The 72,089-nt window shown below is 44.1% G+C and overlaps 3 protein-coding genes and 1 pseudogene across 4 annotated transcripts; 1 reads left to right on the top strand and 3 right to left on the bottom strand.

Moving 5' to 3' along the window:
* Positions 1-13,796: 13,796 nt before the first annotated feature.
* LOC123047684 (uncharacterized) lies at positions 13,797-13,945 on the bottom strand (annotated as a pseudogene).
* A 543-nt stretch (positions 13,946-14,488) lies between these two features.
* LOC123047451 (actin-related protein 6) lies at positions 14,489-19,723 on the bottom strand. Of its 2 annotated transcripts, XM_044471007.1 has the most exons (9): positions 19,269-19,723; positions 18,945-19,101; positions 18,036-18,828; positions 16,755-16,947; positions 16,622-16,685; positions 15,293-15,377; positions 15,143-15,193; positions 14,993-15,055; positions 14,489-14,888 (listed from the first exon to the last, which is right to left on the bottom strand). In XM_044471007.1, the coding sequence occupies exons 3-9, from the start codon at positions 18,740-18,742 to the stop codon at positions 14,759-14,761; spliced, it is 1,293 nt and encodes a 430-aa protein (XP_044326942.1). In that variant the 5' UTR covers positions 18,743-18,828; positions 18,945-19,101; positions 19,269-19,723; the 3' UTR covers positions 14,489-14,758. The 2 variants fall into 2 exon arrangements, with proteins under 2 accessions (XP_044326942.1, XP_044326941.1); XM_044471006.1 differs by lacking the exon at positions 18,945-19,101.
* Positions 19,724-47,092: 27,369 nt separating this feature from the next.
* Positions 47,093-52,038, top strand: LOC123047450 (choline transporter protein 1). The gene is made up of 10 exons (XM_044471005.1): positions 47,093-47,619; positions 48,741-49,099; positions 49,227-49,372; positions 49,703-49,886; positions 49,969-50,042; positions 50,117-50,230; positions 50,362-50,718; positions 50,836-51,096; positions 51,277-51,504; positions 51,580-52,038. Exons 1-10 carry the CDS (start codon positions 47,108-47,110, stop codon positions 51,769-51,771), a joined length of 2,427 nt encoding a protein of 808 aa, XP_044326940.1. The 5' UTR covers positions 47,093-47,107; the 3' UTR covers positions 51,772-52,038.
* Positions 52,039-54,112: 2,074 nt separating this feature from the next.
* Positions 54,113-57,620, bottom strand: LOC123047449 (phytochrome-interacting ankyrin-repeat protein 2). Its single transcript, XM_044471004.1, has 3 exons — positions 56,963-57,620; positions 55,686-55,857; positions 54,113-54,720 (listed from the first exon to the last, which is right to left on the bottom strand). The coding sequence occupies exons 1-3, from the start codon at positions 57,083-57,085 to the stop codon at positions 54,509-54,511; spliced, it is 507 nt and encodes a 168-aa protein (XP_044326939.1). The 5' UTR covers positions 57,086-57,620; the 3' UTR covers positions 54,113-54,508.
* Positions 57,621-72,089: the final 14,469 nt, after the last annotated feature.

Below are 72,089 nucleotides of genomic sequence, written 5' to 3'. Positions count from 1 at the left end.
CGTTCAACACACGTACGGAGTGGATGACGTCTCCCGCGCCTTGATCCAGCGAAGAGGAGGGAGAGGTTGATGAAGATCCAGCAGCACGACGGCGTGCTGGTGGATGCAGCAGGGTTCCGGCAAAGCTTCGCCGAGCTTCTGCGAGAGGGAGAGGTGTAGCAGGGGAGAGGGAGGCACCATGACTTGGGGTGCAGCTGCCCTCCCTCCCCCCCCCTTTATATAGGCCCCCTGGGAGGGGGGCGCCGGCCCTGGAGATGAGATCTCCAGGGGGGCGGCGGCCAAGGGGAGGCTTGCCCCCCAAGGCAAGTGGGGCGCCCCCTCCCCTAGGGTTCCCAACCCTAGGCCCATGAGGGGGGCCCAGGGGGGCGCACCAGCCCACCAGGGGCTGGTTCCCTCCCCACTTCAGCCCATGGGGCCCTCCAGGATAGGTGGCCCCACCCGGTGGACCCCCGGGACCCTTTCGGTGGTCCCGGTACAATACCGGTGACCCCCGAAACTCTCCCGATGGCCGAAACAGCACTTCCTATATATAATTCTTTACCTTCGGACCATTCCGGAACTCCTCGTGATGTCCGGGATCTCATCCGGGACTCCGAACAACTTTCGGTTTGCTGCATACTCATATTCATACAACCCTAGCGTCACCGAACCTTAAGTGTGTAGACCCTACGGGTTCGGGAGACATGCAGACATGACCGAGACGGCTCTCCGGTCAATAACCAATAGCAGGATCTGGATACCCATGATGGCTCCCACATGCTCCTCGATGATCTCATCGGATGAACCACGATGTCGAGGATTCAAGCAACCCCGTATACAATTCCCTTTGTCAATCGGTATGTTACTTGCCCGAGATTCGATCGTTGGTATCACAATACCTCGTTTAATCTCGTTACCGGCAAGTCACTTTACTCGTACCATAATGCATGATCCCGTGACCAAACACTTGGTCACTTTGAGCTCATTATGATGATGCATTACTGAGTGGGCCCAGTGATACCTCTCCGTAATGCGGAGTGACAAATCCGAGTCTCGATCCGTGTCAACCCAACAGACACTTTCGGAGATACGTGTAGTGCACCTTTATAGTCACCCAGTTACGTTGTGACGTTTGGTACACCCAAAGCACTCCTACGGTATCCGGGAGTTACACGATCTCATGGTCTAAGGAAAAGATACTTGACATTGGAAAAGCTCTAGCAAAACGAACTACACGATCTTGTGCTATGCTTAGGATTGGGTCTTGTCCATCACATCATTCTCCTAATGATTTGATCCCGTTATCAATGACATCCAATGTCCATAGTCAGGAAACCATGACTATCTATTGATCAACGAGCTAGTCAACTAGAGGCTCACTAGGGACATGTTGTAGTCTATGTATTCACATGTGTATTACGATTTCCGGATAATACAATTATAGCATGAATAAAAGACAATTATCATGAACAAGGAAATATAATAATAATCCTTTTATTATTGCCTCTAGGGCATATTTCCAACATTCTATCACACGTTCACCTCGATGACGATCCCCCGACTCCGATCCAGCAGAATGTCGGTTAAGAGTTCCGTCAGCACGACGGCGTGGTGACGATCTTGATGTTCTACCATCGCAGGGATTCGCCTAAGCACCGCTACAATATTATCGAGGACTTTGGTGGAGGGGGGCACCGCACACGGCTAAGAGATCAAGAGATCAATTGTTGTGTCTATGTGGTGCCCCCCTCCCCCGTATATAAAGGAGTGGAGGGGAGGGGGGCGGCCAAGGGGGTGGCATGCCTTAGGGGGGGAGTCCAACCCCAACCGGGAGTAGGACTCCCCCCTTTCCTATTAGGAGTAGGAGAGGGAAGGAAGAGAGGGGATGGAAGAAGGAAAGGGGGGCCAGCCCCCTTCCCAATTCGGATTGGGCTTGGGGGGCGCCCCCTCCTTTGCTCCTTCTCCCTCCTTTCCACTAAGGCCCAATAAGGCCCATATACCTACCGGGGGGTTCCGATAACCTCCCAGAGCTCCGGTATAGTCCCAATCTCACCCGGAACCTTTCCGGTGTCCAAATATAGTCGTCCAATATATCGATCTTTATGTCTCGACCATTTCGAGACTCCTCGTCATGTCCGTGGTCACATCCGGGACTCCGAACAACCTTCGGTACATCAAAACTCATAAACTCATAATAAAACTATCAATGAAACCTTAAGCGTGCGGACCCTACGGGTTCGAGAACTATGTAGACATGACCTAGAACTGTTTCCAGTCAATAACCAATAGCGGAACCTAGATGCTCATATTGGCTCCTACATATTCTACGAAGATCTTTATCGGTCAAACCGCATAACAACATACGTTGTTCCCTTTGTCATCGGTATGTTACTTGCCCGAGATTCGATCATCGGTATCTCAATAACTAGTTCAATCTCGTTACTGGCAAGTCTCTTTACTCGTTATGTAATGCATCATTCCGTAACTAACTCATTAGCTACATTGCTTGCAAGGCTTATAGTGATGTGCATTACCAAGAGGGCCCAGAGATACCTCTCCGACAATCGGAGTGACAAATCCTAATCTTGAAATACGTCAACTCAACAAGTACCTTTGGAGACACCTGTAGAGCACCTTTATAATCACCCACTTATATTGTGACGTTTGGTAGCACACAAAGTGTTCCTCCGGTAAACGGGTGTTACATAATCTCATAGTCATAGAAACATGTATAAGTCATGAAGAAAGCAATAGCAACATACTAAACGATCAAGTGCTAAGCTAACGGAATGGGTCAAGTCAATCACATCATTCTCCTAATGATGTGATCCCGTTAGTCAAATGACAACTCATGTCTATGGTTAGGAAACTTAACCATCTTTGATTTCCGAGCTAGTCAAGTAGAGGCATACTAGTGACACTATGTTGTCTATGTATTCACACATGTATTATGTTTCCGGGTAATACAATTCTAGCATGAATAATAAACATTTATCATGATATAAGAAAATAAATAATAACTTTATTATTGCCTCTAGGGCATATTTCCTTCAATTCGGTCGTTTGTGACCCATTTACCGAATCTGCACTACATTGTACAGTTAGTTGTCCAACTGTGCTAGTCCGAAGTGCACCCTGTGGCAAAGTATCCAACATTATAGACTCAGCATGCATCGGCTTTTGTAATATAAAAAACATTCCTTTACGATGTGATAACCGGATGCTTGCTGTGCTAAACAATTAGCTCTAGAATTTTCTTCTTGGATAGTGAACGTATCTAGAGACTTAATTATGTCTAAACATCGGTCCAAATAACTATTTAATAACCCATCAAAACATTGAAATTCGCTTTTAATTTGTTGTACTACCAGAAGAGAATCCCCAAAAGCATCTACATCCTTTACGCCCATATCAACTAAAGTTTGTAAACCAAACATTAAAGCTTCATACTCAGCTTGGTTATTAGTGCAAGGATGTTTCAAACGGATCGATGTATCATAAACAATATTATTAGGTGAAACTAAAACATTACTGACGCCTTGCCCGTCCCTACAAACCGATACATCAAAATAAAGCTTCCATGGACACACACTAACATAATTAATATTTTCATCATCTTTAATCCTATGATCAACAATGAAATCGGCGATAACTTGACCCTTCATAGCACGCAACGACTCATATGTTAAATCATATTCTATTAGTGTGTAAGCCCACTTTCCAATCCTACCACTAAGAATCGGTTGTTGCAACATATATTTTATAACGTCGGCCTGGCAAGCTACTACACACGTGCTAGAAAGAAGATAAGGCCGAAACTTGGTATATGCATAGTATAAAGATAAGCAAAACTTTTCAATAAACACGTACTGACTTTCGGCGTCGAGCAAACGACGGCTTAAGTATGCAATGATGTATTCATTCCTGCTTACCTCTTGCACCAACACCGCACCGGTCACCCTATCTTCTGCAGCAATGTATAGCCTGAACGGCGCACCGGACTTGGGCGCCCGCAATATTGGAGGATTCGACAAGCATCGCTTTATATAATTAAAAGCATCTCGTTGCTCTATCCCCCAAGTAAATTCGGCCTCATTCTTTAGCCGAAGTAGAGGAACAAACGATTCAATTTTCTGTTAGATATGAATCGTCTCAAGTAATTAATTTTTCCTAGCAATTTTTGCACATCCCTTTTACACGTGGGTTCCTCCAAATTTCGAATTGCCTCCACTTTCTTGGGGTCAATCTTTATGCCATTTTCGTGAATTATGAAGCCTAAAAACTTATCATCCGACACGCCAAAAGCACATTTGAGTGGGTTCATTTTTAATCCATACCGGCGCATCCTTTCAAAAGCTAATCTTAAATCGGCTAAATGATGATCAAACCCATCTGATTTAACAACTATGTCATCAATATATATTTCTAGTACAATGCCTAGAAGATCATGAAAAATTAAATTCATAGCTCGTTGGTATGTAGCACTGGCATTTTTTAACCCAAATGTCATAACGACCCACTCAAATAAACCAACAAAACCTGGGCAATGAAAAGCAGTCTTAGACATATCTTGTTCGGCCATAAATATTTGATTGTAACCTGCATTACCATCTAAAAAGCTAATCACTTTATGTCCCGACGCATCATTAATGAGCATGTCGGCTATAGGCATAGGATATTCATCTTTCGGAGTAGCTTTATTCAAATATCTAAAATCAACACAGCTTCTATTATTACCAATATTTTTCTTTTCCACGAGCACAATATTAGAAACCCAATCTGCTTATCTACACGGCCGAATAAACTTAGCTTTTAACAACCAATCAAATTCTTCTTTGATGCGGTCATACAAATTAGGATTGAAACTTCTACGAGGTTGTTTATGTGGCCTAAAACCAGATTTAATAGGTAATCTATGTTCTACTAAATCTCTACTCAAACTGGGCATCTCAGTGTAATTCCAAGCAAAGCAATCATCGAATTCTTGAAGTAATAAGCATACCTTACTTTTCTGATCGGCTTTCAAGCTAGCTTTGATAAATGTAGGCCTCGGAATACTTCCATCACCAATATCAATTTCTTCAAGTGGATCAGCCGATGAGAATCCCTGTCCAAGCTTTTCCATGTTATCAAAATCTTCAATAGTTTCATGCATATCGTTCTTTCCGGAATGATACTCCTCCGTGCGTCTTTGCAGCCACTTAATACTGTCGTCTTTATTCATCATTTATATACATAAATCATTAAGCCGAATTACATTAGCCGACTGTGCATCTATAGGTACAAAACCATCTCTACCAATACTAATTTAATTAATCATAGTCCGATAAATCCCTATCGGTCAAACATTGCCAATCAACCGGCGCCTCCGTCAAAGCAATGCAAGAAGAATTGTCCGCCTCAATCACCTCAACATCATCATTAACCCACTGAATTAAGCATTGATGAAGAGTAGAAGGAATGCAGCAATTTGCATGAATCCAGTCGCATCCCAAAAGAATGTTATACCGTCCTTTGACATCGACAACAAAAAACGCAGTCGGCAACGTTTTGCTTCCGACTGTGAGATCCATAGAAATAACACCCTTAGCCTCAGACAATTCTCCTGAGAACCCACTAAGTCCCATGTTGGTCTTCATTAACTTGCTCTATTTTCGTTTCAGTTTAGAAAATACCGAAAAGGGCATAATATTAACCCCTGCCATCAACTAGCATGCGACCAATAGGCTTACCGTCAATGTGACCTCTGATAAATAATGGCTTTAGGTGTTGTCCATGCTTCTCTGGTTTCTCAAATGTAGCATTCTTTGGGCCAAGAACAAGTTCAGCAATTTTAGCCTCGGGCGTGCGAAATTCAGCAGGCAATGCGAACACCATATTAACATCCATATTAGTTGGTACATCTTTATCATTCTCTGAATTTCCTGCAATAATGGTGTCATCCGTATTTTTCTTTTCCTCCACTGCGATGCGCTTCTCCTTCCAAGTTCTTGTGGGTATCATTGGTTTATCTTGATTGAACCATTTATCACGCTTCTTCTCAGCTATCTCTTCCTTTATTTTCAATGTACACAGTCGCTGTACACGTCGTTTCTGAGTGTGCGTAAGTCCTTTTGGACACCACTGAGGTGCTGGTTTAGTCCCTGGCGCGACTGACTTAATTTTGCTGCCCCCCGGGTCCTTTGGCCTGTACTGAAGTACTGTTCCTCCTGGGATGAATATTTTGTCTTTAGCCGACAAACCTCCTTGCTGATCATATACTTTACTAGCATTAGAATTATGTCCGCATACATTGCTGGAATCCCAACGTGTGCATGTGTTGCTGTTATACTTCAAACCCATTGGAGGCAAACTCTTGACGTTCCTGGGCCACAATTTCTCATAACTAAATCAGCACACGAACTTGATTTATACTATTGACTAGTACGTGAGGATACAACATATTCCTTGTCTGATCGTGCATGCGGGTCATATGCCCAAAATTAGTTTTCTCTTCAAATTGATTAGATTGGCCGGCTTGCCGCAACTTCACGCCATTACTTTCCTCCTCTGTACCAACAACTTCTGTTGAGACACTGCTTGTTTCTGTATAATTGACAACACCTTCATCTGACTGATGTTCTGCTATTTTCAAACCATGAGCAGCATCTAAATCATCTGCACTTTTCTGGGTTTAGGATCGGCACGTTTCACCGGCATCCATACGCGCTTGTAATCGCCCTTATAGTTGTTGCGCTCTGCACTGCGTACTGGTGATCGATGTCCTCGAATCTCGATGGCGTTATGTGATCTAGCCTCCTCATTGAAACGAGCCTTTTTCTCATCGTTTGGTCTGAACATAAGCCTCGGCGGGATCCATCCCAACTGAAAATAACATGCTGGCCCTGTAGGATATGGCGCCCAAGGATTAAACCCCCATGGAGGAAACTGCGAATACATAGGAGGTGCACAACCCCAATATGTCGGCTTCATTGCAAAATACGGTTGTTGATCATATGCACTTCCTTGCCATTTCTCATGACTGCGAGGTCCAGAAGGAGATCTTGGACGCTTATTACCTCCAAGCCGATTAAACACATTGTTGGTCTTGCATGAGGTATATTTTTCCAACAACATGCTAACTGTCGAATTTGGCCTTGGAGCTTGTCTCCTCCCTCCGTTGACTTTCCACACTCCTATTTCTGGATTTTTTTGGTTTGATCATCCTTGGAGGAGCACTGCTATCAACAACATTTTTCTCTCTTCCGGATTCGGTCTGATCCGATCGAATAAGCACTTTTTTACTCTCAAGCTCGACCACATTGATAGGAAAAGGGTCGCTGTCGAGCTTCATCTTAGAACCTTCTGTAAACGTCAATCGTCCTTCATTGATAGCCGATTGCACCTGTCGGCAAAACACGCTACAATCATTAGTAGCGTGAGAAAAAGAATTGTGCCACTTACAATACTCTCAAGCTCATTGCTATATTCAGAAACCTGACCTCTGTGTGTCTTTTCGGTATCTTCAGTGAGTGTGATCTGAGCTGGACTCTGTTTATCCTTGAAGCTGCACCTGCCCTATATGATTTGGCAGTAAGTGTTACTTAACCTTCTTTCTAGTTTAGTCCACATCTTAGCATGTACATGACTCATTCTACATTTTTATGATGATATGTTTTTCGGATATTCAGCATTTAAAACATACCAACAAGTTAATCTAATTTCCAACCACTCACCAACTTATCACAAATACTATAAGTAGTGCATACAAGCCGCATTGTAATTTTGCAGCGAGACAATGTCCATGCAAGGCAAAAAAAAAGTTGGATTGTATCTCATGTTAGAGTAATCCAAAAATTCGTCATATGTTTTTCTTGAAAAGGAGAGCCTGGCCTCTGCATCGAGTGATGCACGTTGCCGTCTTATATTTCATATTACAAAGAATCTTGGTTAAAAGAAATAAGAGGATAATATGGTTGTAATTACAATGGAATCACAGAAGCATATTCATAATTCATGTGCCATACTTACGATTTAATTCATGCAAATTCCTTGAAAAGTGTATAGGGGACTAAGCTTGTACTCCTTGTCCTTATGGGTTGGTGGCAGTTTAATTAACATGTGTTATTTACTTTCTATATCATTGCTTGAAGTTGTCTCAACATTCATGTGTCAAGACGCCCGAGGACAGTGCCGAGAAGACCAACGTGGTATGGGAACCATCCAAGGATTTGAAGCACCTGAACTTGAAGGTGCTGCAGACCTTCGGGTGCGAGGATGAAGACAAGGTGACAAACTATGTAAGGCTTGTCATGGAACGAGCTGTGGGGCTTTTGATAATCCAGTTGTATGGTGAAATCCCATGCACAAACTGCGATGCCACCAACCTTGAAAGATCCAAGGCGGAAAAGGCTAGCAGGCGTCGGATTAAGGAGCAACTCACACATGGATCATCCTCATCCATGGAGATAATTATCTGTTGACAGGTATGGTCAGAGAATGCTAGTGGTCTCGTAATGCTCGCAGGCTTGCAGCAGCTTGAGCAATGACTATAAGAGGCGCAGCCAGTTGTAATTCTAATTTCTTGTTATTGGTAACCTGAGCAATTCTAATTTCTGGTAATTAGTAGCCTGGGAATACTTGATCGCACTGTGGCTAACTAAAAATGTGTGTACTTGAATCTGGATGCATGTTTTTCTCTTTCAGTTTACCAAGTAATTCCGTACCTACTATATGCTGATTTTTTACATGTCTTATTTTGGGGAACTTTGCTTGCTGAAGTTGTCTAGTCAATACCAACATCAGGCCTGAAGCAATGGAGGCGAGGTTGACTGTAGACAAAATGTTTGTGGACCTTTTTGCTTTGTGTTGAGAAATTCCCTACTCATGGACCTTTTTGCTTTGTCATTCAAATTTTGGAATGCAAATTAATTGAGTTCTGCCCTTTTTCACTTTGCTCACGGAAACTGGCTGGCAGCAGAACGGGATAGCATGCCTTTGACGAAGCAAAGACGGAGCACCATCGTTCCTCAGTAACATCAAACACAGGGTACATACAACATGTCCATTCTCAGTCTCAGTGACTGCAAAATTGACAAGCTTTTAAAGCCAAATGATTCCAAAACCAAGGTCTACTCTTTTTTGCCAATTTGTAAGAAGGGAGCTTCACAATAAAAAAAAATGAATTTGATTTGGTTGGGGTGCGCCGGCCTAAGGCGGTAGTGCAACGCCTAGGCGACACGCAAGAGGCCCAATAGCAAGCTACTGTGGTGGCTCCTTCCCCATCTTTCCCTACTAATAAAGCAGCGATTGCTTCTGGTCGTCCGTCGTTAGGATTTTTGCAAAAAAGTCCCTCCATTTTTGAGAAATTAACCCGCAGTCCTTTAGTAAGTGAGAAAAACGTTTCGTTCACGTTGTTTTCCCAAACTCCTCCTGTAGTTTTCAATATTCAAACTGCAGTCTACCAGCACAAAAAAACACGGGCAATAAAGCAGCGATTGCTTCTGGTCGTCCGTCGTTAGGATTTTTGCAAAAAAGTCCCTCCGTTTTTGAGAAATTAACCCGCAGTCCTTTAGTAAGTGAGAAAAACGTTTCGTTCAGGTTGTTTTCCCAAACTCCTCCTGTAGTTTTCAATATTCAAACTGCAGTCTACCAGCACAAAAAAACACGGGCTCTCCCTCGCCTCCCGATCTCAGCCGCTAGGAGGCGACCAACCCCGGTGACGCTCGATCCGGTGCTGCGCCGGCCGCCGGTCGACGCCGGCGAGGATTTGCCCCCTCTCCTGACCCACGTCTCTCTCTCTTTCGCAAAATAGGGTTGGGCACCACCGCCGTTTTCCTGATTGAAGGCGGCCAGAGCGCCGCACTGGAGGCCCTTGTCGGGCGAAGCCCCGGATCACGGCGTTCCCGCGGAGGGAGAGGGCGGCGGAGTCGAGGATGGGCGCGGCAGGCGGAGCCCCGTCCTCCTTTGTCCTCTCCCGTCGAGCGCCGGATCGAAGAAGTATCAGCTCCCCCACCTCCATCCCGTCTCCTCTCCTACATCGGCCACACTACGCCGCACTTGTGGAGCAGAGTCGCGGAAGCACGACGCCGGCTGCGGCGGAGTGAGGAGAGCTCGTCAGGTCATCTTCTCCCTCCAAGGAAGGTTCAGGCCCAACCTCCACACCATCAGCTCCACCCCATATCTGTTTCCTGTCAGGTTAGTTTCAGGTCCGCTTAATATTTTCAGGTTAGCTCATCTAAAAAATAGTTTTAGGTTAGTCTGCATAATTAAATTAGAAGTGTTATTTGGTTGTCTGTCATTGTTACTTATCCGATCTGAATCTAATGAAATATGTATTGTACCGAAGGATGGTTCAGCACCTATTTCTGTGTGATTGTCACTGTTCTAGACTTGTGGTGGATAGAATAACACAAAAGACTTGCAAGCATTACTAGCATAAACCTTGTGCAGGAACCTTGCACAAGCATTTAGCAATGACCATGCTGAAAAAAACATTTAGTAGTGACTGGCGCCTTCCATGAATCCACCACCATTTTTGCTACATTGCATTACATAGTAGGTTTTTATTTCTTTGAGAAACACTACTGCTACAGCCGTTTGCATGCCAACTGTTCGGTCAATTGCCCCAATAGACCGGAGGTAATTTTCTGTTTTTTTACTTTGGTGTTTCCATGTTATCACGACCACTGCCACTGAACAAGACTAATCTTATAAGGAAGGCATCAATAGCGATCTCATCAATGGATTGTCACCAGAGGTATGTAATGCCTCGACTCCCCTCAAAAACAACCCTGCTGCTTTGGTTGTGAACTTGTGGTGCCTGTGTTCCTCACAGTAGTTGTTTTTGATGTTACTGTAGTTGGTACACCACTGTATGATCGATCAATTCAACTGATTTTTCTTTGTTTGCACTGCTATATAATGAATGTTACTGATTTGCCCCCCTCAGATCTACCCCTGTTTCAGTTTATTTTTCTGAAAAATTGGTGCTACTTCTGATTGCTCACAATTTCAGTTTGGCGAATATCTATATGGTCGGTATATTTGGGGAGTAGCATCTGATGAAATATCACTGTAGTGGTATCGATTTCAATGTTATTTACCTGCCCTAGAATCTCGGAAGTGCACTTAGTTGGAAACATGCATGCAACATTTACTTTTTTCTACTTATGTTACTTTCCTGCCTGGTCATCATGCCAGCTCTAGCATCCATGTATATGATTTCTCAAGGGTCATATTCTGAATAATAACGCAAGGTACTTTGAGTAAAGGTTCTGCAAATTTGTGCTCCTGGAAAGCTAGGATTTGTAGGGACAAAATGTACTCGATTGCTCGACAAAGTATGACAACAAGCTAAGAATCTGTCATATATCATGAATTTACATGGCTGCCTTGTCGGCATAATTCATATGTTTTGTTCTGTCTAATTTGTTGTCAAGTTTTGGAACACGAATCGATGGCGAACCAGCATCAGTAGTCCTTCATGTCTTCAAACCTTAGATGCCGTTGCCCAGGCCTATTTGTATATAAATCAAAGACTGAGAATATGACTGTATCACCCTGTCTTCCTACTTCATCAGTATTGCACCTATTTAATCATTACATTGGGGATGCCTTATATGTTGTATTACATGTGCTGTTTTCTTCTTCATCTAGAGACTACTTCTATTCTGCTTAGGATTGTCTTTGCCAACTGGGATGCTTGTATTAAGTAAACAACATCGGTCTCTACTCTACTCTTAAACTAACATAGTCCACAGCTGGGATGCTTAGGAAACAGTAAGAATTTCAGGCATTACCTAAAAGAGTACAATCTGGTATTCCTAGAAATTAAGGAGCTCTTAAAATTATGTTATCCATTCATTACATATCCACAAAACGTGCAATGGTTTCTGAGCAGGCACAATGTCCACACGTGTCCCAGTCCGAGGTATGAACAAAGCGTCAAAGAACAACAGTAGTACATTTCCTGGACTAAGTATCTCCTTTAATCATGGACATAAATTCTTTTATGGCTTCTTCTCCACTTTTCTTTAACAACTCAGTTTCCAACAAGGTCTCTTTGCGGTGCGACGGTGCACATAATTTTCTTTCCCTTTTTGAGGCACTGTTGCACATTATGCAACGAACCATATTTAGGCCGGCTTGGTTACTTATATACCAAGCTAGCTGATCAAAAGGCACACAATTAATGTACGCACGCAAGAGTTGTTGGCGGCTGAAATCATGAAGCAACGGACTGACAAATCGTGGCCAGCATACAGGCAGGCGAAGATAGCCAATGTATTTGCATGTTTTCTTGACTTATATTACAATGCATCCACAATAAAAGCTAAATTACATAATGATATTCTCCCATATACAATGAAACTTATCTTTTCATGGAATTCAGAATGTTTTTTAACAGCTCACTCATGTATATTGATCTGGGTAGTATATGTTATTCTGGTTGACATTTATCACTTAAAATTAATTGTATACTATAATGGTAATATCCAACTTGGTCCCCTTGAATTGCTCAGGACATTTGTGTTAGATCTTCGAACTTAGTGAATTCCCCAAGCATCTTTGTAATGTTGGAATTCTCTGACTTTTGATAAAAGAAAAGTTCAATTCTAACGGATTAGTTAAAATCCTTCAAATTTACTTTCGGTGAACCATATGATAATGGCCAATCCACTTTTACAAAGTATACAGTGACAATGTATTTCACATGATGAAATTTTGGTTTCAGGGTAAAGATATTGAATGTATGGCACTTACCTTTTTTATGGTGGGTATGTGGCACTTGATGTGATGGAGTGACTCCTGGGCGCAGTGGTGTACATGTCCTCCACGGCAAGGGCCAGCGCATCATGGGCCTCCTGACCAAGGTTATGTAGTTGTGTGTCACCAGGGCGATCCCCATGTAACTGATCTTATTCCCCCCTATATGTAGCATGGCCAGCTTGTGTTGATTGATTCAGTAAACGGGGTGTTGGTTTGTGTTTGTTTTTCTGTAGCCTTCTAAATTCCACAACTGGAACGTGTATGGTTTGGGTGCAAAGATGTACTTCAACATGTGATTTGTTCTTTGAAATTGAATTCAGATCTTGAGTACTACTTTTATTTTGAAGAAGTATGTGCATGATTTCACATCTTGAAAATGGCAACGTATATAGCAGAAATGTGATCCCTCTTTCAGTGCAACCAAAATGTATAGCATAGCTTTGTATACATCAATTCCAATATGAAATCTATATCTGAACTTGAACATTTGTCTCACCTGCATCCAGAGAGAGAACACACTATGTAATCGATGAGATGGCCTGATCATATACTGGGAACATCATTAGTATTAGGTTCCCTTTCTGGGTCTACGATATTTTGTGCTCGCACTTGATTGTTTTTTCATGTACCACAGTATTTTAGTTTTCAAATAGATTGAAATAGTCTTTCTGTACAAATTATGTAGTTTTCACTATAGTTATTTTTTATTCCAAAACATGAGGAAATCTGATGGTGCAGACAACGCCACATTGAAAGATAGGTCTGTGAAGATTCGGCTTGAGAGTTCATGAAGGGTTCTTATGTCTCGATCACAATAGAGCATCTACAGCCGGGCTACCCAAACTGGCAGGATGGACGCCCGGTGTCCCAGTCGAGCTTCACAAACGGGTCGCAGACGTCCAGGCTATCCGGCATCCCTGAAACCCAGCCCAAATCCCCACATATAACCTCACTTCGGATGAACACTAGACCAAAATCTAAGACAATGCCATGTTGAAAGATCGGCTTGCGAAGATTCGGCTCAAGGGTACTTCCGTGTTTATCATATTTGTTTTCACATCTTGGACATTGTGTTTTCCCGTTGCAACGCACGGGCATCTTTACCTAGTAAAAAATAAATTTAATATCGTTGTGGGCATGTAGCCCACATATCAGATATTAAACTGATAAGAACAAATACTACACTTGATCCTAGCCAAAAAGCCGAGAAAGGTATGCCTCTCCTTGACGCCGTTGGTCGCCTGATATAGGGTGCCTTCGCCTCCTCTCCCTCGCGGCTGCCCGAGGTGGGACTAAACACAAAACAGGCACAAACACAAACAGAGCACGTTATTTTGGGAGGGCTGTAGTTGAAGAAAGCCCAGTATAGATGGGCTCGTGGTTCCCGTGTATATGAAGGCCTGGTATTGTTCTCTGAAGACGATGATAATGATGGTATTGCTCTCTGAAGACGATGAGTTGGGGTGAAGAAGCTCAGGGACGGACGTTGATGGTAATCTGAACCGTAAGCGGTATGCTCCCGTCGAAGGGGCCACGAGCTCTGATGGTGGTGTCCCGCCGGCGTCCTTGTGAGGCGGACGACGTTGAGGCCGGCGTCCTTGGTGGCCTGACGCTGCGGGTCGTTGAAGTAGGCCGGGATGGTGATCACGGCGTCCCGGACCTTCTCGCCGAGATACGCCTGTTATTTCAACAGCCAAACTTACAGGACAAATTTATATCAAGGCAATGAAGGTTCATGCAAAGGTTGACTAGAAAATCCTCAGGAAAATCTGAAATTCCCAGATGCTAAATCCACCCACCCACAACTGAATCCATTCATACAAAGTTGATATGCATGCGTGCGTGCGTGCGTGCGTGCATGGGGAAGACAACCTCTAATCTCATGGCCAACCAAGCGGTAGTTACATTTGTCTAGTGCAGATACTGAACTTGTTAAACCTTTTGCAGAAGAGGAACCCCTAATTCGCATGCCACTTGCTAAACATGCCATCTAAAACAGGCTACATTGTCCTATCTACTGAGCAGCTCTTCAGTGGAAGAATCTCCGGCGGCACCGTGCCGACCCCATCTCCTCGTACTCCGATTTCGTAACGCACATCGACTCGAAATCGGGGCTGGACGCCAGGACAGATCCTCCTCTCCAGACACCAAGGATTGGGCTGCGCAAAGTAGCAGAGCGTTAATACCATTCGCGCACGCCGCACATGAGCGTTAGTGAACGAGGGAGAGGCGCCAAGACAGAAACAGAGTAAAAGGCACATACTTCTCTTGAGAAATTATCTTCACCTGGTACTCCTCGGGCACAAGAGGTCGAAGTTCCCTCTGCCTGTTGATACAAACAACTAAGATGATGCACGCAGACTCATGCTATGGGAGATAACGCTGTCTCTTTTCCTACAGAAAAACTACTTACAATCTTTCAGCGAACCGAGGGAACAGCGTGCTTCCGCCTGTCAAGATGATGCTGAAAACAGCCCAATGCATAACTTTAATCAGAACAAGAGTCACGCGATCAGAGGTCGAGATAGCGTCAGGCATTTCACCGTTTAACGACAAAACATACCTCTGATAAAGCACAGGTTGAATATATGGATGGCAGGCTTGTGCAGCACGAACAATACACTCAGCAAGGCCCGCTTGATTCATGCCTGCAAAATTCTGTTATCAGTATTCTTATTACTTGCCACTGCAGAAGGGAAACAATGAGCTGAAGCAGTAGGTGGAATCGCTGCTGCTAACTTGCACAAATTAACGTTATCCTGACAGTCATTCAGCCTATATATGCGAAGGTGCTCCTTTTTCTTATGGCAATAGGCCAATCTATTCTATCCATCTGATCCAAAATACGTCAAAGCTAAATTTGAGTGGGAAATAGAACTATCATGATTGGTATTGCTTGTAGGAGATAAATTGTAAAGATTCTGTACATAACTCTGTACTGTTTCATTTCTCTATCTACATGAATTGGCAGACCACCTGCCTTTCACGGTAAAAAAACATTTTTTGGACAGAAGAAAAGACAAGGATAATACAAGACTGTTTTGTTGTGCATCAAAATTTTGGGAGAACAAACAAGAGAAATTGTGACCCATAAGTTTTGCTCTTACAGCAAAACTATCCCATATTTTCTGAACAAGCAAATTAACCCCATATTCAAATTGTCTATCCTTCTTTTCCTTTTTGTTTTATGTTTGCTCTGATTCATCCCACCAAATGTATTTTCTAGGATGCCCTCCTACTATGTATCAAAAATGCAAAGCCTGCGGTCGTAACATGTAAGGTCCCAAGGCAAAACTTATCCAGTTTAGTGCAATGGAAGTACCATACATTTTGTTAGCGTTTCAATGATCACCACACTGAAGGGGAGCCTTGGCGCAGTGGTAAAGCTGCTGCCTTGTGACCATGAGGTCATGGGTTCAAGTCCTGGAAACAGCCTCTTACAGAAATGTAGGGAAAGGCTGCGTACTATAGACCCAAAGTGGTCGGACCCTTCCCTGGACCCTGCGCAAGCGGGAGCTACATGCACCAGGTTGCCCTTTTTTTTCAATGATCACCACACATTTTTACAGACATTGCGGAATGCAGAGAATCTACTCCTGAACTTTATATATCCTTAACTAGCATCAAATGATTATGTCTGGTTGAGAAATCATTTTCATTAAGGGTGACAAATTAAAATTAGGTTCGGGATCCTTGAGTAGTCTCTGAAGATCACTCTGCTAATCCAGCATCTCAATGAGGGGGCTAGCTAGAGAGAGAGATTCAGGGTCCTTGAGTTAGTCTCTGTGGGACAAGGATGCTAGGGCAATAGTAGGGGCACGTTCTAGAAAACAGATTATGAAGCATAGCGGACAGATGAAGAAGGTATAGGAGACATTTAGATGACACTAACCCAGATCAATTGGATGAAAAAGCATCTCTGGGACAAGGAACCTCTCGTTGGTCAAGGCAAATTCCTGCGTATCAAAATTCCGTTAGATAATACCAAGTAACATTTGACATGTAACAGAAACACAGGATGTTACATTTTGACTTAGTTCAGGCTTTTTTCGATCCTTGTCTATGTCATTGCCACCATCCTTTTTATCTAATTCTCCTTCAACAGGCAGAGAACAGTATCGACGTGCTTCATCCAAGTCTTTGACAAACCCTTTCTTGTATGTTATGCCATCAGGGAGAATGTAAGAACATCTAAATGGGTTGTCTTTGAATGATAAACTGCAATGATTGCATATCACATTGTCAAGAGATTTGATCATTTGTAACTAGCAGAGAAAGGTAGTGTTTGGCTAACTGATCAACAAGACAGTATATGGTGCTTGAAAAACACAATGACATGATGGTATGCACATTGCCTAAGCAGAAAAAATTTAAAGCTAGGCGAAACAGTGTGATCAAAATTATTTCGAATGCCAGACATAGATAAGCAGATATCCACAGATGTGTTCAACCAATCAACCAACTAGTAAATCAATGAAGTACTAACTGATATCCCTGTCAAGCTCCAATGGCAAATTTTAAAGTTTGAAACTCTTGATCAAATTTGACTTCGCTGGAATAAACCCTCACATTCATTAATTACTCCAGTACTCACAGTTCAACAACGGGACAACAACCAGCTATTCAGACCGAAAAGGATCAGTCATTCCTTGTCATATCTTCTCAACTGAACATAACCAAATACCTGACCATTCAGACTCTAGTACATGGTGATCATGCATTTGCTTAGTCTGGCAACTGAAACCAATAGTATTTGTTTTGGGAGTACAAGATTTATAACTATACTTTCCTTCCATAGTCTAAGCTTGTGCATGAGTGTGTGCATATGGTGTACAGTCAGGTAATTTTTTTAGTCATCTCTGTTTGAAGCTATCATAACCACAACCATTATACTAAAGTCTACAACCTGTCTAACCAAGTATCCAGGCATTTGAAGCTAACAAACAGTTGTTATTTCAAATAAAGTAAGGTAGGACACAGGGGGTTACCCTTCTGTTTTTTTTTCCTTTTTTTTTTGAGCATTGGGTTACCCTTCTGTTTTCAGCAAGAAAAAAAATGCAACATAGATTTATTTTGAAGATACAGAACATAGTTCCATAGGTAATATGGTTAGATTTGTTGCTCAAACAACTCATTAGCAGTTCAGATTACAAAAGGTACAAGTTCCTAGCTGGTCTTTCCATACGAAGGTCACACTTTAGCTTAAAAATTATCCTGAAATTGGTCCACACTCTAACCTTAAACAAACAAAAGAGAACACGATAATTTAATATATCCATATCATGTCAGTGAGGAAGTCAGCAGACCTGGCAAGGCGAAGATCACGAGGGACATCAAGGGATACAAAGCATAGCTTTTCCTTTGCGTCATCAATGAGGAGGGTCTCATCCATGACATTAAGGGACCGGTACGAAACAAGCTCCTTGAGATAGTTTGTGAGGGCCTTGCCACCAAGGTCCATACGCCGCACAGCATAATTCAGCGTAAAGTTCTGAAGGACAGGGGACGCGTGGGTGAAGGAGAAGCCGCAGTCCACAACAAGACTGCATTGGGTATGAAAGAGCGACGGCTGGCGGCTGGCCTCGTAAAGGTGGACAAGGGAAGGAGCGTCTGCAACACAAAGTGAGTTGAAGCCAAACTCCTCGAACACAAGTTCGTCGGTAGCATGCTGCAGTCCTGGAGGGTTGAACTGCGGCTCCACCAGTAACAAGGATGAGTTTGTCGGATCCACCTGGAGCAGGCTGCGCAGGACCCGTTCCCACACCTCCCGCTGCACCTCTGTATTGATAAGGTAGCCACGGTCAATAGGACGCCTCAGCGTCATACCAGTCACATCAACATCTTGTGCCTGCAGCTGGTCAGCCGCTAGCCATTTCTTCGAGTTTGCATTGGAACCAGGAGACTTTGCTATACAGTTCGGTACGACAGCAATTGGATCCTTGTCCCCGCCAAAACCGGCCTTCAGAAGACCACCCCCATTGTCTATCACCACCACACGTGATCCACCCGTCATGTAAAATCCCACTGGTACTTCTCTCTTATTCAAGTCTGTCCCTATCCAACTGAGCCCAAGCCAGTATACTTGAATTTAAAAAGGTCCTGCATAAAGAGCCATTAAGGGATCGATTTGATAAATTGCTCAAAAACTGCAGATAAATCTTCCCATATAAACAACATGCGTGTCTGCAACGGACATAATAAATCTGGCATAATACCTGGGTAGGCGTGGCTCAAGTGCGACATGATATTTTCAGGAAACTTCATATAGCAATACAGCAAATCACGAAATATGTTTCAAATTCCACAATTCAATGGCATCGATCAATTGGCCAAATTGCTGTCTTGCATCAATTCAATGACATCGGTCGCTGCCTACATTATAGTACTAACAGTTTGGCGTAAAAGGTGGGGTGCGAGACATCAATTCAATTGCTGTCTTACAAAGGTAAATATCACCGGTTTGGCGTAAAAGGTGGAGTAAAAGGTGGGGTGAAGAATGAGTGCACAAACAGAGAAACAACTCAATCCATTATCTATACCTTGCAGTGAATGGCCAGACCGGTGGGTGCCTCGGGGCCTAGGGGTGGAGGCTGGACCTCGCCGGTGCCACAGGAGCACGCAGAGAGGGGAGGGGGCGGGCCGCGCCGCGCCGCCGCGGGGGATCCGGCGCCTGGCGAGGAGAGGGGGGCGGCCGGGCGGGCCAGGGATAGGGAAAGGGAGCGGCCAGCCGGCCGGCACTACTGGCGCTGAACGGTGGCGGGGAAGGGAGAGGGGGGCGGCCGGGCGGGCCAGGGATAGGGAAAGGGAGCGGCCAGCCGGCCGGCACTACTGGCGCTGAACGGTGGCGGGGAAGGGAGCGGGCGGGCGGCCGGACGACGGGGAGACGGCGAGCCTTCGACGGGGAGTGGCGGCTGGCTCGTGGCTGGTTAGGTCTCTCGGCCCTCGCTCGTGTCTGCCTCTGGGAGGACTGAGGAGAGAGGTCGAGAGGAAAAGTGGACTGTTGGGCCTGGGCTGTGGAATGCATTTAATTGGCTGGGCCTTTATAAAACCTACAAAGTTTTACTTTAAAAAAATATAGTGCTCCCTCCAATCTGAATTAATTTGACGCAGCCTCAAAGTAAAAAAAAAACTAAAGGATACCCCTTGCAGCAGCTATGTAAGGGTCACTTTTGTGGGCTGAGAGCGCGCCAAGTGGTGCACTCAGTCGTCGCCACATGTCACGAGTTGGGTGCTCCCTCTGGATTTAGTTTTTACTCTTTTGTACACGTCTTCGGGTTTTAGATGGGTTTTTTTTTGCTTTTTGGTTTACGCCCGATTTTCTGCAGGTTTTGGAGAAAAATAGCAAATATATTTTGCGCGAAAGAATTATGGTTCCATGAGAAGCACATATTTGCTTCCCGAAAAGCGAAAAAAATCACAATTTTCTTTTGCGCGATTTTTTTGCTTTCACGAGAAGCACAGCTCATAAAGGGGAAAAATCTTGAATTTTTTTGTGCGAAGTTGTTTTTTTACTTTCACAAGAAGTACAGATTTGCTTCCGTGATTATCAGAAAAGAAAACTTTCATGAATCTTGAAGCGTAAATTTGCTTCTTGTGCAGGTACATATTTGCTTCCATGAGAAGTACAGTTGTATCGATGCGAAAAATTGGGTTTTTTTTGTGCTTCAGCGGAAAAACACATATTTGCATCTCGTGGAGTCATAGATATGTGCTTCTCAAAAAGGGGAAAATGTGCTTCTCGGCTTTGTTATTTTTTCTGATTTTTTATGATGAAAATAAAATTCGCCAAAACCTATTACATCGGATGTAGTTTTAAAAATATCGATGCGAGAAATTCAACGGTAGAAACGGTTCAGGATTTAGACACATGGTTCAAGAGATGAAACGTTTTGAAGAAACGAATCTATGAAAAAAGAAAAACTCTGCACATGCAGTGCGCCACTTGGCAGCATTTGAGAAGTTGAGAGTGACCTTTGCAAGAGGTACTGCTTAACTGGTGATTTAAAAAATACAGTGCATAAAGGATGCGTCAATTAATCCGGATCGAAGGGAGTAAAAGAAACACTGATTTCTGGGTATGCCACGACATATCCACTAGGTCCGCTAGTGATCTCCGCCGACGACCTTCTGATCATTGGTGGTGAGACGGGTCGCCGGATCCTAGGCGTGCGGATCGTGTAGCTTTAGGTTTAGTGCCCTATTATCTTAGACTTTGAGGTTGTTTGATGTCTTCGCTTTGGCTGCTGCAATGGCGCCGCTAAATAAAGAAGCTCCAGATTGTTCCTCGATGAGGCGTTCTGCTCTATGGTCATATATATATATATATATATATATATATATATATATATGACCATATATATATAGGATTAGTGTCATTTTTTGTTGTCCTTGCTAATAGACTTCTAATGACATGCATTTGAAACAAACATATAAAACTAGGAAGCATGGGAATGTCAGGTGCCACTTTGTTGCTATTGACATCTTCATAATTGTGATGTGTTCATTGTGAAAGTGGCTTCTGTTGATACCAAAACATGAAAAATGTTATCTTTACTATAGGTTTTCATGTGAATCATACTAAATACCATCTTATTGATATACTAGCAAGATGCCCGTGCATTGCACGGAACATCAAGATGCATTTTTTACAAAACACCTGTTGTGATTGACCCATGCAGGAGTAATCCCATGTGTAAAAACTAATGATATCTCGAGAATTTTATCGAAAAAATGGTATCTTGAGAATTTCATCGAAAAAATGATATCTCGAGAAAGATGAGAGATAAGGTGAGGAAGAGTGGGGCACGGTGGTGATTGGTAGTCGGACTTAGCGGAGGCATGGGGATGGACGACGCCGACAGTGGCCATCATGCCAGATTGTTCCACAGGCTTCCTTTTTTAATTACTCAACAATGAAGTTGTTGGAGATAAGGATGAACGAGAGAGGTGCGGGTATCCTTTTGCAAAATTGCTATAGTTTGTTTTCTATCCGTCAGATATAGATCAGATGGTCTGTATTGCAAGATGGCAGGCACACCATCATCACCAACTCGTTTTTTTTATAAAAGTAGAGATCTGGCGATGAACTTGTAAGGTGGATTATTTTATTAATTTCTCTTGTATTTTCATCTTTTGTTGGAATGTGTTTTTAACCTAATTAAGAATCAACATTTCTTTTAGGTGATTCTGCCAAGTGACAATGGTAACACCAAAGATGACCTCAAGCTCCCAAATGATAAAGCCCTCCATAGCTAGGTTTGTATGAACCATGTAATCAGTGCATATTTCGTGCTTGCATAGGAAACATATTTGAGACGCATTCTACTCCCTCTGTTCCTAAATATAAGTCTTTTTACAGATTCCAACCCGGACTACATACGGAGCAAAAATGAGTGAATCTACACTCTAAAATATGTCTAATACATCCGTATGTAGTCTTTATTGAAATCTCTAAAAGGACTTCAATTTAGGGACGGAGGGAGTAGATTTTTAGTTAAAGGTGTTGATTAACTTACAATCTATTTATTTAGTACACTTGTATTTTGACTTCATAGCTTAGTATGCAAGTTAACTCTAAGTTATCGCTTCTGTTACTTTAGTTTAGCAATTCCATTTGTTTGTTTAACAATCAACTCTCCATATCTAATGGGTCTCATGAACTTGTGTAGTGGCCAATGGGCTTAGGGCCAGTTCTTTTGAGTGATGCTGTGGAAATAAGCTCCTATGGAAATAAGCTCCAGATAATAAGCTAGCCAGTTCTTTTCAGTGTCTATTTTTTCAACTTATTTGTGGGATGGTCAGCGAAAAGTCTGTAATGCCCTTGGACTATAATGTTGTCATGATTAAATGATGGTGTTATTTTTATCATTTTGCTGCCTATATGAATATAAATTCGACTTCCAAACACCACATATATTATAATCAAACATACAATTGGCAAATACAATGGGAGCATATAGAGAGAACATCAATATTTCTTCTATGCGAATAGAGTGGCAACACAACCAGATGGGAAACAATCTTGTATGACTACTTGGCAATACATTCATATCAAAAGTAGTGGAAAATTTTGTAGTACTACTTGGCACAATCACCACATGTGTACATCCATATCATAGCAAATCGGGCGACACTCTCACGGCCACGGACAGGGAGGATGGGAGGGGAAACGTGGGTCCTTCGCCGGAGTGGGTCGCCGTCGGCCAGAGTGGAGCCCTGGCTGGACCGACCAGCAGCAGCTGCTGCTGGACACCAGGGGAGGGAGGGGTCGCGCCAGTGGTCGGCCGGAGGAGTAGCGGCGGGGGAGAGGGCCTACCCGCGGGCCATGTCGCCGGATTTGGTCGCGTCGGAGAGCAGAGGAGGCGGAGACTGGCGCCGGCGGCGGCTAGCAACCGGGAACCCTAGGTTCTCTGGTGCGGGAGCGAGAGGAGGGGCGCGCGTGCGAGAGGAAAGGGTCGCTGTGCGTTTATTTTTTTGCGTCAGCTGCTGGGTGTGACGCGCAGCTTGGGAGGGGCATTTTTGTTGTAATATGATCAAACGACAGTACCCTTTTGCTATACCCCTTCGCTCTTACTCCCTCCGTAAACTAATATAAGAGTATTTAGAATACTAAAATAGTGATCTAAACACTATTATATTAGTTTACAGAGGGAGTAAGTCATAAGCTGCGGGAAGCTACTCCCACCCCAGCTTTTTTCCATTGTGAAGGAGAGGCATGTGGAAATAAGTTGAGCTTTAATACCATTTTCTCTAATTTCCAAAGATTAGGTGTGTTGAAGCTACTCATATGAATAAAAAGTTGATGTTTACCACTGTTAACCTACCTTTTACAAGTGTTACTTACAGTGAATCTTGCTATCGTGTTTTATACACGTGAATGGTTTCTTTTGTACCCCACCAGCTCCGATGTTCAATTTCTTCATTGGTGTAGACCAAGGATGGATTTGCTAAAGGGAAGGACCTGGTTGTGTCTCTCATGTATTCCATTTTTTTAGAAAAGGAGGATGACCCCCGGCCTCTGCATCTGGGCGATGCATACGGCCACTTTATTAATTATTCTCACAAGACCTTACAAAATAATACCACAGTAATACTAAAGCCGCCGTCTAAGCAACAAACTGTCGCTACACCTATCCAGTTGATGAAGGGGCGCAGATAGCTTGGGCCTAATACCAAACAGACATCACAGCCAAACCTAACATTTAAGACCTGAGGACCCATCCAGGACGCCTGCCGGGCATGGATCTCACCGGTCCGGCGTGCTCTCAGAGGCCGCCGCCGCCAACTGCCACCACTCCATCTTCAGAACTGTACCGATGCATCAACCTTGGTCGGTCTAGCTATCGTCGGCGCCACCACGGCGCCCAACGGCACCTCCTCCCTGCGCGCAAACAGCTGTGCACATCGCGGTCGCCACTGATACACCTCAGCACCATGCTGCCAAGTACCACCAGCCGACACAGCTTGAAGTCTTTGGAAGATCTGTCGTGCGTAGCACCTGCCGACCAGGCATGACAAAGCGTAGCACCTGTCGGTCAGGCATGACTTGACATCACCACCGAAACTCCGTGCAAGACGAAGCTGCTCCACCTCCTGCCTCTGACTTCCAGCGCTGCTCCACAAACGATGCTCCCAAGAGAGAAACGACACCGTAGTGCCGCCATCGTCCGATCTGGAACACCAGATCCTAGGGTTTCCCCCGGAGCAGCACGAGTGGGTCGACAGTAGTTACACGACGATGCCTCCATCGAGGTAACAGCGAGAACTGTTGGGGAACGTAGCAGAAATTCAAAATTTTCTACGCATCACCAAGATCAATCTATGGAGTAATCTATCAACGAGGGGAAGGAGAGTGCATCTACATACCCTTGTAGATTGCTAAGCGGAAGCGTTCAAGAGAACGGGGTTGAAGGAGTCGTACTCGTTGTGATCCAAATCACCGAAGATCCTAGTGCCGAACGGACGGCACCTCCGCGTTCAACACACGTACAGCCCGGTGACGTCTCCCACGCCTTGATCCAGCAAGGAGAAAGGGAGAGGTTGGGGAAGACTCCGTCCAGCAGCAGCACAACGGCGTGGTGGTGGTGGAGGAGCGTGGCACTCCAGCAGGGCTTCGCCAAGCACCGCAAGAGACGAGGAGGGAGAGAGGTAGGGCTGCGCCAGGGAGAGGTCAAAACTCATGTGTTTGCAGCCCCCAACACCTCAAGTATATATAGGGGAAGGGGAGGGGCTGCGCCCCCATCTAGGGTTCCCTCCCTAGGGGTGGCGACAGCCCCAAAACCCATCTAGGGTGCGGCCAAGGGGGGAGAGGGGGAAACTTGCCCCCAAAGTAAGGTGAAGGCGCCCCCTCCCCAAACCCTAGGCGCCTTGGGCCCTAGTGGGGGGGCGCACCAGCCCACCTGGGGCTGGTCCCCTCCCACACTTGGCCCATACTGCCCTCTGGGGCCGGTGGCCCCACTTGGTGGACCCCCGGAACCCTCCCGGTGGTCCCGGTACGTTACCGATAGCACCCGAAACTTTTCCGGTGACCAAAACAGGACTTCCAATATATAAATCTTTACCTCCGGACCATTCCGGAACTCCTCGTGACGTACGGGATCTCATCCGGGACTCCTAACAACATTCGGTAACCACGTATATCTATTCCCTATAACCCTAGCGTCATCGAACCTTAAGTGTGTAGACCCTACGGGTTCGGGAACCATGCAGACATGACCGAGATGTTCTCCGCTCAATAACCAACAGCGGGATCTGGATATCCATGTTGGCTCCCACATGTTCCACGATGATCTCATCGGATGAACCACGATGTCGAGGATTCAATCAATCCCGTATTCAATTCCCTTTGTCTAGCGGTATTGTACTTGCCCGAGATTCGATCGTCGGTATGCCGATACCTTGTTCAATCTCGTTACCGGCAAGTCTCTTTACTCGTTCCGTAACACATCATCCCGTGATCAACCCCTTGGTCACATTGTGCACATTATGATGATGTCCTACCGAGTGGGCCCAGAGATACCTCTCCGTCACACGGAGTGACAAATCCCAGTCTCGATTCATGCCAACCCAACAGACACTTTCGGAGATACCCGTAGTGCACCTTTATAGCCACCCAGTTACGTTGTGACGTTTGGTACACCCAAAGCATTCCTACGGTATCCGGGAGTTGCACAATCTCATGGTCTAAGGAAATGATACTTGACATTAGAAAAGCTTTAGCATACGAACTACACGATCTTTGTGCTAGGCTTAGGATTGGGTCTTGTCCATCACATCATTCTCCTAATGATGTGATCCCATTATCAACGACATCCAATGTCCATGGTCAGGAAACCGTAACCATCTATTGATCAACGAGCTAGTCAACTAGAGGCTTACTAGGGACATGGTGTTGTCTATGTACCCACACATGTATCTGAGTTTCCTATCAATACAATTATAGCATGGATAATAAACGATTATCATGAACAGGGAAATATAATAATAATAACTAATTTATTATTGCCTCTAGGGCATATTTCCAACAGTCTCCCACTTGCACTAGAGTCAATAATCTAGTTCACATCGCCATGTGATTAACACTCACAGGTCACATCGCCATGTGACCAACATCCAAAGAGTTTACTAGTGTCACTAAACTAGTTCACATCATCATGTGATTAAGACTCAATGAGTTCTGGGGTTTGATCATGTTTTGCTTGTGAGAGAGGTTTTAGTCAACGGGTCTGCAACATTCAGATCCGTATGTACTTCGCAAATCTCTAGGTCATATTGTAAATGCTGCTTCCACGCTCCACTTGAAGCTAATCCAAATCGTTGCTCCACTATACGTATCCGGTTTGCTACTCAGAGTCATTCGGATAGGTGTTAAAGCTTGCATCGACGTAACCCTTTACGCCGAACTCTTTATCACCTCCATAATCGAGAAACATGTCCTTATTTATTCCAAGGACAATTTTGACCGCTGTCCAATGATCCATTCCTGGATTATTCTTGTACCCCTTGACTGACTCATGGCAAGGCACACTTCCGGTGCGGTACACAGCATAGCATACTATAGAGCCTACGTCTGAAGCATAGGGGACGACCTCCGTCCTTTCTCTCTCTTCTGCCGTGGTCGAGCTTTAAGTCTTAACTTCATACCTTACAACTCAGGCAAGAACTCCTCCTTTGACTGATCCATCTTGAACACCTTCAAGATCATGTCAAGGTATGTGCTCATTTGAAAGTACCATTTAGCGTTTCTGATCTATCCTCATAGATCTTGATGCTCAATGTTCAAGCAGCTTAATCCAGGTTTTCTATTGAAAAACACTTTTCAAAAAACCCTATATGCTTTCCAGAAATTCTACATCATTTCTGATCAACAATATGTCAACAACATATACTCATCAGAAATTCTATAGTGCTCCCACTCACTTCTTTGGAAATACAAGTTTCTCATAAACTTTGTATAAACCCAAAATCTTTGATCATCTCATCAAAGCGTACATTCCAACTCCGAGATGCTTACTCCAGTCCTTAGAAGGATTGCTGGAGCTCTGCATACTTGTTAGCGTCTTTCAGGATTGTCAAAACCTTCTGGTTGTATCACATACAACCTTTCCTCAAGAAAATGTCGAGGAAACAGTGTTTTTTGACATCCTATCTGCATTGATTTCATAAACAATGCAGTAACTGCTAATCAACAGACCCTTAGCATCGCTACGAGTGAGAAAGCCTCACCGTAGTCAACTCCTTGAACTTGTCGGAAAACATCTTAACGACAAGTTGAGCTTTCTTAATGGTGATACTTACCATCATTGTCCGTCTTCCTTTTAAAATCCATCTGTACCCAATAGCCTTACGACCATCAAGTAGTTCTGCCAAAGTCTACACATTGTTTTTATATATGGATCCTCTCTCGGATTTTATGGCCTCGAGCCATTCGTCGGAATCCGGGCCCACCATCATTTCTCCATAGCTCGTAGGTTCATTGTTGTCCAACAACATGACCTTTAAGACAGGATCACCGTACCACTCAGGAGCAGTACATATCCTTGTCGACCTACGAGGTTTGATAGCAACTTGATCCGAAGTTTCATGATCACTATCATTAGCTTCCTCTTCAACAGTCGTAGATTCCACAGAAACATCTTTCTGTGTTGCACTACTCTCCGGTTGAAGTGAGGGTTCGACAACCTCATCAAGTTCTATCTTCCTCCCACTCAATTCTTTCGAGAGAAACTTTTCCTCGAGAAAGGACCCGATTCAAGAAACAATCCCTATTGCTTTCGGATCTGAATTAGGAGGTATACCCAACTGTTTTGGGTGTCCTATGAAGATGCATTTATCCGCTTTGGGTTCGAGCTTATCAGCCTGAAACTTTTTCACATAAGCGTCGCAGCCCCAAACTTTTTAAGAAACGATAACTCAGGTTTCTCCAAACCATAGTTCAAACGGTGTCGTCTCAACGGAATTACGTGGTGCCCTATTAAAGTGAGTGCGGTTGTCTCTAATGCCTAACCCATGAACGATAGTGGTAATTCGATGAGAGACATCATGGTACGCACCATATCCAATAGGGTGCAACTATGATGTTCGGACACACCATCACACTATGATGTTCCAGGCGGTATTAATTGTGAAACAATTTTCACAATGTCTTAATTGCATGCCAAAGCTCGTAACTCAGATACTCATCTCTATGATCATATCATAGACATTTTATCCTCTTGTCACGATGATCTTCAACTTCACTCTGAAATTACTTGAACCATTCAATAATTCAGACTTGTGTTTCATCAAGTAAATATACTCAGTATCTACTCAAATCATCCGTGAGGTAAGAACATAACGATATCCACTGTGTGCCTCAGCACTCATTGGACTGCACACATCAAAATGTGTTACTTCCAACAAGTTGCTTTCTTGTTCCATCTTACTGAAACCGAGGCTTTTCAGTCATCTTGCCCATGTGGTATGATTTGCATGTCTCAAGTGATTCAAAATCAAGTGAGTCCAAATGGTCCATTTGCATGGAGTTCCTTCATGCATATACACCAATAGACATGGTTCGCATGTCTCAAACTTTTCAAAAAAAAACGAGTGAGTCCAAAGACCCATCAACATGGAGCTTCTTCATGCGTTTTACACTAATATGACTCAGTGCCACAAGTATGTGGTACTATCATTACTATCTTATATCTTTTGGCATGAACATGTGTATCACTACGATCGAGATTCAATAAACCATTCATTTTAGGTGCAAGACCATTGAAGGTATTATTCAAATAAACAGAGTAACCATTATTCTCCTTAAATGAATAACCGTATTGCGATAGACATAATCCAATCATGTCTATGCTCAACGCAAACACCAAATAACAATTATTTAGGTTTAACACCAATCTCGATGGTAGAGGGAGCGTGTGATGCTTGATCACATCAACCTTGGAAACACTTCCAACACATATCGTCAGCTCACCTTTAGCTAGTCTCCGTTTATTCCGTAGCTTTTATTTAGAGTTACTAACACTTAGTAACCGAACCGGTATCTAATACCCTGGTGCTACTAGGAGTACTAGTAAAGTACACATTAACATAATGCATACCCAATATACTTCTATCGACCTTGCCAGCCTTCTCATCTACCAAGTATCTAGGGTAATTCTGCTCCAGTGACCGTTCCCCTTATTACAGAAGCACTTAGTCTCGGGTTTGGGTTCAACCTTGGGTTTCTTCACTAGAGCAGCAGCTGATTTGCCGTTTCATGAAGTACCCCTTCTTGGCCTTGCCCTTCTTAAAACTAGTGGTTTCACTAACCATCAACAATTGATGCTCCTTCTTGATTTCTACTTTCGCGGTGTCAAACATCGCGAATATTTCAAGGATCATCATATATATCCCTGATATGTTATAGTTCATCACGAAGCTCTAGTAGCTTGGCGGCAATGACTTTGGAGAAACATCACTATCTCATCTGGAAGATCAACTCCCACTCGATTCAAGTGATTGTTGTACTCAGACAATTTGAGCACAAGCTCAACGATTGAGCTTTTCTCCCTTAGTTTGAAGGCTAAGAAAATTGTCGGAGGTCTTATACCTCTTGACATGGGCACGAGCCTGAAATTCCAATTTCAGCCCTTGAAACATCTCATATGTTCCGCGACGTTTCGAAATCGTCTTTGGTGCCTCAACTCTAAACCATTTAACTGAACTATCACATAGTTATCAAAATGTGTATGTCAGATGTTCGCAACATCCACAGACGACGTTTGGGGTTCAGCACACTGAGCGGTGCATTAAGGACATAAGCTTTCTACGCAGCAATGAGGACAATCCTCAGTTTACGGACCCAGTCTGCATAATTGCTACTATCAACTTTCAACTAAATTTCTCTAGGAACATATCTAAAACAGTAGAACTAAAGCGCGAGCTACAACATAATTTGCAAGAATCTTTTGACTATGTTCAGGATAATTAAGTTCATCTTATGAACTCCCACTCAGATAGACATCCCTCTAGTCATCTAAGTGATTACATGACCCGAGTCAACTAGGCCGTGTTCGATCATCACGTGAGACGGACTAGTCATCATCGGTGAACATCTTCATGTTGATCGTATCTACCATACGACTCATGCTCGACCTTTCGGTCTCTTGTGTTCCGAGGCCATGTCTGTACATGCTAGGCTCGTCAAGTCAACCTAAGTGTTTTGCGTGTGTAAATCTGGCTTACACCCATTGTATGTGAACGTTAGAATCTATCACACCCGATCATCACGTGGTGCTTCGAAACGACGAACTTTCGCAACGGTGCACAGTTAGGGGGAACACTTTCTTGAAATTTTAATGAGGGATCATCTTATTTACTACCGTCGTTCTAAGCAAATAAGACGCATAAACATGATAAACATCACATGCAATCAAATAGTGACATGATATGGCCAATATTATTTTGCTCCTTTTGATCTCCATCTCCGGGGCTCCATGATCATCATCGTCACCGGCATGACACCATGGTCTCCATCATCATGATCTCCATCATCGTGTCTCCATGAAGTTGTCTCGCCAACTTATTACTTCTACTACTATAGCTAACGGTTTAGCAATAAAGTAAAGTAATTACATGGCGTTGTTCAATGACACGCAGGTCATACAATAAATTAAGACAACTCCTATGGCTCCTGCCGGTTGTCATATGTTGGGGAACGTTGCATAAAATAAAATTTTTCCTACGTTCACCAAGATCCATCTATGAGTTCATCTAGCAACGAATGATAGGAGTGCATCTACATACCTTTGTAGATCGCGAGCGGAAGCGTTCAAGTGAACGGGGTTGAGGGAGTCGTACTCGTCGTGATCCAAATCACTGATGACCAAGTGCCGAACGGACAGCACCTCCGCGTTCAACACACGTACGGAGCGGATGACGTCTCCCGCACCTTGATCCAGCAAGGAGGAGTGAGAGGTTGATGAAGATCCAGTAGCACGACGGCGTGGTGGTGGATGCAGCAGGATTCCGGCAGAGCTTCGCCGAGCTTCTGCAAGAGGGAGAGGTGTACCAGGGAGGGGAGGGAGGCGCCAGGTGTTAGGTGCAGCTGCCCTCCCACCCTTCTATTTATATAGGGAGCCCAGGGGGGCGCCGTCCCTAGGAGATGGGATCTCCTAGTGGGGGCAGCGGCCAAGTGGTGGAGTGCCCCCCAAGGCAAGTGGGGCGCCCCCTCCCCTAGGGTTCCCAACCCTAGGCGCACAAGGGGGGCCCAAGCGGGGGCGCACCAGCCCACCAGGGGCTGGTTCCCCTCCTACTTCAGCCCATGGGGCCCTCCGGGATAGGTGGCCCCACCTGGTGGACCCTCGGGAACCTTCCGGTGGTCCCGATACAATACCGGTGGACCCCGAAACTTTTCCCGATGGCCGAAACTCGACTTCCCATATATAATTCTTTACCTCTGGACCATTCCGGAACTCCTCGTAACGTCCGGGATCTCATCCGGGACTCCGAACAACTTTCGGTGTGCTGCATCACCGAACCTTAAGTGTGTAGACCCTACGGGTTCGGGAGACATGCAGACATGACCGAGACGGCTCTCCGGTCAATAATCAACAGCAGGATCTGGATACCCATGTTGGCTCCCACATGCTCCTCGATGATCTCATCGGATGAACCACGATGTTGAGGATTTAAGCAACCCCGTATACAATTCCCTTTGTCAATCGGTATGTTACTTGATCGAGATTCGATCGTTGGTATCCCAATACCTTGTTCAATCTCGTTACCGGCAAGTCACTTTACTCGTACCGTAATGCATGATTTCGTGACCAAACACTTGGTCACTTTGAGCTCATTATGATGATGCATTACCGAGTGGGCCCAGTGATACCTCTCCGTAATGCGGAGTGACAAATCCCAGTCTCGATGCGTGTCAACCCAACAGACACTTTCGGAGATACCTGTAGTGCACCTTTATAGTCACCCAGTTACGTCGTGACGTTTGGTACACCCAAAGCACTCCTACGGTATCCAGGAGTTACACGATCTCATGGTCTAAGGAAAAGATACTTGACATTGGAAAAGCTCTAGCAAAACGAACTACACGATCTTGTGCTATGCTTACGATTGGGTCTTGTCCATCACATCATTCTCCTAATGATGTGATCCCATTATCAATGACATCCAATGTCCATAGTCAGGTAACCATGAGTATCTGTTGATCAACGAGCTAGTCAACTAGACGCTCACTAGGGACATATTGTGGTCTATGTATTCACACGTGTATTACGATTTCCGGATAATACAATTATAGCATGAATAAAAGACAATTATCATGAACAAGGAAATATAATAATAATCCTTTTATTATTGCCTCTAGGGCATATTTCCAACAGTCTCCCACTTGCACTAGAGTCAATAATCTAGTTACATTGTGATGAATCGAACACCCATAGAGTTCTGGTGTTGATCATATTTAGCTCGCGGAAGAGGTTTAGTCAACGGATCTGCGACATTCAGATCCGTATGCACTTTGCAAATTTCTATGTCTCCATCTTGAACATTTTCACGAATGGAGTTGAAGGACGCTAGATGTGCCTTGTCTTCTTGTGAAACCTGGGCTCCTTGGCAAGTGCAATAGCTCTAGTGTTGTCACAGAAAAGTTTGATCGGCCCCGACGCATTGGGTATGACTCCTAGGTCGGTGATGAACTCCTTCACCCAAATTGCATCATGCGCTGCCTCTGAGGCTGCCATGTACTCCACTTCACATGTAGATCCCGCCACGACGCTCTGCTTGCAGCTGCACCAGCTCACTGCTCCACCATTCAACATATACACGTATCCGGTTTGTGACTTAGAGTCATCCAGATCTGTGTTGAAGCTAGCGTCGACGTAACCCTTTACGACGAGCTCTTCGTCACCTCCATAAACGAGAAGCATCTCCTTAGTCCTTTTCAGGTACTTCAGGATATTCTTGACCGCTGTCCAGTGTTCCTTGCCGGGATTACTTTGGTACCTTCCTACCAAACTTACGGCAAGGTTTACATCAGGTCTGGTACACAGCATGGCATACATAATAGACCCTATGGCTGAGGCATAGGGGATGACACTCATCTCTTCTATATCTTCTACCGTGGTCGGACATTGAGCCGAGCTCAATTTCACACCTTGTAATACAGGCAAGAACCCTTTCTTGGACTGATCCATTTTGATTCTTCAATATCTTATCAAGGTATGTGCTTTGTGAAAGACCTATGAGGCGTCTCGATCTATCTCTATAGATTTTGATGCCTAATATATAAGCAGCTTCTCCAAGGTCCTTCATTGAAAAACTCTTATTCAAGTAGGCCTTAATGCTGTCCAAAAGTTCTATGTCATTTCCCATCAAAAGTATCTCATCTACATATAATATGAGAAATGCTACATAGCTTCCACTCACTTTCTTGTAAATGCAGGCTTCTCCATAAGTCTGCATAAACCCAAACGCTTTGATCATCTCATCAAAGCGAATGTTCCAACTCCGAGATGCTTGCACCAGCCCATAAATGGATCGCTGGAGCTTGCATACCTTGTCAGCATTCTTAGGGTCGACAAAACCTTCCGGCTGCATCATATACAGTTCTTCCTTAAGATAGCCGTTAAGGAATGCCGTTTTGACGTCAATTTGCCATATCTCATAATCATAGTATGCGGCAATTGCTAACATGATTCGGACGGACTTCAGCTTCGCTACGGGAGAGAAAGTCTCATCGTAGTCAACCCCTTGAACTTGCCGATAACCCTTAGCGACAAGTCGAGCTTTATAGATGGTAACATTACCATCCGCGTCCGTCTTCTTCTTAAAGATCCATTTGTTTTCTATCGCTCGCCGATCATCGGGCAAGTCTGTCAAAGTCCATACTTTGTTTTCATACATGGATCCTATCTCGGATTGCATGGCTTCAAGCCATTTGTTGGAATCTGGGCCCGCCATCGCTTCTTCATAGTTCGAAGGTTCACCGTTGTCTAACAACATGATTTCCAGGACAGGGTTGCCATACCACTCTGGTGTGGAACGTGTCCTTGTGGACCTACGAAGTTCAGTAGCAACTTGATCCGAAGTACCTTGATCATCATCATTAATTTCCTCTCCAGTCGGTGTAGGCACCACAGGAACATTTTCCTGAGCTGCACTACTTTCCGGTTCAAGAGGTAGTACTTCATCGAGTTCTACTTTCCTCCCACTTACTCCTTTCGAGAGAAACTCTTTTTCCAGAAAGGATCCGTTCTTGGCAACAAAGATCTTGCCTTTGGATCTAATGTAGAAGGTATACCCAATGGTTTCCTTAGGGTATCCTATGAAGACGCATTTTTCTGACTTGGGTTCGAGCTTTTCAGGTTGAAGTTTCTTGACATAAGCATCGCATCCCCAAACTTTTAGAAACGACAGCTTAGGTTTCTTCCCAAACCATAATTCATACGGTGTCGTCTCAACGGATTTAGACGGTGCCCTATTTAAAGTGAATGTAGTTGTCTCTAGAGCGTATCCCCAAAATGATAGCGGTAAATCAGTAAGAGACATCATAGATCGCACCATATCCAATAGAGTGCGATTACGATGTTCGGACACACCGTTACGCTGAGGTGTTCCAGGCGGCGTGAGTTGTGAAACGATTCCACATTTCCTTAAGTGTGTACCAATTCGTGACTTAAATATTCTCCTCCACGATCTGATCGTAAGAACTTTATTTTTCGGTCACGTTGATTCTCTACCTCATTCTGAAATTCCTTGAACTTTTCAAAGGTTTCAGACTTGTGTTTCATCAAGTAGACATACCCATATCTACTTAAGTCGTCTGTGAGAGTGAGAACATAACGATATCCTCCGCGAGCCTCAACGCTCATTGGACCGCACACATCGGTATGTATGATTTCCAATAAGTTGGTTGCTCGCTCCATTGTTCCGGAGAACGGGGTCTTGGTCATTTTGCCCATGAGGTATGGTTCGCATGTGTCAAATGATTCATAATTGAGAGACTCTAAAAGTCCATCAGCATGGAGCTTCTTCATGCGTTTGACACCAATGTGACCAAGGCGGCAGTGCCACAAGTATGTGGGACTATCATTATCAACTTAACATCTTGTGGTATTCACACTATGAATATGTGTAACATCACGTTCGAGATTCATTAAGAATAAACCATTGACCATCGGAGCATGACCATAAAACATATCTCTCATATAAATAGAACAACCATTATTCTCAGATTTAAATGAGTAGCCATCTCGTATTAAACGAGATCCTGATACAATGTTCATGCTCAAACTTGGCACTAAATAACAATTATTGAGGTTTAAAACTAATCCCGTAGGTAAATGTAGAGGTAGCGTGCCGACGGCGATCACATCGACCTTGGAACCATTCCCGACGCGCATCGTCACCTCGTCCTTTGCCAGTCTCCGCTTATTCCGCAGCTCCTGCTGTGAGTTACAAATATGAGCAACGGCACCGGTATCAAATACCCAGGAGTTACTACGAGTACTGGTAAGGTACACATCAATTACATGTATATCAAATATACCTTTAGTGTTGCCGGCCTTCTTGTCTGCTAAGTATTTGGGGCAGTTCCGCTTCCAGTGACCCTTCCCTTTGCAATAAAAACACTCAGTCTCAGGCTTGGGTCCATTGCCTGACTTCTTCCTGGCAACTGGCTTACCAGGCGCGGCAACATCCTTGCCGTCCTTCTTGAAGTTCTTCTTACCCTTGCCCTTCTTGAACTTAGTGGTTTTATTGACCATCAACACTTGATGCTCCTTCTTGATTTCTACCTCTGCTGACTTCAGCATTGAAAATACTTCAGGAATAGTTTTCACCATCCCCTGCATATTGTAGTTCATCACAAAACTCTTGTAGCTCGGTGGGAGCGACTGAAGGATTCTGTCAATGACCGCCTCGTCCGGGAGGTTGATGTCCAGCTGGGACAGGCGGTTGTGCAACCCAGACATTTTGAGTATGTGCTCACTGACAGAACTATTTTCCTCCATCTTACAACTATAGAACTTGTCGGAGACTTCATATCTCTCGACCCGGGCATGAGCTTGGAAAACCAGTTTCAGCTCCTCGAACATCTCATATGCTCCGTGTTGCTCAAAACGCTTTTGGAGCCCCGGTTCTAAGCTGTAAAGCATGCCGCACTGAATGAGGGAGTAATCATCAGCACGAGACTGCCAAGCGTTCATAACGTCTTGGTTCTCTGGGATGGGTGCATCACCTAGCGGTGCTTCTAGGACATATTGTTTGTTGGCAGCTATGAGGATGATCCTCAGGTTCCGGACCAAGTCCGAATAGTTGCTGCCATCATCTTTCAGCTTGGTTTTCTCTAGGAACGCGTTGAAGTTCATGGTGACATGAGCGTTGGCCATTTGATCTACAAGACTTTTTGCAAAGATTTTAGACTATTGTTCATGATAATAAAGTTCATCTAATCAAATTATCTAATGAACTCCCACTCAGATTTGACATCCCTCTAGTCATCTAAGTGTTACATGATCCGAGTCGACTAGGCCGTGTCCGATCATCATGTGAGACGGACTAGTCATCGTCGGTGAACATCTCCATGTTGATCGTATCTTCCATACGACTCATGTTCGACCTTTCGGTCTCTTGTGTTCCGGGGCCATGTCTGTACATGCTAGGCTCGTCAAGTTAACCTAAGTGTTTTGCATGCGTAAAACTGTCTTACACCCGTTGTATGTGAACGTAAGAATCTATCACACCCGATCATCACGTGGTGCTTCGAAACGACGAACTTTAGCAACGGTGCACAGTTAGGGAGAACACTTTCTTGAAATTATTATAAGGGATCATCTTATTTACTACCGTCGTTCTAAGTAAAAAAGATGCATAAACATAATAAACATCACATGCAATTATATATAGTAGTGACATGATATGGCCAATATCATATAGCTCCTTTGATCTCCATCTTCGGGGCTCCATGATCATCTTGTCACCGGCATGACACCATGATCTCCATCATCATGATCTCCATCATCGTGTCTCCATGAAGTTGCTCGCCAACTATTACTTCTACTACTATGGCTAACACGTTTAGCAATAAAGTAAAGTAATTTACATGGCGTTTCTCAATGACACGCAGGTCATACAAAAAATAAAGACAACTCCTATGGCTCCTACCGGTTGTCATACTCATCGACATGCAAGTCGTGATTCCTATTACAAGAACATGATCTCATACATCACATATATATCATTCATCATTCATCACAACTTTGGCCATATCACATCACAAAACACTTGCTGCAAAAACAAGTTAGACGTCCTATAATTGTTGTTGCAAGTTTTACGTGGCTGCAATAGGGTTCTAGCAAGAACGTTTTCTTACCTACGTAAAAGCCACAACGTGATTTGTCAACTTCTATTTACCCTTCATAAGGACCCTTTTCTCGAATCCGCTCCAACTAAAGTGGGAGAAACAGACACCCGCTAGCCACCTTATGCAACTAGTGCATGTCAGTCGGTGGAACCTGTCTCACGTAAGCGTACGTGTAAGGTCGGTCCGGGCCGCTTCATCCCACAATACCGCTGAAGCAAAATAAGACTAGTAGCGGCAAGAAAGTTACAACATCTACGCCCACAACAAATTGTGTTCTACTCGTGCAATAGAGAACTACGCATACACCTAGCTCATGATGCCACTGTTGGGGAATGTTGCATAAAATAAATTTTTCCTACGTTCACCAAGATCCATCTATGAGTTCATCTAGCAACGAGTGATAGGGGTGCATCTACATACCTTTGTAGATCGCGAGCGGAAGCATTCAAGTGAACGGTGTTGAGGGAGTCGTACTCGTCGTGATCCAAATCACTGATGACCAAGTGCCGAACGGACAGCACCTCCGCGTTCAACACACGTACGGAGCGGATGACGTCTCCCGCACCTTGATCCAGCAAGGAGGAGGGAGAGGTTGATGAAGATCCAGTAGCACGACGACATGGTGGTGGATGCAGCAGGATTCCGGCAGAGCTTCGCCGAGCTTCTGCGAGAGGGAGAGGTGTAGCAGGGAGGGGACGGAGGCGCCAGGTGTTAGGTGCGGCTGCCCTCCCACCCCCCTCTTTATATAGGGAGCCCAGGGGGGGCGCCGGCCCTAGGAGATGGGATCTCCTGGGGGGGCGGCCAAGGGGTGGAGTGCCCCCCAAGGCAAGTGGGGCGCCCCCTCCCCTAGGGTTCCCAACCCTAGGCGCATGAGGGGGGCCCAAGGGGGGGCGCACCAGCCCACCAGGGGCTGGTTTCCCTCCCACTTCAGCCCATGGGGCCCTCCGGGATAGGTGGCCCCACCCGGTGGACCCTCGGGAACCTTCCGGTGGTCCCGATACAATACCGGTGGACCCCGAAACTTTTCCCGATGGCCGAAACTCAACTTCCCATATATAATTCTTTACCTCTGGACCATTCCAGAACTCCTCGTGACGTCTGGGATCTCATCCGGGACTCCGAACAACTTTCGGTTTGCTGCATACTCATATTCATACAACCCTAGCGTCACCGAACCTTAAGTGTGTAGACCCCACGGGTTCGGGAGACATGCAGACATGATCGAGACGGCTCTCCGGTCAATAATCAACAACCGGATCTGGATACCCATGTTGGCTCCCACATGCTCCTCGATGATCTCATCGGATGAACCACGATGTCGAGGATTTAAGCAACCCCGTATACAATTCCCTTTGTCAATCGGTATGTTACTTGCCCGAGATTTGATCGTTGGTATCCCAATACCTCGTTCAATCTCGTTACCGGCAAGTCACTTTACTCGTACCGTAATGCATGATCCCGTGACCAAACACTTGGTCACTTTGAGCTCATTATGATGATGCATTACCGAGTGGGCCCAGTGATACCTCTCCGTAATGCGGAGTGACAAATCCCAGTCTCGATCCGTGTCAACCCAACAGACACTTTCGGAGATACCTGTAGTGCACCTTTATAGTCACCCAGTTACGTTGTGACGTTTGGTACACCCAAAGCATTCCTACGGTATCCGGGAGTTGCACAATCTCATGGTCTAAGGAAATGATACTTGACATTAGAAAAGCTTTAGCATACGAACTACGATCTTTGTGCTAGGCTTAGGATTGGGTCTTGTCCGTCACATCATTCTTCTAATGATGTGATTCCGTTATCAACGACATCCAATGTCCACGGTCAAGAGGACGGCACCTCCGCGTTCAACACACGTACAGCCCGCTGACGTCTCCCACGCCTTGATCCAGCAAGGAGAGAGGGAGAGGTTGGGGAAGACTCCGTCCAGCAGCAGCACAACGGCGTGGTGGTGGTGGAGGAGCGTGGCACTCCAGCAGGGCTTCGCCAAGCACCGCAAGAGACGAGGAGGGAGAGAGGTAGGGCTGCGCCAGGGAGAGGTCAAAACTCATGTGTTTGCAGCCCCCAACACCTCAAGTATATATAGGGGAAGGGGAGGGGCTGCGCCCCCATCTAGGGTTCCCTCCCTAGGGGTGGCGGCAGCCCCAAAACCCATCTAGGGTGCGGCCAAGGGGGGGAGAGGGGGAAACTTACCCCCAAAGTTGTTGGAAATATGCCCTAGAGGCAATAATAAATTAGTTTTTATTATTATTATATTTCCTTGTTCATGATAATCGTTTATCATCCATGCTATAATTGTATTGACCGGAAACCGCAATACATGTGAGGATACATAGACAACACCATGTCCCTAGTAAGCCTCTAGTTGACTAGCTCGTTGATCAACAGATGGTTACGGTTTCCTGACCATGGACATTGGATGTCGTTGATAACGGGATCACATCATTAGAAGAATGATGTGATGGACAAGACCCAATCCTAAGCCTAGCACAAAGATCGTAGTTCGTATGCTAAAGCTTTTCTAATGTCAAGTATCATTTCCTTAGACCATGAGATTGTGCAACTCCCGGATACCGTAGGAATGCTTTGGGTGTACCAAACGTCACAACGTAACTGGGTGACTATAAAGGTGCACTACAGGTATCTCCGAAAGTGTCTGTTGGGTTGGCACGAATCGAGACTGGGATTTGTCACTCCATGTAAACGGAGAGGTATCTCTGGGCCCACTCGGTAGGACATCATCATAATGTGCACAATGTGGCCAAGGGGTTGATCACGGGATGATGTGTTACGGAACGAGTAAAGAGACTTGCCGGAAATGAGACTGAATAAGGTATCGGGATACCGACGATCGAATCTCGGGCAAGTACAATACCGCTAGACAAAGGGAATTGAATACGGGATTGATTGAATCCTCGACATCGTGGTTCATCCGATGAGATCATCGTGGAACATGTGGGAGCCAACATGGGTATCCAGATCCCGCTGTTGGTTATTGACCGGAGAACGTCTCGGTCATGTCTGCATGGTTCCCGAACCCGTAGGGTCTACACACTTAAGGTTCGATGATGCTAGGGTTATAAAGGAAGTTTGTATGTGGTTACCGAATGTTGTTCGGAGTCCCGGATGAGATCCCGGACGTCACGAGGAGTTACAGAATGGTCCGGAGGTAAAGATTTATATATGGAAAGTTGTTGTTCGGGTTCCGGAAAAAGTTCGGGTTTTTTCGGTATTGTACCGGGAAGCTTCCAGAAGGTTCCGGAGGATTCTGGAGGGGTCCGGAGGTCCGGAAATTGTTCCACCATGTCCAATACAGTAGCATGGGCTGTAGGGGGGCGCCCTGGCCTTAATGGGCCAGGGGCACCAGCCCCCCCAAGGCCCATGCGCATGGGAAGGGAAAACCCTAAAGGGGGAGGCCTCCACTTGACTTGGGAGGCACTCCTCCCCCCTTGGCCGCCCCCCCTAGATGGGATCTAGGGCTGGCCGCACCCCTTGGGGTGGGAAACCCTAAAGGGGGCGCATCCCCCTTCCCCCCTATATATACTAGAGGTTTTGGGGCTGCCACACACATGAGTTTTCTCCCTCTATTGGTGCGGCCCTGCCTCTCCTCCTCCTCCTCTCCCGTGGTGCTTGGCGAAGCCCTGCTGGATTGCCACGCTCCTCCACCACCACCACGCCATTGTGCTGCTGCTGGATGGAGTCTTCCTCAACCTCTCCCTCTCTCCTTGCTGGATCAAGGCGTTGGAGACGTCACCGGGCTGTACGTGTGTTGAACGCGGAGGTGCCGTCCGTTCGGCACTAGGATCTCCGGTGATTTGGATCACGGCGAGTATGACTCCTTCAACCCCGTTCACTTGAACGCTTCCGCTTAGCGATCTACAAGGGTATGTAGATGCACTCTCCTTCCCCTCGTTGCTGGTTTCTCCATAGATAGATCTTGATGACACGTAGGAAAATTTTGAATTTCTGCTACGTTCCCCAACAGTGGCATTATGAGCTAGGTCTATTGCATAGATTCTTTGCACGAGAACACAAAGTAGTTGTGGGCGTTGATGATGTTCAATATGCTTACCGTTACTAGTCCAATCTTGTTTCGACGGTATTGTGGGATGAAGCGGCCCGGTCCGACCTTACACGTACTCTTACGTGAGACAGGTTCCACCGACTGACATGCACTTGGTGCATAAGGTGGCTAGCGGGTGCCAGTCTCTCCCACTTTAGTCGGAACGGATTCGATGAAAAGGGTCCTTATGAAGGGTAAATAGCAATTGGCATATCACGTTGTGGTTTTGCGTAGGTAAGAAACGTTCTTGCTAGAAACCCATAGCAGCCACGTAAAACATGCAAACAACAATTAGAGGACGTCTAACTTGTTTTTGCAGGGTATGCTATGTGATGTGATATGGCCAAGAAGAATGTGATGAATGATATGTGATGTATGAGATTGATCATGTTCTTGTAATAGGAATCACGACTTGCATGTTGATGAGTATGACAACCGGCAGGAGCCATAGGAGTTGTCTTAATTTATTGAATGACCTGCGTGTCATTGAACAAATGCCATGTAATTACTTTACTTTATTGCTAACCGGTAGCCATAGTAGTAGAAGTAATAAGTTGGCGAGACAACTCCATGGAGACACGATGATGGAGATCACGATGATGGAGATCATGGTGTCATGCCGGTGACGATGATGATCATGGAGCCCCGAAGATGGAGATCAATGGAGCTATATGATATTGGCCATATCATGTCACTACTATATAATTGCATGTGATGTTTATTATGTTTATGCATCTTGTTTACTTAGAACGACGGTAGTAAATAAGATGATCCCTTACAACAATTTCAAGAAGTGTTCTCCCCTAACTGTGCACCGTTGCTAAAGTTCGTCGCTTCTAAGCACCACGTGATGATCGGGTGTGATGGATTCTTACGTTCACATACAACGGGTGTAAGACAGATTTACACACGCGAAACACTTAGGGTTAACTTGACGAGCCTAGCATGTACAGACATGGCCTCGGAACACAGAGACCGAAAGGTCGAGCATGAGTCGTATAGTAGATATGATCAACATGAAGATGTTCACCGATGATGACTAGTCCGTCTCACGTGATGATCGGACACGGCCTAGTTGACTCGGATCATGTAATCACTTAGATGCCAGAGGGATGTCTATCTGAGTGGGAGTTCATAAGATGAACTTAATTATCCTGAACATAGTCAAAAGACCTTTTGCAAATTATGTCGTAAGCTCGCGCTTTAGTTCCACTGTTTAGATATGTTCCTAGAGAAAATATAGTTGAAAGTTGACAGTAGCAATTATGCGGTCAGTAGAAAGCTTATGTCCTTAATGCACCGCTCGGTGTGCTGGACCTCGAACGTGGTCTGTGGATGTTGCGAACATCTGACAGACATGTTTTGATGACTACGTGATAGTTCCGTAATGTTAAACGGCTTAGAATTGAGGCACCAAAGACGTTTTTGAAACGTCGCGGAACATATGAGATGTTCTGAGAGCTGAAATTGGGATTTCAGGCTCGTGCCCACGTCAAGAGGTATGAGACCTCCGAAGAGTTTTCTAGCCTACAAACTAAGGGAGAAGATCTCAATCGTTGAGCTCGTACTCAGATTGTCTGGGTACAACAATCACTTGAATCGAGTGGGAGTTAATCTTCCAGATGAGATAGTGATGTTTCTCCAAAGACATTGCCACCAAGCTACTAGAGCTTCGTGATGAACTATAACATATCAGGGATAGATATGATGATCCTTGAAGTGTTCGCGATGTTTGACACCGCGAAAGTAGAAGTCAAGTAGGAGCATCAATTGTTGATGGTTGGTAAAACCAATAGTTTCAAGAAGGGAAGGGCAACAAGGGATACTTCATGAAACGGCAAAACAGTTGCTGCTCTAGTGAAGAAACCCAAGGTTGAACCCAAACCCGAGACTAAGTGCTTCTGTAATGAGAGGAACGGACACTGAAGCGGAACCACCCTAGATACTTGGTAAATGAGAAGGCTGGCAAGGTCAATAGAACTATATTGGATATACATTATGTTAATGTGTACTTTACTAGTACTCCTAGTAGCACCAGGGTATTAGATACCGGTTCGGTTGCTAAGTGTTAGTAACTCGAAATAAAAGCTACGGAATAAACGGAGACTAGCTAAAGGTGAGCCGACGATATGTGTTGGAAGTGTTTCCAAGGTTGATGTGATCAAGCATCGCATGCTCCCTCTACCATCGAGATTGGAGTTAAACCTAAAATTGTTATTTGGTGTTTGCGTTGAGCATAGACATGATTGGATTATGTCTATCGCAATACGGTTATTCATTTAAAGAGAATAATGGTTACTCTATTTATTTGAATGAAACCTTCAATGGTCTTGCACCTAAAGGAATGGTTTATTGAATCTCGATCGTAGTGATACACATTTTCATGACAAAAGATATAAGATAGTAATGATAGTACCACTTACTTGTGGCACTGCCATGTAAGTCATAATGGTATAAAACGCATGAAGAAGCTCCATGTTGATGGATCTTTGGACTCACTCATTTTTGAAAAGTTTGAGACATGCGAACCATGTCTATTGGTGTATACGCATGAAGAAAATCCATGCAGATGGATCGTTTGGACTCACTTGATTTTGAATCACTTGAGATATGCAAATCATACCACATGGGCAAGATGACTGAAAAGCCTCGGTTTCAGTAAGATGGAACAAGATAGCAACTTGTTGGAAGTAACACATTTTGATGTGTGTAGTCCAATGAGTGCTGAGGCATGCAGTGAATATCGTTATGTTCTTACTTCACAGATGATTCGAGTAGATGTTGAATATATTTACTTGATAAGACACAAGTCTGAATTATTGAATGGTTCAAGTAATTTCAGAGTGAAGTTGAAGATCGTCGTGACAAGAGGATAAAATGTCTATGATATGATCATAGAGATGAGTATCTGAGTTATGAGCTTTGGCACACAATTAAGACATTGTGGAAATTGTTTTACAATTAATACCGCCTGGAACACCATAGTGTGATGGTGTGTCTGAACATCATAGTTGCACCCTATTGGATATGGTGCGTAACTTGATGTCTCTTATCGAATTACCACTATTATTCATGGGTTAGGCATTAGAGACAACCACACTCACTTTAATAGGGCACCACGTAATTCCGTTGAGACGACACCGTTTGAACTATGGTTTGGAGAAACCTAACTTGTCGTTTCTTAAAAGTTTGGGGCTGCGACGCTTATGTGGAAAAGTTTCAGGTTGATAAGCTCGAACCCAAAGCGGACAAAATGCATCTTCATAGGACACCCAAAACAGTTGGGTATACCTCCTAATTCAGATCCGAAAGCAATAGGGATTGTTTCTTGAATCGGGTCCTTTCTCGAGGAAAAGTTCATCTCAAAAAGTTGAGTGGGAGGATGGTGGAGACTTGATGAGGTTATTGAACCATCACTTCAACCAGTGTGTAGCAGGGCACAGGAAGTTCCTGTGGCACCTACATCAATTGAAGTAGAAGCTTATGATAGTGATCATGAAGCTTCAGATCAAGTCACTACCGAACCTCGTAGGACGACAAGGACGCGTACTGCTTCGGAGTGGTACGGTGATCCTGTCTTGAATGTCATGTTGCTAGACAACAATGAACCTGCGAGCTATGGAGAAGCAATGGTGGGCCCATATTCCAACAAATGGTTAGAAGCCATGAAATCCGAGATAGGATCCATGTATCAGAACAAAGCATGGACTTTGGTGGACTTGCCCGTTGATCGGCAAGCCATTGAGATAAATGGATCTTTAAGAAGAAGACGGACGTGAACGGTAATGTCACCGTCTGTGAAGCTCGACTTGTGGCGAAGAGTTTTTCACAAGTTCAAGGGGTTGACTACGATGAGATTTTCTCATCCGTAGCGATGCTTAAAGTCCGTCGGAATCATGTTAGCACAAGCTGCATTTATGAAATCTGGCAGATGGATGTCAAAACGAGTTTCCTTACCAGTTTTCGTAAGGAAAGGTTGTATGTGACACAATCAGAAAAATTTTGTCAATCCTAAGGATGCTAAAAGGTATGCTAGCTCCAGCAATCCTTCTAAGGACTGGAGTAAGCATCTCGGAGTTGGAATATGCACTTTGATAGGATGATCAAAGATTTTGGGTTTATACAAAGTTTATGAGAAACTTGTATTTCCAAAGAAGTGAGTGGGAGCACTATAGAATTTCTGATGAGTATATGTTGTTGACATTTTGATGATCAGAAATGATGTAGAATTTCTGGAAAGCATATAGGGTTATTTGAAAGATGTTTTTCAATAGAAAACCTGGATTAAGCTACTTGAACAATGAGCATCGAGATCTATAAGGATAGATCAAAATGCTTAATAATACTTTCAAATGAGCACATACCTTGACATGATCTTGAAGGTGTTCAAGATGGATCAGTCAAAGAAGGAGTTCTTGCCTGAGATGTAAGGTATGAAGTTAAGAGTTAAAGCTCGACCACAGCAGAAAAGAGAGAAAGGACGAAGGTCGTCCCCTATGCTTCAGACATAGGCTCTATAGTATGCTATGCTGTGTACCGCACCGGAAGTGTGCCTTGCCATGAGTCAGTCAAGGGGTACAAGAATGATCCAGGAATGGATTATTGGACAGCGGTCAATAATTATCCTTGGAGTAAATAAGGACATGTTTCTCGATTATGGAGATAATAAAGAGTTCGGCGTAAGGGGTTACGTCGATACAAGCTTTAACACCTATTCGAGTGACTCTGAGTAGCAAACCGGATACATATAGTGGAGCAACCATTTAGAATAAGCTTCAAGTGGAGCGTGGAAGCAGCATTTACAATATGACATAGAAATTTGCAAAGCACACACGGATCTGAAAGGTTCAGACCCGTTGACTAAAACCTCTCTCACAAGCAAAACATGATCAAACCTCAGAACTCATTGAGTCTTAATCACATGATGATGTGAACTAGTTTACAGACACTAGTAAACTCTTTGGATGTTGGTCACATGGCGATGTGACCTATCAGTGTTAGCTGCACGGTTGTGGAGCTTCTAGCATGTCCCCGGACATTCTACGCTATTGATGCAGTTGTAAGCCATGTGCGACAGATAAGTTGTGCCATCAGCTAGTCGGCGTTTTTTTCTTTTTTGTGAGACTAACACGCGACATGTTGGTATGGACGGAACAACCGAGGAGCCTGTGTAGCAAGATGAAAGAGGCCAGATCGCGCCCAAACTTCACCCAGAGCACCATTCTGAACACGAATCCAGATCGGTGGACACGTCTGGCAGGCTCGGCCCACCCACGCACATGGATGGAGGTATGGACGGGGGAGGCTCGCCGTATCCCGACCCGGACGGAGCCACACACCACGACTTGCTCGCGTCGTGTCGTGCGACGGTGGTCGGCGGGCCTTTTGATGAACGACAGTTTCCCAGAAACAGCGTCAAAGGCGCCGTACTCGCTTCTCCGGCGCGGTCGTGGTTAATAATGGAGGAGCGCTACCCCATTGACCCTACCCACATGTGCAGGTCCCCATCTCTTTGCTGCGCTTGCTTTTCCCACGAGCGCAGCAGCAGCAGCAGAAAAGGCCAAGTCCACACTCCCGCACCCATCACTCCCCTGCTTGCTTCCCTCCTCCGCTCTGCTTCTTGCTCTCCAATCTCCACCCCCCCACGCCCCGCCAGCAGATCACCGCCCCAAATCCATCCACCCGCCGCAAAGCCACCGCCGCGCGCGTGCACGCTCGTCGGAGCACAAGGAGGCGGAATGGGCGGCCCGCTGGGCGCCATCATCGGCCGCTACCCCTCGGCCGCCGCCGCCGGCGGCCCCGGGGGAGACGACGCCGACCACCCGGGCGGCGGCGGCGGCACGGCCAGCCTGGGCATTATCCGGCACGACCGGCGGTGCCGCGACCTGGCCTTCCTCGTCCTCTTCGCCGCCTTCTGGGTCGCCATGATCGTCAACTCCAGCTTCGCCTTCAACCAGGGCAACCCGCTCAGGTCCGTCCGTCCGACCCCTTGCTCGCTCCAGATTCATCGCCTCTTGCCTCTCCTCCGCGCAGATCTCCATCCGCACCGCGCATTCCCAACTGCCCCTCAACCCAACCTTATTTTATTTTATTTTTTGTGTGACAAATCAAGGGGGAGGGGAAAGAAACGCTCGTTCGCTCGCTCCTGTTGCTTTCGGCGACTATCTGCTCCAGGATTTACCACTACTAGTACTGATTACTGAATGAATTGATGAATGGGTCTCGCTGACTGTGAAACGCTTTGCTCCCTCCCTCCTGTTGCTTTCGGTGATGGCTAGCAGCTGCTCTAGGATTTACTACTCCTGGTACTACTGACTGATTGAATGAATGAGTCTTGCTTGGTGTGAAACTGGAACTAGCAGCTCCGAGGAGGGCTGCTATGGCCATGTTGCTGCTGCTGCTAGTGCCAACGCGAGGAATCTGGTTCTTGCTAGGGTCTCCCACCCGATTTTTTTTAGGATAAATAAACCAGAAAAGATGGAAGCCGCCTTTGCTTTCCAGACTTTGGTGCTTACAGACAGACAGTAGAGCTGTGTGGTGGCCCTGGGAATTGTATCCCCTCCCTAAAACCCTCTTCAAAGGCTTTTTTTGCTCTGCTCTCGGTGCTCAGTGGCCTGAAAGCAGATGACACTTTCTCTGCCCCGCGCCCTTCACATATATATGCTCTTGCTAACCACATGCGCAATGTACCACTGCCTTTTGGGGTGGAATTTATTCAGTCATGTAAAACTTTTTGAGCATCATTATTGCAATTTGTACATACCTGTCGTTTTACTACTAGTACTACTACCGTTCTGCAATTACTTGAAGCATGTACATGGGGTTTTGTTGGTCATCCGATCATTTCGGCGAGTTATTTTTTAAGTGCTACAGTTTTACCTTTTGCTTTCTTTCTGCAATTGTTCGCTGATGCTGATATCCCTGTAGTTGCTCTTGACTACCATATATCTAGGTTAGTTTACAAGACTTGGCCGGAAGCACATTTCTCTGTTAAATAGGAGTAGCATTTTGTCAACCAGGAATGCTCTTGCTATTTAGCAACCTCATCATGTAGGCCAGTATTAGAATGACATCTTGTTCTTGGTCGTGCAGGCTGACATACGAGCTGGACTACAAAGGGAACGTCTGTGGCGACAGGCACGGCGACCCGGACGTGCACGAGCTCGAGGTCAGGTACTGGTTGGACCCCAACCAGGTGTACCAAAGTGGAGTCAAGGGCAGCAAGGCTAACCTGGCCGACGCCAAGGCCATCTGCCTCATGGAGTGCCCCACTCCGGCACCGGATGGGCTAAACTTTGTCTGTGATTACCCGGAAGGGGATGTCAGGCTCTCGGTTGATGATTGGATCAATAGGGACTATAACTACTTCGACGTTCTAACACCTGATATGAGGAACAGCTCCCTTCAGCTTCAGGGTCCGTGCTACCCTGTCATATTCCCTAGCGTAAACGGTAAGCCGGTAATCTTCACTCTCAGCCATTTCATGACACCTTTGTGTAAGCATGGAGTAACAGTACAGCTCAAGTTAGTCAACTAGTACAATGAGATGACTAATTCAGAATATTCTTATTCTTTCAGTCTATTGGAGCTGCCAATATATTGCCCGGGCATCCAATGTTTCTTTGACGCACTGGCAACAGATGGGTGGTGTAAACATTGAACAAAATATGCTTATAGATAAAACAATCCACAAGGCCATCGACTCCAGATCTGCAGTCCTCAAGGTTATTAAACTTCCAGGGGCTGAACTACTCTCTATTCTTTGTTATCTGCTTAATACTGAAATTAAGTGACAAACTGTCCTCAGAACTCCCACAGTTTATCCTGAATGTGCATTAAACTGCAACTGTAATTTTATTCTTCACTAAAAAGAATTTGCCTGCAGTGTGATTGTCCTGATAGCAGTTAGTACTTGATAGTGGCTATTTAGACCGAGTCTCCACAACATCGTCACTGATTTTGTTCTATTTTTAAAATAATTTCCTGATGCAACTGATATGTGGAGCATCTGAGACCCAGTACGTAGATATTAATTGCATTTCTTCTATTTGCAGAGATATGTTGCGGACATTGGGAAGTCTTGGCCTGTGCTAATCGTGTGTGGTGCACTCCTTCCTCTTTTCTTGTCAGTGATCTGGTTGCTCATGATCCGTTATTTTGTTGCTGCAATGACATGGATAACAGTAGTGCTCTTCAATGCCCTTATAGTATCTGTTACGATGTTTTGTTACATCAAAGGTACATATATCACTAGTGCCATTTGCCATGTTATGTCCGAGGCATGTGACATTATTCCTAACTGGCTACGTTATACATTCAGCTGGCTGGCTCGGAAATGACCCCTTAACGGTTGTTATTGGTGAAAGTGATCCATATGTTCACATTAGTGGGCGGGTAAGTGCTCTCAATCGAGCCAACTTTTTACAAGGTCAAGCTGCTTGTTATCTGATCATTTACCTTCTTACCAGGAAATAAGCCACCTTCATGTTGCCACAGTGCTGATGACAGTAATAATGATCATTGCTTTTCTGTCCTCAATAGCTATTGTCCGGCGTATACTGATAGCCACACCTGTCCTGAAGGTAAGGAGCTCACTGGATATGTAAGCTTGATTGGACAATGGCTCTGTTACAAAAGCACAATTCATCAATGCCACCTCTATTGTGATATACTTAATAATTTCTGTGCATTAACGTCAAAAAATTATTTCCAGGTTGCTGCAAAGGTCATTGGTGAAGTTCAGGCACTGATAGTTTTCCCAATTGTGCCGTACTTTATCCTCGCTATCTTTTATATGTTCTGGTTTTCTGCCACACTCCACCTCTTCAGCTCTGGTCAAGTTGTCCGCAATGACTGCAGCACAGATTGTTGCTCCTATGATCTGAAGTTGGGCAAAGTGAACTGTGACAACTGTTGTGGGTACAGCATCCACTACACCCCTCATATCGGCATTGCCATTCTTTTCCACTTGTTTGGATGCTACTGGGCTACACAATTCTTCATGGCATGCTCTGCAACTGTGGTTGCTGGATCAGTTGCTTCCTACTACTGGGCCCGTGGCGAAATATCTGTAAGTACAGCACAAAAGAGTCAGAACTTTAACTACTTTTACTAAATGGGTGCTCATTAATTCACTCCATACTTTTGCATTCGCCATTTACTGACAATTCAAGCTATTCTGGTGCAGCATGATATACCGTTTTTCAGCGTCGTCTCCTCGCTCAAGCGGCTGATGCGTTACAACCTTGGATCTGCTGCCATAGGATCGCTTGTTGTGTCTGCTGTTGAGTGGGTGCGGTTTATACTAGAATGCCTTCGCCGCAAGCTGAAGCTGGTCGGTTCTGCTGGGGAGAGCTGCTTTGGGAAAGTGTCATCGTCCTCGTCTCAGTGCTGCCGGGGCTGCATCGACTGGACCCTCATGTCTGTAAATCGAAATGCCTACATAATGGTAAGCACGAACATATTTGTTTTACTGATTGTTAACTGAACTCCTATGGTGTGTACCATTTTGGGGCTCTTCATCCCCCACATTTGACCTGATAGTTAGTTCTGAACTCCTTTTTGTCTGTCTATCATTTTTTGAGCTGCAACTTTTGAACTGACAAGGCTTCTCTTTGCTGTTTTGCAGATTGCCATCACGGGGAAAGGGTTCTTCAAAGCTTCGGTGCTCGCGACCGGCCTCATAATGAACAACATACTGCGCATCGGGAAGGTGAACGTGATCGGGGACGTGATCCTGTTCCTGGGGAAGCTGTGCGTGAGCCTCTTCTGCGCGCTCTTCGCGTTCCTCATGCTGGACACCCACAAGTACAAGTCGGCGCACAACAAGATATCGTCGCCGCTGGTACCCGTGCTGGTGAGTGTACATCTTGGACCCGGCATTATGTTTTGTTTCCATCACTAAGACTTGTGGTGGTGGTGGTGTATATAGGTGACGTGGGGCTTGGGGTACACGGTGGCGAAGCTGTTCTTCGCGGTGGTGGAGATGTCCATCGACACCATCATCCTGTCCTTCTGCCAGGACGCGGAGGAGCACCAGGGGACGGCGCAGTACGCGCCGCCGCTCCTCATGGAGACGCTGGACGAGCAGGGCGAGCTGCAGAGACTCACTCAGGGGCCCTGAATCTCTCTCTCCCCCTCATTTCTTCTTCTTAGAGCTAGAGGTAGACTGGTGGTGATTTAGTAAGTAGAAGCCTGATGGATCGAGAATTCTGTCCAAGTGATGATCTTGGCTGGCTGCCTCCTGTACGTGTTGTTCAGCTTCAGCTTCAGCTCCCGGTATGGACGTGTCTGATGTGTCGCCCCTGATTGGCAGAAGTGTTGCGTACGAGCACGATGATGTACTTCGCTGATGCGATGTTTGACGAAGGTTGGAAATTAGTTGCTTGAATTTGGTGGTGGTATGCAATGTGTCGCGGACTGGTGCTGCCGCCGCTGTGCTTGGTTCCGTATTATATGACATAATGGAGCATGAGATTCAGCCAGAATCTTTTTGATATTGATTTTTCAACAACTTTCTTTCTAGGACCCCTTGTGAGCTCATCTCCAATGGGTTAGCCTCAGGGCGCCCTCAAACATGGACCCTCAAACCGTCCATCCAACATGATCGGCCCCTTAAATCATCTGTAGCTGTTTAGATGTGTTTTGCCGTCCAACACGGTCCTTAAACTGCCGGCAAACATCCAGACACGTTTCGGCATCAAAATGTAAGTGCATTGTTTGAGCATATTTTGTTATTTGTCTTTTTTTTGTACAGAGCTCCCCGAATGTTAGTAGACCACCAAACTTTACAAGTGACCATAACATTTGTTGATCATCATTCCCACAAGGTTTTAGAATTTTTTGAAATGTTTTACTATGTTTTCTTTCGTGGGTGCACTAAGCTAGGGTTCAGCCACTACTTTCCCAACTCTTAATTCTATAAGGAGCTTCGCCCGAGGCCTGTCAGCGCTGCTCTTCCTGGCCAAGTTCCTAGCGCTCGGGCGATTCATCTTCCACCTTGCCCTACTCCTCCTTGAGTTGCGCGCACACTATGGCCCCGTCATCTCTAGCCACCCCTACTTCCACCCGCCCCCACCTTCTACATCTCTCCGGCTCGCGCCCACGCCGTCCTCGTCACCTACGGGGGCTATGTCCAGGCCTCAACACCGTCCTGAGGGAGCTCGTCATGGGGCTCCACAAGCTCTACGACCGCCCAAGGTGGAACGCGGCAGCGGCGGCGGCCTATGGCGGAGCTGGTCGTGGGACTCGGCATCGACGATGCCCCGAGGCAGAGCTGGTCGTGGGACTCGGCAACAGCGACGACCCGAGGCAGAGCTGGTCGTGGGATGCAGCGGCGGCGGCGGCGGCCCGAGGCGGAGGTGGTCGTGGGAAGCGGCAACAGCGGCGAATTTGGGAGCGAGGGGAGCAACGGGATTTTACTCTGCCGTCCTGTGTCTTATTCAACTGCAATGATGCTTTGAAGGCTGAAATTCATGCGTTAACGCAAGGCATGGAATTAGCAATACAACATTCCAAAGGACCAGTGATTGTGCAATCAGATTCCTCGGAGGCACTGGCTACTTTGTCCGGAGAGGGTTTGGTACGATCAGCTTATGGCCATCTTATGAACCGCTTATAAAAATTTGGTATGACCGGAGACTGTTTGCTTCCTAAAATTTCTTTGCCTCCTAAAAAGTATTCAGTCGTGAGGATTATTTTTGTTTGATTCGTACGCTGTTTTCAACCATGGTGATCCTTGCTTACAAAAACTTCAGTTTGGTTTATTTTTTGTTTCGACTGTCCTTGCAGTTCCAAAAAAACTTCTGTTTCAAAAATATGTTCCATGCGACCAGAGGATTATTTTAAGTGCTTGCTCCAACAAAATTAAAATTTATTTCCATCAAACATTACTAAATTAGAACTTGCTTCAGAAGAAAATACAATTTGCTTCAAAGGAATTCTGAATTTGCTTCCATAGAAGTTGCTTCGAACAACATGAACGGATTATATGCTTTTGTCGTCTCGACACAATACAAGTCACAACCGAGAGAGGTCGTGCATCCTTCCACGTCCAGATTGTCTAAGCATTTTTGATGCACGTCCAGATTGTCTAAGCATTTTTCACTCTCTTCCATACTGATTGGTGGTCCAACTTGACTTTGATGACAAAAGGAAGAGTAGGACCATCAAATTCAAAAACTGTTCATGATTTTATGAATGTTTGAAAATCTGTAAAAATGTTCATGAATTTTAAAAATGTCCACGGTTTCAGATATGTCGTGAGTTTAACAACATGTCCATGATTTTAAAAAATGGTTCATGATTTCACGAAAATGAGAGTGATGATGTATCTTGGTGATACATACTAGGGACGACCACGAACGATCACTTTCTTGTCAATATAGTATGTATATGTCCACAACAATACATATTTAATTGATCGAAAAGACAATATCAAGTTTCCAAATAAACACAACAATAGCTTCAGACAAAAAAAAAAACACATGTGTTCCAAACAAACCAATCAAATGTACAATACTTGTCCGGCAAACAAAGCAAAGGTTCGACAACATATGTTTACGAAGGATGTTCCTTCATAGAGACGGATATCCCAATCTGAGATCACTGCGGCCTGGTCACCGATGTACCAGAATATACCAGGTAAACTAGAGGGCAGCACAGCAGCAACTCCAGGACCTCGTGACGGCACCGTGTTTATTCTTGTATACACATACAATACCAGCATCAGCCTGCTTTCACTTGGACGTAGCTCCTCGCAGGCTCGGCACATAAGCTAGGAAAGGGTGGATTTCATAATTAGAAACAAGCAGTCATAACCCAAAGATCAGCAGAATCCCCTGCGGATAGATCACTTTTCACTAGCTGGATGAGCTTAAGGAAGCTTCGCCGCCCGAGTCACTCTCGTCCTGCATGCGCTTCATCTCGTACGCCCACTCCAGCCCAGAGCAGTAGTGGAGGGGTGGGTTGAACCTGTGGTCGTTCAGGTCAGGGGGCAGGAATGCGCCGTTCTCGACAAGGAACCTGACCACCCTCTTGTTTCTTTCCTTGGCAGCAATGTGCAGGGGAGTCCCTGGATTAAGACAAAATAAGTTTAGGACTCTCCAAAGGTCAAGTAGGTTCAATTGAGTAGATACTAGTAATAAACGCATTTTAGTAATAGATAAGCTAGGAAGCAGGAAAACAGCACTGCAGGAGGTTCAACCCAAATACTAATACATGAAGCCACGCACACCGTTCACATACTTTAAAAACAGGGCAAGATTACACTATACACATCAGCTACAGGTAAACCACACCTACATACCTAGTAATAGAACATGGGAGATCTCGTGTAATGAAAACAAGCTATGTTTGGATGTCAATTAAGCAGATGCATCGTTATTAACACCAGCGAAGGGGAGCCTTGGCGCAGTGGTAAAGCTGCTGCCTTGTGACCATGAGGTCACGGGTTCAAGTCCTGGAAACAGCCTCTTGCAGAAATGTAGGGAAAGGCTGCGTACAATAGACCCAAAGTGGTCGGACCCTTCCCCAGACCCTGCGCAAGCGGGAGCTACATGCACTGGGGCTGCCCCCCCCCCCCCCCCCCCCCCCCCCCCCCCCCCCCCTTATCGTTATTAACACCAGCAACCCAAAACAATATATATAACCTAGATATAAGCTAGTACATAGCATAAAACTGCAATGCACAGCATTCAGTGTACATAATACTATATGAAGCAACGCACACCATTCAGCTGCTTTAAAACAGAGCAAGATTAGATCTGCAGGTCCAATATAAGTAAACATCATCTACATACCTAGTCATGTAACAGAGAAAAAGAATGGAAACAAATTATGCTGGATGTACTAACTTCCACAGCTTGGCCATATATGTATAGACAATTAAGAGTGGCATCCCCAGATAATACATATAGAATAACAAAAATAATTAAAAACAATAACATTTAGAAAGGCAGAACTGATGTAAGAACAATCAACAATAAAAATAATGACACTGGCAATACAGGCAATGACTAAAAAAACAAGTGAACTTACAGCCGCAAGCTCCTTTTGTTCGGGCATCAATATTTGCACCGCGCTCCAATAGTTCATCCATGATTTTCACATGCCCGCCCTGAGCAGCAAGGTGCAGCGGAGTAGCGCCAGGAGACTTTGGTCCCCATGTGGGTGCATTGACATTCATGCCTTCATTCAGGAGACGTCTCACCTAAGGAGAATCAGAAAAAATGACGGTTTTAGATTTTTCACAAGGATGATTAGTAACTAAATAAGATAACAATCTCTAGTTAAAAAGTTGTATGGGATTAATTAGTCACCAAGCCAATGGGTTAAGAATACACAAAACTACATTTTTGCTATACAACAGAATCTGGCCTAAAACATGCATTCATTCTTGCAGATTTGGTTTAAGGTGATCCCATGAATAACAGGCCGCTGAAAAGAATTGATGTGACACAGAATATAACTTAGAATGATTGGTACTTATAACCAGTCCTAGATGAACACATAGAAAAGAACATCAGAGACCTGCAAATGAGAATCAGGGTAATCAGCACATCTAACTAGTTACTAGCCTCAGATATATGCTGCAAATCCCAGGACATTTGTCCAAAGCTGGATGCAATTTTTAAACATATACAAGCCCTGAAGAACATAAGAGAGTGTTTCTTTATTTGGCTTAATCAGCTAATTAGGCAGAGCACTTGCCAAACAAACTTTGCTTAAATTGGCTACACAAGGCAACAACATAGTACAAGAGTTTGGTTGTTTCCCCTAATTGGTCACATATACAAGATTTGAAACAATCAGCATATCTAACTAGTTACTAGCCTGACATACATGTTCCAAATTCCAGGACATTTTGGCAGAACTGGATGCAAAGTTTGGACATCAAAGAGTGTTCCTTTATTTGTCTTAATCAGCTAAATTGGGCAGGGCAAATGGCAAACAATCATGTCCACACAAGGTGACAGCATGATAACAGAGTTTTGGTCGTTTCTCCTAATTGGTCAGATGTGTACTCAAGTTGCAATCTGTTTCAAAGGATGCCAAAGTAGGTACTTATAACTGAACTGGTCAGGGCACATGCCAAACCAAACTTGCTTCAGTATCCACTCAAGGTGACACAACATGGTACCACACTTTTTGGGTGTCTTGTCCCTCCTAATCGGTCACATGTGCAAGTCCTAAAAGGGCGACAAATCCATTCGTGCGCTTGATTGACAGAACATACGCTTGCCTAAACATTCCTAGTTGACCGGTTTTGTGGCAGCAAGAATATTCCATAAGGAGAGGCAGGGAGCAGCATATACCTCCTTGAGGTTGCCCTTGCGGGCGGCGACGTGGAGCTGGCTCCAGCCGCGGTCGTCGGCGTCGTCCGAGTCGCTGCGGGTACGCGCCCGGGTCATGCTGAGCGAGCTGCGGAGCTGCACCATGGCCCCCTTGCCTAATCTCGCAAGCAGATCCAAACGAAGCCGACCAAGCAAGCAGAGAGAGGAGCAATCCAATCCAATCCAATCCAATCAAGAACGAGAAGGGGGGGAGAAGCAAATCGGGTCCGGAGAAAAGCAAATCAGAAATTGAGCAGAGGGGATGAGGGAGGGGGGGAATAGGGATTAGCGGGAGTAGTTGCCCATGCCGAAGGGGGCAAACGGATTGAGGCCGGGGCCGAGCGCGCGGAGGTTCTTGTGGAGCATCGGCGACGAGGAGGAGGAGGAGGAGGAAGACGGCGGTGACGGGCGGCGGCGCACCATAGTATGGCTTCTTTTGGTGGCTGGATCCGGGGACAGATGAGATCAGAGGAAGGTGTCGAAGGAGTTGGGGATCATATCTTCCGTCCGGAAATCAATCAAAAACCACGAATTTGGTCGGAGGCGGGGAAGGCGACGGCGGAGGGGATGGGGATGAGGATGAGCAGACCCTAGAAATCGAAAAAGAATCCAATTTTGGCTTCTGACTACAGCCCCACCGCACCCTCCTGCCTGCACTATATATTTCCGCCAACGCAGCGGCCGGGCCGTTGCTGCGTGGCCCGAGGCCATGCACCAGGTTAAAGGCCCATATCCTTTTTTTTTTCATGTTTACACAACTAGGCATGTATAATCTTTGGAATTTCTTGAGTCTAACTTTTTTCTTCCCAATCCTTGAAACTTGTAAGGGTGGTTTGATGTGAATCCTCGACATCCAAACCCTGGAATCGGGATAAGAAACTCATAAATGATTCTATCATTAGCATCCCACATACGGATGTATATAGATGCATTATTTTAGAGCGTAGATTCATTCATTTTGCTCCGTATGTAGTTTGTCATGAAATTTTTCCAAAGACTTATATTTAGGAACGGAGGAAGTACATGATACTAGTATATGATACCCTCAATTATGAGTAGCCTAAACATCCAGCAAACAGCTCGAACAACGTCCAAACTGAAAAACGCCATTCAATTAGACCCTCTAAAGTCAGCCCAAACATTTGGTCGGCGGATATGGGAATGTCCGAACGCGCCCACAAGTTGGATCCCATAGCCCGGACTCGAAAGAGCAAACCATAGAAATCCAAATCGAATCCTATTTTACCTCTCTCGGCTTTGCTTCTCTCACATCCCCACTGTAACCTCCTCCCGTATATATTTTCGCTCCTGATGGGCCCTGAAGCACACTACGACTCGTGAGGGGCCAGCCCGAATCGACACAGGGTGCAAGAGTCGAGTCCGGGTAACCCGCTATAGCCCCACGTGCTTTTTTGGCGTAGTAATACGTGTCTCATTCATATCATAAAAATTAAAATACAAGTCACGTAATGACCGACATGACAAAACTAAAAAGATAGCAGAATATTTCTGAGCTTGACAGTTGTTAGGCTCTTTTCCCCCAAAGTGGGGTCTAGCAGGGAGCTCCTAACCTATGCATGATGCTTTGGGGAGGGGAGCAAACGCACAGGTCAATGTGCGCTCTCCCAACGATTCGACTGGCCCATTACTTCATCTACTCGTTTTATCTTGTACCTTTGCATGACGGCTCATTTGAGAAAGAAGTTGCACAAACTGATGGCTGTTTCTACGCAACGTTTGGAAAAATAAAGAAGGTCGTTCATGAATTCAAAAAGATTCACAAATTTGAAAAATGTTTGGCACACTCAAAAAATTGATGGCGAATTAAAAAATAAATGTTGTTCCGAAAATGTTCAAGAACTGTAACAAAGTTCATGCATTCAAAATATGTTTGTGCTTTTGAAAAATAGTATTGAATTCAATAGCTTGTTCACAAATTCCACAAAACTTTGAAAATTCATAAAAAAGTTTATAAATTCAAAATATATAGGATAATTGATTTTATGAGATTTCGAAAAAAGTTAACAAAGTTAACAAATTTGAAAAATGCTCATCAATATGAAAAAAAGACTGTCTATTAAAACATAATTTTAAATTTTAAAAAATTGGTAATGAATTGAAAATATGCTTGCAAATTCATAGAGAAATCACGAATGAAATAAAATGGCAACCTAAAAAATGGTTTGCAAAATCAAAATATCTTCATTAATTCAAAAACATTTGCCATTTCAAAAATGCTCAAGAATTGAAAAAAAGTATTCATGAATTTGAATAATATGGAGTGTAATGAAAAAGGAAAATGATAAAGAAAGAAAGAAAACAAAAAACCAGAGAAAACCGACAAAAAAGATTTGAAACAAAACAAAGAAACATAAAAATAAACTAGTTTTGGTGTGGTTTCTGAAACATTCCAAAACAAGGTGGAAAAAATACGGAAACGGTGGAGTTGGTGAAGGAAATATGCCCTAGAGGCAATAATAAAGTTATTATTTTATATTTCCTTATTTCATGATAAATGTTTATTATTCATGCTAGAATTTTATTAACCGGAAACTTCATACATGTGTGGATACATAGACAAAATACCGTGTCCCTGGTAAGCCTCTACTAGACTAGCTTGTTGACCAAAGATGGTTAAGTTTCCTAACCATAGACATGTGTTGTCATTTGATAAACGAGATCACATCATTAGGAGAATGGTGTGATGGACAAGACCCATTCGTTAGATTAGCATTATGGTCGTACAGTTTTATTGATATTGCTTTCTTCATGTCAAATACATATTCCTTCGACTATGAGATTATGCAACTCCAAGATACCGGAGGAATACCTTGTGTGCTATCAAAAGTCACAACTTAACTGGGTGACTATAGAGATGCTCTACAGGTATCTCCGAAGGTGTTTGCTGGGTTGGCATAGATCAACATTAGGATTTGTCACTCCAAGTATCGAAGAGATATCTCTGGGCCCTCTCGGTAATACACATCATAAGAAGCCTTGCAAGCAAAGTGACTACTGAGTTAGTTGCAGGATGATGTATTACGAAACATGTAAAGAGACTTGCCAGAAACGAGATTGAACTAGGTATGAAGATACCGACGATTGAATCTCGGGCAAGTAACATACCGATGACAAAGGGAATAACGTATGTTGTCATAACGGTTCGACCGATAAAGATCTTCGTAGAATATGTGGGAGCCAATATGAGCATCTAGGTTCCACTATTGGTTATTGACCGGAGAGGTGTCTCGGTCATGTCTACATAGTTCTCGAACCCGTAGGGTCCGCACACTTAACGTTCGTTGACGATATAGTATTATATGAGTTCTGTGATTTGGTGACCGAATGTTGTTCGGAGTCCCAGATGAGATCACGGACATGACGAGGAGTATCGAAATGGTCGAGAGGTAAAGATTGATATATAGGACGATAGTATTCGGACACCGGAAGTGTTTCGGGAAGTACCGGGTACTGATCGGGTCACCGGAAGGGGTCCCGGGCACCCCCGGTAAAAGATATGGGCCAAGAAGGGAAACACACCAACCACAAAGGGGCTGGTGCCCCCCCATATGAGCTGGCCTAATTGGAGAAGGAAAGGGGAAGGAAGAAAGGGAAAAGGAAATAAGTTTCCCCCTTCCCCCTCTTCCCTTCCTATTCCGAATAGGAATAGGAAAGGGGAAGGTGGCCGAATTGGGAGAGGACCCCAAGTAGGATTCCTCCTACTTGGGGTGCCGCATGGCTGCCACCCTCTCCCTCCAACCTATATATATGTGGGGGTGCCCCTAGAACACACAAAATCAATTGTTAGCCGTGTGCGGCGCCCCTCTTGATACGTCTCCAACGTATATATAATTTTTTATTGTTCCATGCTATTATATTATCTGTTTTGGATGTTTTATATGCATTTATATGCTATTTTATATTACTCTTGGGACTAACCTATTAACCTAGAGTCCAGTGCCAGTTCCTATTTTTTCCTTGCTTTTGAGTTTCGCAAAAAAGGAATACCAAACGGAATGAAACCTCCGCGATGATTTTTCTTGGACCAGAAGACAACCAGGAGACTTGGAGATGAAGTCGGAGGAGCCATGAGGAGGCCACAAGGACGGAGGGCGCGCCCAGGGGGGTAGCACGCGCCCCCTACCCTTGTGGGCCCCCCCTTAACCCTCCTGACCTAATTCTTTTGCCTATATTTTCCCATATATCACCAAACCACCAGAAGCATCCACGAAAACACTTCTCCACCGCCACAACCTTCTGTACCCGTGAGATCCCATCTAGGGACCTTTTCCGGTGCCCTGCCGAAGGGGATTCGATCACGGAGGGCTTATACATCAACTCTATTTTCCTTCTGATGAAGCGTGAGTAGTTTACCACAGACCTACGGGTCCATAGCTAGTAGCTAGATGGCTTCTTCTCTCTCTTTGATTCTCAATACCATGTTCTCCTCGATGTTCTTGGAGATCTATTCGATGTAATACTTTTTTGCGGTGTGTTTGCCGAGAACCGGTGAATTGTGGATTTATGATCAGCTTATCTATGAATAGTATTTGAATCTTCTCTGAATTCTTACATGCATGATTTGATATCTTTGTAGTTCTCTTCGAACTATCGGTTTGGTTTGGCCAACTAGATTGGTTTTTCTTGCAATAGAAGAAGCGCTTAGCTTTGGGTTCAATCTTGCGGTGTCCTTTCCCAGTGACATTAGGGGCAGCAAGGCACGTATTGTATTGTTTCCATCGAGGATAAAAAGATGGGTTTTGATCATATTTCTTGAGTTAATTACTCTACATCATGTCATCTTACTTAACGTGTTACTCTGTTCTTCATGAACTTAATACTCTAGATGCAGACAGGAGTCGGTCGATGTGTGGAGTAATAGTAGTAGATGCAGAATCGTTTCGGTCTACTTGACATGGACGTGATGCCTATATTCATGATCATTGCCTTAGATATCGTCATAACTTTGTGCTTTTCTATCAATTGCTCAGCAGTTATTTGTTCACCCACCATATTATTTGCTATCTTGAGAGAAGCCTCTAGTGAAACCTATGCCCCCAGGTCTATTTTCCATCATATTAGTTTTCAATCTACTATTTTCCAATCTTTTACTTTCTGATCTATAAACCAAAAATACCAAAAATATTTACTTTATCATTTATCTATCTATGTCAGATCTCACTTCTGTAAGTAACCGTGAAGGGATTGACAACCCCTTCATCGCGTTGGGTGCAAGTTGTTTGATTGTTTGTGCAGGTATTCAGTGATTTGTGTGTTGTCTCCTACTGGATTGATACCTTGGTTCTCAAACTGAGGGAAATACTTATCTCTACTTTGTTGCATCACCCTTTCCTCTTCAGGGCAAAAACCAACACAAGCTCAAGAAGTAGCACCCCTCCACAGTTTACACCCCCGGTCATATTCTCGCGGTGCTTAAGCGAAGCCCTGCGCGGATCACATCACCATCACCGTCACCACACCGTCGTGCTGATGGAACTCATCTACTTCCTCGACACCTTGCTGGATCAAGAGGACAAGGAACATCATTGATGTCTACTACACAACCTTCTTCTTGTAGACGTTGTTGGGCCTCCAAGTGCAGAGGTTTGTAGGACAATAGCAATTTTCCCTCAAGTGGATGACCTAAGGTTTATCAATCCGTGGGAGGCGTAGGATGAAGATGGTCTCTCTCAAACAACCCTGCAACCAAATAACAAAGAATCTCTTGTGTCCCCAACACACCCAATACAATGATAAGTTGTATAGGTGCACTAGTTCGGCGAAGAGATGGTGATACAAGTGCAATATTGATGGTAGATATAGGTTTTTGTAATCTGAAATTATAAAAACAGCAAGGTAACTAATGATAAAAGTGAGCACAAACGGTATTGCAATGCTAGGAAACAAGGCCTAAGGTTCATAATTTCACTAGTGCAAGTTCTCTCAACAATAATAACATAACAGGATCATATAACTATCCCTCAACATGTAACAAAGAGTCATTCCAAAGTCACTAATAGCAGAGAACAAATGGAGAGATTATGGTAGGGTACGAAACCACCTCAAAGTTATCCCTTCTGATCGATCTATTCAAGAGTCCGTAGTAAAATAACACGGAGCTATTCTTTCCATTCGATCTATCATAGAGTTCGTACTAGAATAACACCTTAAGACACAAATCAACCAAAACCCTAATGTCACCTAGATACTCCAATGTCACCTCAAGTATCTGTGGGTATGATTATACGATATGCATAACACAATCTCAGATTCATCTATTCAACCAACACAAAGAACTTCAAAGAGTGCCCCAAAGTTTCTAGCGGAGAGTTAAGACGAAAACGTGTACCAACCCCTATGCATAAGTTCACAAGGTCACTGAACCCGCAAGTTGATCACCAAAACATACATCAAGTAGATCACGTGAATATCCCATTGTCACCACAGATAAGCACATGCAAGACATACATCAAGTGTTCTCAAATCCTTCAAGACTCAATCCAATAAGATAACTTCAAAGGGAAAACTCAATCCATTACAAGAGAGTAGAGGGGGAGAAACATCATAAGATCCAACTATAATAGCAAAGCTCGCGATACATCAAGATCTGACAAATCAAGAACACGAGAGAGAGAGAGATTAAACACATAGCTACTGGTACATACCCTCAGCCCCGAGGGTGAACTACTCCCTCCTCTTCATGGAGAGCGTCGGGATGATGAAGATGGCCACCGGTGAGGGATCCCCCCTTTGGCAGGGTGCCAGAACAGGGTCTCGATTGGTTTTTGGTGGCTACAGAGGCTTGCGGCAGCGGAACTCCTGATCTAGGTTATTTTTTGGAGGTTTCAGTATTTATAGGAATTTTTGGCATAGGTCTCATGTCAGGGGGGTTTCCGGGCTGTCCACAAGGCAGGGGGCGCGCCCCCACCCTGGTGGGCAGCCCGTGACTCTTCTGGCCCAACTCTTGCACTCCAGGGGCTTCTTTTGGTCCATAAAAATTCGTCAAAAATTGGCACGTCAATTGGACCCCGTTTGGTATTCCTTTTTTGTAAAACTCAAAAACAAGGAGAAAAATGAAACTGGCACTAGGCTCTAGGTTAATAGGTTAGTCCCAAAAATCATATAAATGCATATAAAACATCCTAGATGGATAATATAATAGCATGAATACTTTATAAATTATAGATCCGTTGGAGACGTATCAGCATCCCCAAGCTTAATTCTTGCTCGTCCTCAAGTAGGTAAATGATAAAAGAAAAAATAATTTATGAAGTGTGAATGCTAGCAGGCGCACAAGTTTGATCAATGATAATTTCAGTCACCTTTTCTAGCATCAATATATGTCATAACAGTAGTTCATCTCATAAAAATTTTCATGATCAAGTAACAAGCTATTCACATGTTAAAGTATAGATCCTAAACTTTCTTGAAAACTAGCAAACTACTTTCTCAGTCATCAAACAATTGCAATTCATCTTATTTTCAGGAAGGGTCTATGTCAGAGCTTTGATTTAGCAAACTCCACATACTCAACTATCATTTAATCTTTCACAATTGCTAACACTCATGTGATATTTATGGGTTCAAAGTTTTTAATCAAACACAGAGAAAGATAGGGGCTTATAGTTTCGCCTCCCAACCTTTTACCTCAAGGGTAATGTCAACAATAATAATTTATGAACGCCTACATCCAAGTGGATATATATATATCCGTATCACTCCAACACAAAGTGCTTGCAAAAGGAAAAAGTGTAAAAAGGAAAGGTGATGATCACCATGACTCTTGTACAAGGGTAGAAGATAATAGTAAAAGATAGGCCCTTCGCAGAGGGAAGCAGAGGTTGTCATGCGCTTTTTATGGTTGGATGCACAAAATCTTAATGCAAAAGAACGTCACTTTATATTGCCGCTTGTGATAAAGACTTTTATTATGCAGTCCGTCGCTTTTATTTCTTCCCTATCACAAGTTCGTATAAAGCTTATTTTCTTTGCACTAATAGATCATACATATTTAGAGAGCAATTTTTATTGCATGCACCGATGACAACTTACTTAGAGGATGTTACTCAATCCATAGGTAGGTATGGTGGACTCTCATGGCAAAACTGGTTTAAGGGATGTTTGGAAGCACAAGTAATATTTCTACTTGGTGCAAAGAATTTGGCTAGCATGAGAGGGAAACGAAAGCTCAACATGTTGGATGATCCAAGACAATATTTTTCAGATATAGGAAAACATAACCCATTACGTTGTCTTCCTTGTCCAACATCAACCTTTTAGCATGTTATATTTTAATGAGTGCTCACAATTACAAAATATGTCCAAGATAGTGTATTTATATGTGAAATCTCTCTTCCTTCAATATTCTTTCATGAATTGTTCAAGTGACTAATACAGTGTTTGCCAACATTCAATAAATTTACCATCTCTACTTCTTGTATGTGAAGTCATTACTCCCCATGGGATAAGCATATGTAACATATATAATTTCAGATTTATGACATTCAACTCATTTAACCATTTACTCATAGGATATAAGTGAAGCACACGAGTAAATGACAAACTACTCCAAAAAGATATAAGTGAAGATCAATGAGTAGTCAAACAATTATTTAACTATGTGAAGACTCTCTCTCATTTAAGAATTTCAGATCTAATGTATTTTATTCAAGCAGCAAGCAAAACAAAACAAAATGACATTTCAAGGATAACACGACTCATGTGAAGAAGCAAGAACTTAGGTTCAACCGATACTAACCGATAATTGTTGAAGAAGAAAGGTGGGATGCCTACCGGGGCATCCCCAAGCTTGGATGCTTGAGACTTCTTGAAGTATTATCTTGGGGTGCCTTGGGCATCCCCAAGCTTGAGCTTTTGTGTCTCCTTAATTCCTTTTATATCTCGGTTTCCTAAATCTCGAAAGCTTCATCCACGCCAAACTCAATAAGAACTCGTGAGATAAGTTAGTATAAAACAATGCAATAACCTTATCATTTTCTACTGTAACAAATCACTACAATTATTATTCAACATTGCATACTAAATGTATCTATATATTTAATACTCCTATCCTCAAATAGAATACTTAAACAAGCAAACATATGCAAACAATGCAAACATAACAGCAATCTGCCAAAGCAGTATAGTCTGTAAAGAATGCAAGATTCATCATACTTCCCTAAATCCAAAAATTATGCGAAAACTACTACACTGTATAAGATTTATCAGAGCTCAATATGCAAAAAGTTTCAACATTATATCATTCTCTGACTTTTCTAGGGAATTTTTGCAACAGCGGTAAACTTTCTGTTTTGAAACAGCAACATGTATACTTGCAAAATAAGCATGGTAAAGGCTATCCTTGACATTTTTATTGAAAATAAAGATGCAAAACATTATTCTAAATAACATCAAGCAAATACTAACAAAAGAAAATGATGCTCCAAGCAAAACACATATCATGTGGTGAATAAAAATATAGCTCCAAGTAAAGTTACCGATGAACGAAGACGAAAGAGGGGATGCCATCCGGGGAATCCCCAAGCTTAGGCTCTTGGTTGTCCTTGAATATTACCTTGGGGTGCCTTGGGCATCCCCAAACTTAGGCTCTTACCACTCCTTATTCCATAGTCCATCGAATCTTTACCCCAAACTTGAAAACTTCACAACACAAAACTCGTAAGCTCCGTTAGTATAAGAAAATAAATCACAACTTAGGTACTGTTGTGAACTCATTCTAAATTCATATTGGTGTAATATCTACTGTATTACAATTTCTCTATGGTTCATACCCTCCGATACTACTCATAGATTCATCAAAATAAGCAAACAACACATAGAAAGCAGAATCTGTTAAAAAGAGAACAGTCTGTAGTAATCTGTATCAAGCGTATACTTCTGGAACTCCAAAAATTCTGAAATAAATTGGTGGACCTGAGGAATTTCTCTATTAATCGTCTGCAAAAAGAATCAACCTAAAATCACTCTCCAGTAAAAAATGGAAGCTAATCTCGTGAGCGCTAAAGTTTCTATTTTTACAGCAAGATCGCATAGACTTCACCCAAGTCTTCCCAAAGGTTCTACTTGGCACAAACACTAATTAAAACACAAAACCACATCTAACCAGAGGCTAGATGAATTATTTATTACTAAACATGAGCAAAAAGCAAAGAAACAGAAATAAAATTGGGTTGCCTCCCAACAAGCGCTATCGTTTACCGCCCCTAGCTAGGCATGATGATTTCAATGATGCTCACATAAAAGATAAGAATTGAAACATAAAGAGAGCATCATGAAGAATATGACTAGCACATTTAATTCTAACCCACTTCCTATGCATAGGGATTTTGTGAGCAAACAACTTATGGGAATAATAATCAACTAACACAGGAAGGTAAAACAAGCATAGCTTCAAGATTTTCAACACATAGAGAGGAAACTTGATATTATTGCAATTCCTACAAGCATATGTTCCTCTCTCATAATAATTTTCAGTAGCATCATGAATGAATTCAACAATATAACCAGCATCTAAAGCATTCTTTTCATGATCTACTTGCATAGAAATTTTACTACTCTCCACATAAGCAAATTTCTTCTCATGAATAATAGGGGGAGCAAACTCAACAAAATAATTATCATGTGAGGCATAATCCAATTGAAAACTAAAATCATGATGACAAGTTTCATGGTTATCATTATTCTTTATAGCATACACATCATCACAATAATCATCATAAATAGGAGGCATGCTTTCATCATAATAAAATTGCTCATCAAAACTTGGGGGACAAAAAAATATCATATTCATCAAACATAGCATCCCCAAGCTTGTGGCTTTGCATATAATTAGAATCATGGGTATTCAAAGAATTTGTACTAATCACATTGCAATCATGCTCATCATTCAAAGATTTAGTGCCAAACATTTTATAGATTTCTTCTTCTAGCACTTGAGCACAGTTTTCCTTTCCATCATTTTCACGAAAGATATTAAAAAGATGAAGCGTATGAGACAAACTCAATTCCATTTTTTGTAGTTTTCTTTTATAGACTAAACTAGTGATAAAACAAGAAACTAAAAGATTTGATTGCAAGATCTAAAGATATACCTTCAAGCACTCACCTCCTCGGCAGCGGCGCAACAAAAGAGCTTGATGTCTACTACACAACCTTCTTATTGTAGACATTGTTGGGCCTCCAAGTGCAGAGGTTTGTAGGACAGCAGGAAATTTCCCTCGAGTGGATGACCTAAGGTTTATCAATCCGTGGGAGGCGTAGTATGAAGACGATCTCTCTCAAACAACCCTGCAACCAAATAACAAAGAGTCTCTTGTGTCCCCAACACACCCAATACAATGGTAAATTGTATAGGTGCACTAGTTCGGCGAAGAGATGGTGATACAAGTGCAATATGGATGGTAGATATAGGTTTTTGTAATCTGAAATTATAAAAACAGCAAGGTAACTAATGATAAAAGTGAGCACAAACGGTATTGCAATGCTAGGAAACAAGGCCTAAGGTTCATACTTTCACTAGTGCAAGTTCTCTCAACAAAAATAACATAACTGGATCATATAATTATCCCTCAACATGCAACAAAGAGTCACTCCAAAGTCACTAATAGCGGAGAACAAACAAAGAGATTATGGTAGGGTACGAAACCACCTCAAAGTTATCCTTTCTGATCGATCTATTCAAGAGTCCATAGTAAAATAACACGAAGCTATTCCTTCCGTTCGATCTATCATAGAGTTCGTATTAGAATAACACCTTAAGACACAAATCAACCAAAACCCTAATGTCACCTAGATACTCCAATGTCACCTCAAGTATCCGTGGGTATGATTATACGATATGCATCACACAATCTCAGATTCATCTATTCAACCAACACAAAGAACTTCAAAGAGTGCCCCAAAGTTTCTACCGGAGAGTCAAGACGAAAACATGTGCCAACCCCTATGCATAAGTTCACAAGGTCACTGAACCTGCAAGTTGATCACCAAAACGTGCATCAAGTAGATCACGTGAATATCCCATTGTCACCACAGATAAGCACATGCAAGACATACATCAAGTGTTCTCAAATCCTTAAAGACTCAATCTGATAAGATAACTTCAAAGGGAAAACTCAATCCATTACAAGAGAGTAGAGGGGGAGAAACATCATAAGATCCAACTATAATAGCAAAGCTCGCGATACATCAAGATCGTGCCAAATCAAGAACACAAGAGAGAGAGAGAGAGAGATCAAACACATAGCTACTGGTACATACCCTCAGCCCCGAGGGTGAACTACTCTCTCCTCGTCATGGAGAGCACCGGGATGATGAAGATGGCCACCGGTGAGGGATCCCCCCTCCGGCAGGGTGCCGGAACAGGGTCTCGATTGATTTTTGGTTGCTACAGAGGCTTGCGGCAGCGGAACTCCCGATCTAGATTATTTTCTGGAGGTTTCAATATTTATAGGAATTTTTAGCATAGGTGTCACGTCAGGGGGGTTTCCGGGCTGTCCACGAGGCAGGGGGGCGCCCTAGGGGGGGGGCGCCCCCACCCTGGTGGGCAGCCCGAGACTCTTCTAGCCCAACTCTTGCACTCCAGGGGCTTCCTTTGGTCCATAAAAATTTGTCAAAAATTGGCACGTCAATTGGACTCCGTTTGGTATTCCTTTTCTGTAAAACTCAAAAACAAGGAGAAAACAGAAACTGGCATTGGGCTCTAGGTTAATAGGTTAGTCCCAAAAATCATATAAAATAGCATATAGTTGCATATAAAACATCCTAGATGGATAATATAATAGCATGAATACTTCATAAATTATAGATACGTTGGAGACGTATCAATCATCGAGCTGAACATGTGCAGAACTCGGAGGTGTCGTACATTCGGTACTTGATCGGTCGGAGCTACAAGAAGTTCGACTACATCAACCGTGTTGTCAAACGCTTCTGCTTACGGTCTACGAGGGTATGTAGACACACTCTCCCCCTCTCGTTACTATGCATCTCCTAGATAAATCTTGCGTGAGTGTAGGAATTTTTTTGAAATTGCATGTTACGTTCCCCAACAATGGCATCTGAGCCAGGTCTATGTGTAGATGATATGCACAAGTAGAACACAAAGAGTTGTGGGCGGTGATCATACTGCTTACCACCAATGTCTTATTTTGACTCGGCGGTATTGTTGGATGAAGCGGCCCGGACCAACCTTACATGACCACGTTCATGAGACTGATTCCACCAACAGACATGCAACTAGTTTTGCATAAAGGTGGCTGGCGGGTTTCTGTTTCTCCTACTTTAGTTGAATCGAATTTGCCTGCGGCCGATCCTTGTTTAAGGTTAAAACAACAAACATGATAAAATCACCATTGTGGTTTTTGTGCCGTATGTAAGTACGGTTCTTGCTAGAAGCCCGTAGCATCCACGTAAAACTTGAACAACAAAGTAGAGGACGTCTAACTTGTTTTTGCAGGGCATGTTGTGATGTGATATGGTCAAGACATGATGTGATATATGTTATTGTATGAGATGATAATGTTTTGTAGAAGTCATCGGCAACTGGCAGGAGCCTTATGGTTGTCTCTTTATTAAATGAAATGCAAACGTCATGTAATTGCTTTACTTTATCACTATGCGTTAGTGATAGTTGTAGAAGCAATAGTTGGCGAGACGACCACGACGCAATGATGGAGATCAAGGTGTCGAGCCGGTGATGATGGAGATCATGATGATGTTTTGGAGATGGAGATCAAAAGCACAAGATGATGATGGCAATATCATGTCACATATTTTGATTGCAAGTGATGTTTATCTTTATGCATCTTATTTTGCTTAGTACGGCGGTAGCATTATAAGATGATCCCTTAACTAAATTTCAAGGTATAAGTGTTCTCCTTGAGTATGCACTGTTGCGACAGTTCATCGTGCTCAGCCACCACGTGATGATCGGGTGTGATAGGCTCTACGTTCACATACAACGGGTGCAAGATAGTTTTGCACATGCGGAATGCTCGGGTGAAACTTGACGAGCCTAGTATGTACATACATGGCCTTAGAACACTAGAGATTGAAAGTTCGAACGTGAATCATATAGTAGAAATGATCAACATAGAGATGTTCCCCATTGATGACTACTCCATCTCACGTGATGATCGGACATGGTTTAGTTGATTTGGATCACGTATCATTTAGATGGCTTGAGGATGTCTATCTAAGTGTGAGTTCTTAAGTAATTTGATTAATTGAACTTAATTTATCATGATGTTAGTCCTAATAGTATTTGCATATCTATGTTGTAGATCAATGGCATGTGCTACCATTCCCTTGAATTTTAGTGCATTCCTAGAGAAAGCTAAGTTGAAAGATGATGGTAGCAACTACACAGACTGGGTCCATAACTTGAGGATTATCCTCATTGCTGCATAGTTGAATTATGTCCTTGATACACCGCTAGGTGTACCACCCCCTCCAACAACTGCAGATGTTGTGAACGTATGGCAGTCGCGTGTTGATGACTACTCGATAGTTCTATGTGCCATGCTTTACGGCTTAGAATCGGGACTTCAAAGACGTTTTGAACGTCATGGAGCATATGAGATGTTCCAAGAGTTGAAGTTAATATTTCAAGAAAATGCCCGAGTTGAGAGCTATGAAGTCTCCAACAAGTTCTATAGCTGCAAGTGTTGGGGAACGTAGCAGAAATTCAAAATTTTCCTACGTGTCACCAAGATCTATCTATGGAGAAACCAGCAACGAGGGGAAGGAGAGTGCATCTACATACCCTTGCAGATCGCTAAGCGGAAGCGTTCAAGAGAACGGGGTTGATGGAGTCGTACTCGTCGTGATTCAGATCACCGATGATCCTAGTGCCGAACGGACGGCACCTCCGCGTTCAACACACGTACAGCCCGGTGACGTCTCCCACGCCTTGATCCAGCAAGGAGAGAGGGAGAGGTTGAGGAAGACTCCATCCAGCAGCAGCACAGCGGCGTGGTGGTGATGGAGGAGCGTGGCAATACTGCAGGGCTTCGCCAAGCACCGCGGGATATGAGGAGAAAGAGAGGGAGGGCTGCACCAACAGGCAGAGATCGAATCACCTGTTATG

This window comes from Triticum aestivum, chromosome 2B (genome assembly GCF_018294505.1).
Source record: "Triticum aestivum cultivar Chinese Spring chromosome 2B, IWGSC CS RefSeq v2.1, whole genome shotgun sequence".
Classification (NCBI taxonomy): Eukaryota; Viridiplantae; Streptophyta; class Magnoliopsida; order Poales; family Poaceae; genus Triticum; species Triticum aestivum.
This window is presented reverse-complemented; position numbering and strand designations above follow the sequence as displayed.

What these genes read in the sequence shown, in the direction of transcription:
- LOC123047451 (XM_044471007.1), bottom strand. Translation starts at nt 18,742, where the DNA reads ATGACGGGTGGATCACGTGTGGTGGTGATAGACAATGGGGGTGGTCTT. An exon ending in TTTTCATCCAATTGATCTGG is followed by an intron (nt 15,378 to 16,621) that starts GTTAGTGTCATC and finishes AGAATTTTGCAG; the next exon opens with GCATGAATCAAGCGGGCCTT. An exon ending in CCTCGGTTCGCTGAAAGATT is followed by an intron (nt 15,056 to 15,142) that starts GTAAGTAGTTTT and finishes TTGTATCAACAG; the next exon opens with GCAGAGGGAACTTCGACCTC.
- LOC123047450 (XM_044471005.1), top strand. Translation starts at nt 47,108, where the DNA reads ATGGAGGAGCGCTACCCCATTGACCCTACCCACATGTGCAGGTCCCCA. An exon ending in CATATTCCCTAGCGTAAACG is followed by an intron (nt 49,100 to 49,226) that starts GTAAGCCGGTAA and finishes TTATTCTTTCAG; the next exon opens with TCTATTGGAGCTGCCAATAT. An exon ending in ATGTTCACATTAGTGGGCGG is followed by an intron (nt 50,043 to 50,116) that starts GTAAGTGCTCTC and finishes CCTTCTTACCAG; the next exon opens with GAAATAAGCCACCTTCATGT.
- LOC123047449 (XM_044471004.1), bottom strand. Translation starts at nt 57,085, where the DNA reads ATGGTGCAGCTCCGCAGCTCGCTCAGCATGACCCGGGCGCGTACCCGC. An exon ending in GCAAGGGCAACCTCAAGGAG is followed by an intron (nt 55,858 to 56,962) that starts GTATATGCTGCT and finishes GATTCTCCTTAG; the next exon opens with GTGAGACGTCTCCTGAATGA. An exon ending in AACAAAAGGAGCTTGCGGCT is followed by an intron (nt 54,721 to 55,685) that starts GTAAGTTCACTT and finishes GTCTTAATCCAG; the next exon opens with GGACTCCCCTGCACATTGCT.